We start from the raw sequence: 72,089 nt of genomic DNA, 5'->3' as shown, positions 1-72,089 counted from the left end.
CGTTGGATTTACGATATTGCTGAAACCAGAGTTATTTTTGCTTAATATTACCTTAGATATTATAGATAGAGAAAAAGATTATGATTATATATAGATAGAGAAAAGTTATTATGATATTAACTGCTGCAAGGATTTTATATGTTAGATACTGGAAAGATATTAAAATTCCAACGAAAGATAATTAATAGAGAAAATAATGAATGTGGCGGAAATGGATAGGCTTACAGAGATTTTGGATCAATAGCGCAAACTGACACAGACAGAGTAGTGGAGACCATTTTATGCTTGGCGGAAAATGAAGTTGTAGATGTATAAGACAGGGCATTTAGATGAATATATTGTATACATGATATATTATACAGGATATGATATGATAGATAAATGATATTAAGAGGCTAAACTAGAAGAGGAACAAGATTAGAAGATGATTGATTAGATATATATGCAATATATGATTGCTTGCACCCTCCAACGGTGTTTTTGTGTTTTTTTTTGTGTGTGTTGTGTATTGAGTTTGTGTTTATGTGTTTGTTTATATTTGTTTGTTTTTATTTTGGAAAATAATAAAAAATGTAATTAAAAAAAGATAATTAAAATGCATATGAATACTGTTATAAAATCATAAGGCCTATCATGTGTCTTCCCCAGCAGAACCTCAGAAGGAGAGGAATGTTGAGTGGAGTGGCTGATATGGTTCTTCAGACCATAAGGTTGTCCAAGACTTTAAAGGTTATAAATACATTTTTATTTTTTATTTTTTAAAAAAGGCTATAAAACACCTCAAATTGAGCCAAGAAACAAGTTGGAAAGCAGGACAGATGGTATAGAAAAAAGGTTATATTTTTCCATGCAAGGGCCCCAACCCAGATGTGTAGTGCAACATTTTATAGCATTTGTAGATTCCTGGGGCTCCTCAATGGTAGCCCTGTGTAGATCACATTGCCGTAGTTCAATCTAACTGTGACATTTGGCCCAATAGTCTACCCACTGCATAAACCCTTACAACCAGCAACACAATCACTCAAGGGACTCTGAGAACTGAGCAGTTGTAGTGGTTAAGGGACCCTGTATAGAAAGGAGGCCTGGAGCTTATGTCAGGATTCCACTGAAACTGTTTAAAAACAGATTGTGCCCCAAGTCAGATCTATGCCAGCTCTTTTTCTGGTGTCCTGTTAGGCCTGAGACAGGGCAGAGGATCCCACAGATGCCACTGCTGGAGAGCTCTGACCTCCACCCTGCCCCAACCTGGCCCAATTCCTGCCCCAACCCACTCAAGGTATGCCCTGATTCCCACCCCAATCTGCCTTGGTTTGCCCCGCCACCACTTTACCTGTGCCAATGACTAGTTTGCCACCTACTGCTGCTGGTGCAGCACTTGCCAGCTGGTGCCATGAAGCTGCAGATTATCAGAGCAGCTGCAGTTATGGTGGCCTGCGTAATGCACTGGCAGATCACAAAAAGGGCAGCTCTGAATACATCAGATCCAGTGCAAAAAAGTAGAGTCCAGAATGTACTCCAGACAGAGTCCTCAAGTGGATATTATTGCATTTACAAGTATTCAGCTGAAATATTTAAACCAGGACAGAAGTTCACATGGAGAAGGTTTTTTTTTTAAAAAAACAACAACACCACACACACACAAAAACACACACTTCAATATTCATTAAAACTATTTGGGATTTTTGGAATCTGGGAAATCTGCTTTGGCAGTTTTGCCATCCAGATTTAATAAAACCAAACATTCACCACCAGTGGCGTTCCTGGGGGTCCTCGCGTCTGGGGCAACCCTGAGAATTCCGTCCCCACACCCCGTTTCGTCCCCCTTCTCTGCCCCCCAATGCACATGACCCAGAAGTAATTGTGGTGACGTCATCGTCACCGCAATTACTTCCGTGCAGCTGCCTCCTCTGTTCCCCCTTTGAAAACAAGGGGAAATGGAGGAGGCAGCCGAGGCCCCCATGGAGCCTTCTGCTCTGTGGGGGTCTTCATGGCAGTAGTCTGGGGCTGCTCCCAGAGGCCCCAGACCGCTGCAGTGGAGACCTCTGTGCAGCTTGTAAGCTGCGTGGAAGGCTCTGTGGGGGCCGGGAAGCGGCGCGCGTCCCCTCCGACATCTGAGGGGGTGTGTGCCGCTTCCGCTCCACCCCTGAGGGATGCCCTCAGCAGCAGAGCGGGGCTACCCAGCCAGGAAGCGGCGCGCATTCCCTCCAAAGTCGGAGGGGGTGCATGCCACTTCCGCTCTGCCCCTGAGGGATGCCCTCAGAGGCGAAGCAGGGACACCCAGGAGCACTCCTGGGAAGCAGACAGACGCTGCCTCCTAGGCAGTGTCTCGGCACCGACTGGACCACCCCCCCTTTCCCCTTCTCCTTTATTGGAGGAGACGAGATGGGCGCCCTAGAGTGTAAGTGCCTCTCTAGGGTGCCTGTCTCCTATCCTCTTATAAAGGAGGAGGGGAGGGGTGGCTCAGTCGGCGCCCAGGCGCTCTTCCTGGTGGGAGCGGGGGCGGGGTGAGGCTCCGAGTCACTCCTGGAGGGTTGGCTTCCGGGGCATTTGCCTCGCTTGCCCCCCCTAGGTACGCCAGTGTTCACCATTTCAGGTTTACACTGGGGGAAAACAGCAGTCAGAAGCTTTTCAAACTTAAGCATCAAATAGCTTGACATTTGAAGCTGGCTTCCGGCTTCTTTTTGTAAATGGAATCTGGAATAGTTTTGAAAGCACTGATTAATGATATGGTTTTAATTTGTTATTTTTTTTTATATTGTGCATACATAGAGGATACTGTGCTCTGGGCTTAGATAGGAACTGTCTTCATATTGCTTATGCCAGAGCTCTCCAAGTGCCCCTATTTCAAAAACAATGCTAAGAAATAGAAGGCATTGCATCAGCACATTTCACAAGGCTGGTGGCTATCAGAAAGGCTGACCAGAGAATCCAAGGGAGGCTTTCTCTAAAGCTAATTTATGTAGCTGAATTGCATCTTGGAGCCCTGAGAAATTCTGACCTAAACTGTCTCCTGTAGGCCCAGAAGCCAAAACCTTGTGTTTCAAGAAACATGGGGTTGCTGCCAAAAACAATGCCTCCCCAACCCTACCTGCGCTATATTGTATAGTGTGGCTGCAATCCTAACCGCACTTTCCTGAGAATTGAACAAAATAAGATTTACTTCTGAGTAGACCTGGTTAGGCTTGTGCCCTAAAATTTCCCCAGTGTCAAGTCATCACAGTGTACATTTGCATTTCTCTGCCTCTGCCACTGGCAACAAAAAATGCAAGCTGGGGATGACGATGAAACTCATGGTTGTGCTATCAAGACATGAGGCAAGTATTACTGCATTTTATGGAGTGGGAGAGGAGCAACTCAACTCATGGATGCCATTTTCAGTGGAAGCCCCCTGTTTCTTATGACATACAGTTGTATCATGAAGTGCAAGGATTACTGCACTCCTTCGGGTCACAGCATCCTACAAGGAGGGTGATGGGTCAGCTTGGGCATGAGATCAAGTGCTTATGCTGTCTTCACTTCTTTGTATTTCTTCGCATTTCCCTGAAGTAGGTTCAGAAAACTTGAACAAACACTTACCACACCAGACACTGAGTCAACTGCTTCTCCTTGGAAGTGAAATGTTATTCTGGTTGCCCGCTCAGTGTCCATTCCACTACATATCACAATACTGGTTATCCAAAACAATCAGTTATCCCAAGACCTGCTTAACATTCCTACAATATGGGCATCTGAGCTGCATAAAGATGTGCACTTTTGCTGGTGGTGATGATACCACCATCTGAGCTTGACACTAGTGATCAAAATTGTGAAAATCTTGGTATGTATGAATAATACCATCATGTTAGATATCATTGAAAAAGTAACTTAATGCAGAATGCAATGAAACAAACTGCACTGGAATATCTGTTTGCTATGAAAAGTTGTGGCCAATTAACTAGAAAATGAAAACAACTGCCTTGTGGAACAAAAAGTGGATTTGCTTAACTCCAAACTGACCTATGAGACTGTTTGTTCTGAGTGCTAATGAGATGTTATTAACCAATAACTTTTCCTTTATTTACTTAATTAAATTTGATTTTGTCATGCACAGGGGGCTACAAAATGTTCTTTGACCCCAGGTTGTAGATAGATGCCTTAGCTATGCCACTGACTGGGGGAAGGCAGCAGAGCAAGTGGGTGGTGAGCTGCTGTGGGAGGAGGTGGGTTCCTCCCAATTTTCACTTTTTAAAAAGCCTGGGTGTGATGTCACTTTTGGTTGTGACATCACTTCCGGGGCAACATTTTGAGCTTGGCACCGGGCTACACGATCATTAGCTAAGCCACTGTATGAATGCTAGAATGGTGGTGACCACTTCTCAGATCACCTTACAGGTGCCTGGGCAGAGGACAAAGAAAACAGGGCAGCAAGCTTCTATCAGTCAGTAAAACAACTATAGATCTACTTGATCAACAGCCCAGTCCTATGCAGGATTGGGCTATCACATGGAGCCTTTTATGACAGCAGGAGTCATTCTAGACTAATATTTGGTCCAGCTGCCTAAATTAAGTGTATTTTGCCATACATCTGTGTATTTTAATGCCTGGAAGTTTCTTTGACTCTTGAGTCCTATGTTCACAGATGAAAGATGAGAAAGGTATTCTAAATGGATAAGCATGAAAAGATTTCCTTTTTTCTCTACTTCATTTTCTCTTTTTGTTCCTTCACTACAGGCATCCATACATTGGATAATATCTAGAGAGATGAAGTAGCCTGGCTATATTTAGTAAGTAGGTCATGAGGAATATTTCATTTCTTGAGCTGAAAAGCTCTACCCTTGCACTTGTCTGCATTCTCATGTGTGGCATGTGGACTATAAAATCCTGCTTGCATCATCAAAACAAAGGTCTGTGAGGACGACTCATAGAAATTTCATGAAGCAACAAAGCCCAGATGGTGGAAGGCATATGCTCCCTCACACTTTGTAAGTTTGGCTTCATTATTGTGAAGGCTTTTTCTTCACAGTGTCTGCAAAAGAATTTTGTTCTTGTGGAACCAAATCAATGACTATGAAGAACAACACAAAACAAAAACTCCAGTATATACTGGAAGCTTTCCAACCGTGTTTTGTAATCCCCTAATAAATTAAAGGCAGAAGTCACTGTCACTCCAAACACAGGGCTGCTGCCCAAAATGGCATCCCTGTGTGGATTTCACCCTCCTCTCTTCCATAACAGAAACATATTTTTTCATGTAATTGTGTTCTGCATTTTCCTGTCCTCTGTTCTACGTCACTGAATGTGGGGCATGCGGTGTTATAATTTCACCTCATGTGTTTCTGCTTTGTATCATTATGAGGAAAAGAAGAGAAAATGTGTTGCCAATGACTTCACTTTCCAAAATTTGCAGTCTTGCCTTACTTGTTTTCAGCCAGGACTTTGCCCTGGAGGGGATGAGGAACAGTTCCTTCTAGTCAGGAATATGCTATCAAAGGGCCATTGAGCAGAAAGAAAAGCTGTAGCACTTTTCTTGTGCTACAAGGGGGGGGGGGAATCTGTGTGTCACCTTCCTCTGAGGCAGGGGTGACTAATCCACAGCATGTGTCTCACTGGTGGCATGCGGACACTTTCAAAGTGGTACCCAAAGTCACCTGTCACCTGCACTAGTTTAACATGGCTCCATGGCACTCCTCCCAGTGCTCCTCCCAGTTCAAAGCCTAGAAAGGGAGTGACACAGGCTGTGGCAGGGCAGAGATAGCAGAGCGGAGGCTCAGCCGATCTTGTGGGCAGGCAAAACCACTCGAGCAAGTCTGGAGAGGGCCAAAATAAGGTGGAGTGACACAATCAGGATTATTACCTAAAAAGTGGCACATAGCCTACTGGAGGTAGGCCACTTCCACTTTAAGGTCTTGCAAATTTGGGATCTCTACCTTTGCATAATTTTATTTGCAAGAACAAGTCTTCTTCTTGGATAATAAATTAAGCTTAACTGCCCATTGGCCAGAGCACCTGGACAATCTTTTCAAACCACCTCTCTGGAATACCTCTCTGCTAACACATCAAGCCTGAGCACTGCACGCACATTTGTCCCTTCAGGAACCTCTTTGAATAGATTGTAATTTATACCCCCCTCCCCCCCGAAGAATACTCCTAAACTCAATCAAGCCCAGGAAATATGAGGCTTCTGACGGGAGAGGAGTGATTTCGAGACTGGAATGGGAATGTCCCAGATGCTGGAAGACTCAGCTTCAATGTATGTGCTCAGGAAAATATCTCCAGTAGATTAGCACAAAGATATCAGTATGCCATAATGGATAGAGGTTCTCTCCATGTGGTGGGCAATGCCTAGTGCGACCAGGGATTGTCTCTCAAAACCATTTCAGAGTGGAACCAAGCAATGCTCCCTGTCTCGTGTACATAGTGGTGTTATGACCAGGAATGGTTTGCTGGCCCACAAGGCACTCCAGAACCAATTAAGTTTGAGGCAACATTCTGTTTAGCCCACAGACATAATCTTCCTCTTTGACCTGATCCACGCTTCGAGCCTGATGTGTCCCTGTGGTAGATAGTGATTGTTCTGGTGTGTATCCAGACTTCAACTATCCTCATATAGACTGGGTCAATTTGTGTTCTGGTCACGACAAGGAGACCGGATTTCTTGACGTGCTAAATGACTGTGCCTTAGAGCAGCTAGTCACAGAGCCCAGCAGAGGACAGGTGACTCTGGATTTAATATTTGCGGTACACAGGACCTGGTTAGCGATGTAAATGTTACTGAGCCATTGGGGAACAGTGATCATGCTGCGATCCATTTTGACGTGCACGTTGGGGGAAGAATACCAGGCAAATCTCTAACAAAAACCCTTGACTTCCGATGGGCGGACTTCCCTCAAATGAGGAGGCTGGTTAGAAGGAGGTTAAAAGGGAGGGTAAAAAGAGTCCAATCTCTCCAGAGTGCATGGAGGCTGCTTAAAACAACAGTAATAGAGGCCCAGCAGAGGTGTATACCGCAAAGAAAGAAGGGTTCCACTAAATCCAGGAGGGCGCCCACATGGCTAACGAGCCATGTTAGAGAGGCTGTGAAGGGCAAGGAAGCTTCCTTCCGTAAATGGAAGTCTTGCCCTAATGAGGAGAATAAAAAGGAACATAAATTGTGGCAAAAGAAATGTAAGAAGGTGATATGGGAGGCCAAGCGAGACTATGAGGAACGCATGGCCAGCAACATTATGGGGAATAATAAAAGCTTCTTCAAATATGTTAAAAGCAGGAAACCCGCCAGAGAAGCGGTTGGCCCTCTGGATGGTGAGGGAGGGAAAGGGGAGATAAAAGGAGACAGAGATGGCAGAGAAATTAAATGAGTTCTTTGCATCTGTCTTCACGGCAGAAGACCTCGGGCAGATACCGCTGCCCGAACGGCCCCTCCTAACCGAGGAGTTAAGTCAGATAGAGGTTAAAAGAGAAGATGTTTCAGACCTCATTGATAAATTAAAGATCAATAAGTCACCGGGCCCTGATGGCATCTACCCAAGAGTTATTAAGGAATTGAAGAATGAAGTTGCAGATCTCTTGACTAAGGTATGCAACTTGTCCCTCAAAACGGCCATGGTGCCAGAAGATTGGAGGATAGCAAATGTCACGTCTATCTTTAAAAAGGGAAAGAGGGGGGACCCGGGAAACTATAGGCCGGTCAGCCTAACATCTATACCAGGTAAGATGGTGGAATGCCTCATCAAAGATAGGATCTCAAAACACATAGACGAACAGGCCTTGCTGAGGGAGAATCAGCATGGCTTCTGTAAGGGTAAGTCTTGCCTCACGAACCTTATAGAATTCTTTGAAAAGGTCAACAGGCATGTGGATGCGGGAGAACCCGTGGACATTATATATCTGGACTTTCAGAAGGCGTTTGACACGGTCCCTCACCAAAGGCTACTGAAAAAACTCCACAGTCAGGGAATTAGAGGACAGGTCCTCTCATGGATTGAGAACTGGTTGGAGGCCAGGAAGCAGAGAGTGGGTGTCAATGGGCAATTTTCACAATGGAGAGAGGTGAAAAGCAGTGTGCCCCAAGGATCTGTCCTGGGTCCGGTGCTTTTCAACCTCTTCAAAAATGACCTGGAGACAGGGGTGAGCAGTTAGGTTGCAAAGTTTGTGGACGACACCAAACTTTTCCGAGTGTTGAAGACCAGAAGTGATTGTGAGGAGCTCCAGAAGGATCTCTCCAGACTGGCAGAATGGGCAGCAAAATGGCAGATGCGCTTCAATGTCAGTAAGTGTAAAGTCATGCACATTGGGGCAAAAAATCAAAACTTGACATATAGGCTGATGGGTTCTGAGCTGTCTGTGACAGATCGGGAGAGAGATCTTGGGGTGGTGGTGGACAAGTCGATGAAAGTGTCGACCCAATGTGCAGCGGCAGTGAAGAAGGCCAATTCTATGCTTGGGATCATTAGGAAGGGTATTGAGAACAGAACGGCTAATATTATAATGCCGTTGTACAAATCTATGGTAAGGCCACACCTGGAGTATTGTGTCCAGTTCTGGTCACCGCATCTCAAAAAAGACATAGTGGAAATGGAAAAGGTGCAAAAGAGAGCGACTAAGATGATTATGGGGCTGGGGCACCTTCCTTATGAGGAAAGGCTACGGCGTCTGGGCGTCTTCAGCCTAGAAAAGAGACGCCTGAGGGGGGACATGATTGAGACATACAAAATTATGCAGGGGATGGACAGAGTGGATAGGGAGATGCTCTTTACACTCTCACATAACACCAGAACCAGGGGAGATCCACTAAAATTGAGTGTTGGGAGAGTTAGAACACACAAAAGAAAATACTTCTTTACTCAGCGTGTGGTTGGTCTGTGGAACTCCTTGCCACAGGATGTGGTGATGGCATCTAGCCTGGACGCCTTTAAAAGGGGATTGGACAAGGGGATCTGGAGGAAGGGGATCTGGAGGAAAAATCAATTACGGGGTACAAGCCATGATGTGTATGCGCAACCTCCTGATTTTAGAAATGGGTTTTGTCAGAATGCCAGATGCAAGGGAGGGCACCAGGATGAGGTCTCTTGTTATCTGGTGTGCTCCCTGGGGCATTTGGTGGGCCGCTGTGAGATACAGGAAGCTGAACTAGATGGGCCTATGGCCTGATCCAGTGGGGCTGTTCTTATGTTCTTATGTATATGTATGTGTTACAGATCTCTCAAAATAGCTTCCTATAATGGAACTGCACTTGGCAGACAGACCTCATTGACTGTGTTTACATTGATGCAAGCTACTTGGTAAGCTTTTGCAGTCCCACATGTCTATGGGATTAAGGATATTCTTATCCACCTTTTGTGGAGCCTGCACTGAAACAATCCTGCACTGGTTGTTGCCTGGCTGAAACAATCAAACTAGCACACAATCCACATAGAAAATTGCTCTGAGTGCATTATGAACATAATTGGAGGCAGAAGCATGTCTGACCTGCTGCAGACACCTTGGGAAAATGGTTGGCCTTTCACTGACTGATGCGGTTGCAGCCTTTCAGCGTCTGTGTTGGCAAGCACACTCAGAGGAGGTCTGTGTGCAAAGCTGACTGGTGCTTTCTATACCAGGATACTTTTGTTTAATTTGTCTTGCCTGAGATGTACGTTAGCATGAACTAATGCACACAGAGCATAACCTGATTTAATAGGATCATAACAGAGGACATTTAAAGGCAATCAAGTACTGTAGCTTCTAAAACATGCCTACAGGTGTAGCTTGCTAAGGTAACCAATTACTAAGATGTGTATGTTGCCACGTGGTAGCCAATCCCCTCTGGCATCTAGCCACATGGTGAAGAAAACTTTACTGCCCTGCTGCTAATGGAGATGTAGGAATTCTCCCCATAAGTAATTGGGTTCTTCAGCTCTTAATACCATACTATCAGATTCAGGTAGGGCCACCCACTCTCTTGGGCTAGCTCTGACAGACAATACAATAGGAAAAAGAGGACAAAATATAATGCTGTAATATGTTCATTCTCATCGACACTCATTCTTTCGATACCGAGCTAAACAAGCGCATCGGTAAAGCAGCTACCACGTTTTCCAGACTCACAAAGAGAGTCTGGTCCAACAAGAAGCTGACGGAACATACCAAGATCCAGGTCTACAGAGCTTGCGTCCTGAGTACACTTCTGTACTGCAGCGAGTCATGGACTCTTCGCTCACAACAGGAGAGGAAACCTATTCCATTAGGAGCATCTATTTTTCCACTTTTTTAAATCCATGAATTTTTTTATCCGCTAGGGGTTTCAGAACGGAACTCCAGTAGATAATGAGGGATGACCTGTATTCTTCATGAAGGACTTTGGCTTTTCTAAAGTATTTCTAAATACTTCTAAAGTATTGGGGAGTCAGAAGGGAAACTCTTCCAGTGAGCATCAACCAATGGCCCTTTTCAAGGAAAAAAGGAAGCAGGGTCTTGAGGAACAAGGAGCACTGCAGAGAAGGTAAGTCCTGATTATGGGTGTGGAAGGAGTAGGTAGTAGGCAGATTGCTTAATTGGACCACTGAAAGTAGAACTCTGGGAAAGATGGTGAGGGCTTCTTTCTGAAGGTTGGCTGTACTGACCACATGCTCTGGCTGACTCATGGGACACTGAATCCAGACATGCCTGCAGCAGTGTGGTCACAGAAGCTGCACAGCTTCAAATCTCTGCTGAATCTTGAACTGCTCTTTCATAGCTTTCGCAACCTCAGAGGCTTGTGGTGAGCTTTACATCAGAGCATTGTAAGTAACACTCACATTTGTTTTCTGTCCAGAGGGCCTGAATTTGATGCTACCACTTTGCAAAGCCCCTCTGTATCCAATCGCCCTTACATTCAGCAACCTTTGATTCGTCACAGTCCCCGTCTGTTCGCTCCCTTGCCAAGCATCAGAGCCGAATGGCTATCCTTTTCTTGCAAAAAAATTTATTTTCACAAAATATTACAAAACATAAACATGGGCTGGGAAATCAATATCATCTGTATCGCATTACATCTTTCACAGCTATGCTTGCTGTAAGAGGGCTATTGTTAGCAAAAGAGAATGTCCTGGGGAAAATAGATCGCTATCAGGCCCTTTAATCTTTTCAGAACCACCACTTGCAATGAAAGCTCAGGGAAAAAAAAACAACCGTCAGAATGTGGATGTGATGGATGTGCAGTGTACAATGCTTACAATCCCATAGCAGCTGTACAGCTTTGTGTTTCTGAACTGTTCTGATTTCTCATAAGCTTGCTGTTCCATCCACATCTGGAGGAAAGAGTTCACATTGGCACGCATGTCAGTTTCATCCTGTCTATCATAAGGAACAAAGCCAAAAGCTATTGCTGAAAGCTGAAACAAATCTTTCCATATATTCAACATTTGCTGAATTCTCTGAAATGATGAATTCTCTAAAATGAATTCGCATTTCAGATACCACCTTTTTTCTCTTAAAAAAAAAGAGGGGTAGCAAGGGGAAGCTGGCAGCTCTGCCAGCACATGTGTGGCACCCAGACATTTGTCCCCCTTGCCCCCCCTAGGTACACCACTGATTACATCACAATTATAAACACAAGTAGATACTTTATACTGAGTCCCATCATTGGTCCATCTAGCTCAGCATTGTCACCACTGATTGGCAGCAGCTCTCCAGGGTTTTGAGCAGGAATTTTTCTCTGTCCTACTGGCAGATGGTACCGATTGATCCTCAAACCTTCTTCGTGCAAAGCAGGTGCTCTGTCACTGGGCTAAAAGTTGTCAAATATCAACAGTCAGCTGATGAAATAATCTCCTAGGATGCTGAAGAGAGAATGCCAATATTCAAGTGTGCAGAGAGAGTTTTGGACAGAAAATTTCAAAGAAGAAGAATTGGGGACAGCAAATTCAAATCACCTTTATTACTGAACCTTTTCATCTTTTCATTCTCAAAAGTGCCGTGAGCCCCTTACAATATGCTTGACAGAAGAGTTCTATTTGCTAATTAAGAAAAATTAATTTTTCCCCACCAATTAAAAAAAAGTTTCTATTTTGTATCAAAGTTATTTGCCTCAGAATTATTTTGATCCTTTTGTCTTTCCACAAATGAATAGAATCAAAACACGAGAAAAAAAAAATCTGAGCGCCAGTATTCTCTTGTAGGTTTGTGAATACAACCACCTCAGCTCAGCAGCATTCCTTGCCGGGGGGGGGGGGGAGGTTTGCATAGCACAAAGTTTTGCAAGGTGTCATAGAAGTGGCCCTCCCCCTTGAAGCCATTCCAAGCAGTGAAAGCAATGCCTGGAATGGCTCCAAAGGTAAGGGGGTGGCCCCGCTTACACAGCACATTGAGGTGTCTGCAAAAACTAGCTCTATGCCCCACCCCGTGAATGCTACTGCCTCAGCTTACCTATTTACCTCAATATTTCAGCAGCTGCTAGCATGTTTGAGGTCTTTAAACCTTAGTCCTAGTGGTTTTCTACTAAGTGTCACTTGGTCTGATCCAGGGAGGATCAATCAATTCCTCATTTGCATGAAGGCATCACTCATGCAAATGAGGCTGTAATTCTATATACACTTACCTGGGATGAAGTTTCATAGTACTCAGTGGGACTTGGTTCAGAGTAGACATGCATAGGATTGTGCTGTTAAAGCTGAGTGTTTTATTTCTTTTTAATTTTATTGTTCACATTTTTAAATAATTCCATCCAAGGAGTGCAGTTTGGTTTACATAGTCCCTCTCCTCTTTTGTCCTTGCAACAATCCTGTGAGATAGGTGATGCTGAGAGAGTGTCTGGCCCAAGGTCACCCAGGAAGCTTCATGGCTGAGCAGGGATTTGAACCTTGATCTTCCAGGTCTAAGTCCATCTCCAGAACCACTACACTATCCTGGTTCTTGGCCTGGGGGACCAATCCTAACCAATTCTCCAGTGCAGCAGTGCCAGTGGGGTGTGCCCTGCATCCTGACTGGGGAGGCAGTCACAGAGGCCTCCTCAAGGTATGGGAACATTTGTTCCTTTATTTTGGGGCTGCGTTGTGGCTGCACCAGTGCTGGAAAGTTGGACAGGATTGGGTCCTTAGCTGGCTTCCTGTGCCACTCCAAGCCCTTTTAAAAAGCAGAAACCCAGCTAGTTAGCTGTTTGAGAGAATGAAGCTGGATTTAGAACTTCCTCTATCCTCTTCCTTTCCAAACTGCTGATTGGTAGGATTTCAGACTTTTAAAAAAGACTGAAGGTGTGCTCTGTTGGATCCCAGCAGGTGTAGTCAAGACTAACTCTAAATACTCATCAAATATGAGATTCCTGTCAAAGCCACTTTAAAGTAAGATTTATAGGTAAAGGAGATTTTTTTAAAATAAAGCATCTATATTAGGAAAAAAAAACCTTGATTTTTTTTGGCTGTGTGCCTAGAGCATATTGCTACTTAATTACCTTCGTCTCAAACAGCATGTTCCATCAATGTTGTGATGATCACTTCTGTTTAGTAAATAGGTCACAATTAATTTGCAGTTCTTGCACAGAATTTGCATGCCAGACACTTCCAGTTATATAGGAATCCTCCAGAGGAGGAAATCCAGGCAAATCTTTGCTGACATTATCAGATATTGGAGCTAAAAACTCTGAAGTCTCCTTAACAACCTAGGAAGCTAGCAGGCAGTTACCAGATCTGGGCTGCAACGGTGCAGACAGTGGCTTCAGAATGATTCCACTCACTCCCTGCTGTCCCACTCCCAGCTGCTTACTGTCTATCTATAAGTGGCTTCAGGATTATGGCTTCTTTATTACTTAATGCTATGGTCTCAGAGTGTGTGCCTTAATTACAAACCATAGTGGAAATGGTAACCTACAAGTTAATTCCCTTCTAGTTGTGGGCACTATTTAAAGTCTTTGCAGTTTGCACAGTAATATATCATTATTAGTGAAATAAAAATATCTTTACACTTTTTAATTTTTATTCTATGGCTGCCAAACCAGTGCGTTTGGCAGAAAATTAGTATCAGAAAATTATCAGAAAATATCAGAAAATATTTGACAATATCAGAAAATATCTGATATTCTGATATTTGAAAATATCAGAAAATATCAGAAAATTAGTGGACCAAAAATTACAAACTTTTGACCTAGGATGAAGATAACTGTCACATTTGTTGTGAGGACAGTTTGGCTGTGATCCTATGACATTTGATTCAAATATACCTTTTCCTGTCCAGGGTTGAGCTCTCAAATATGCTCTGAAGATGATACTGTTTGGTGCTTAAAATGAATGGGTGATACTTTCCCCAGCAACTTCAGGCAGTTGAAGCAGATAAACTTCTGCTTGACATAGGCTGCAATCCTAACCACACTTTCCTAAGAGTAAAACCCATTGAACAAAATAGGACTTACTTCTGAGTAGACCTGGTTAGGATTGTGCCCATAGACAAAATAACTTTATTCATATTTCCGTGAATCAGATCTGAAGACATATTTACATAGAAGAAAAAAAGAATGCTGTGGGTGAGTTAAAAAAAAAACAACCCAGAGCCAGCTGAATTTCAAAAGGTACATGAGCTCTGTTGCTGCTTTGTCAGTGCAAAGGGTGATGAAGTTATTCAAGCCACAATGTTTTCTGTCATTTTCATCTTTATATTTCCAGAGATTGCGGGAAGATGGTGAGTTTCCATTTGTATGGAGTGGCAGAGCAGAGTTTTTGTCTTCCTGTGTTGGGATTTTCAGCTGCTCTCTCTCTCTTCAACTCTTGTGGTTGAATTGCCACTATAATGGGGCAGTTCTTAGTGAGCAGAGATTCTATTATGCTTGATTTCGCACACAGCAAAAGCCCTTGTGGTGTGTTTCCCTCAAAAAACATTCTATTGTAAAGGAAGAATGCAAGGCTGATATTGGATAACTTCTCTGCCATAATGTTCATGTCCCTCCAAGACGTTTACTTAAGGTTACTTGTGTATCTGAAGACACTTTGAGGGGAAATAAACTTTTGTTCCCATGTCTGCAAGCAAACTTTCAATTCTCAAAAATGGCTTTTGCCTGGAAAGTTTTAAACGACGGCTCAGAATATTCCTATTGCTACAATGGGAGAAAAAGCCCAGACTGCTGCCTTACAATCAATAGATATAGAGGACAATAAAAGAACAGAATATAGTGTTCACTTTGCCTTTCTTTCCATAATGTTTGTCTTCTACATCATTTGAAAAAGAGATCTCAGAGGAAAGAGTGGGTGTCATACAGAAACATGCTGGATTATGGTACCAATGGAAAGCGACAAAGCACAGAAGAATGAAATACTGCAGAGATGGTATGTTATCATGCAATTTGATTATAGAAATATATACAAGTTGAGTATTGCTTACAGTGCAATCCTAACTTGTGCTGGAACTTGGAGGCCGGTAGGCCTGCCCCATATCCCGCGCATGTTTGGGGCTACTTGTGGCTCCTTTCAGGGCAACAGGAATCACTTTCCCTTACCCTAGAGAGAGCTACTGCAGCCCCAATGGGGCTATTTGAATCTGCACCACCTAAAGAGGTGACACAGATCTGAGCAGCCCAGAGCTGCTGCGGACTGCCCGGGAGTGGGGATAAGATCTGGCATAAGTGTTGGATCCTGGTCCCGTCCTCTGCTCTCCTGCCACCTGCCCACAGTCCCACCCCCTCCCCAAGACACCTGCGCTGGCCTGGAAAGGCCGGTGCAAACTTAATGGGCCCAGGGCCCATGTTGGCATGGGGAGGCTGGCGCGTGTCCTTGCACCAGCCTCCCTGACTCCCAAGCTGACACAAACGTGCCTTACGCCACGTTTGCTACAGTCCTTTGGATTGCACTGTTATCTGTACAATGTCTGTACAAGTACACACCAAAGAACAAAGGATAGAACTTATAACCTGTGCCTGCACTGTACATGAGAATGAGTGCAGGACTGTTCACTCTACAGAAATTTTTTTTTTTTAAGTATTGGACAAAAATGTCTGGATTTTGGAATAACCTGGATTTCAGATGTCCAGATAAGGGGAAATCTATCTGTATTGAATATTGTGCAATTTCATTTGTGTGTGTGTGTGTGTGTGTGTGTGTGAGAGAGAGAGAGAGAGAGAGAGAGAGAGAGAGAGAGAGAGAGAGAGAGAGAGAGTACCTTTTCTGTTTCCATTTGTTCTCTCTCACGAATATGAACTACTCACATGCAGTTTTAGAGTACATATTACTCAGCTCTCAATGTGCATTTAAATAGCATGGCGGGAGGGCATGTGACTGGAACTGAAACTGTGGTGGGGCAAAGTCTTATAATCCCCTCTCCTTCCCCCCCACAGTTCCTCCCTGTGTTGTGTGCTCCTCATGCCATTTTCTTAAATAAGGAAAACCAGGCAAGCACTTGCATTTAAATGTCTTGTGGCCCTCATAACCACACATGTACCTGCTCAGGAGGAGGGCTCTTGGTTGGCACTAAAAGAGTATCCCCATTGCCAGGCCACTTACCTTACTTACTTACCTTACCTTACTTACCTTACTCGGGGGAAGGGGACAAAGTCCCCTGATAGTAAATGGAACTTACTCAATTTTAGCACTGGGTAAGTGTGCAAAGGATTGCAGCCTAGGATTGTTAAAAATCTCCTGCTAGATGATGTCACTTCTGGTCATGACATCACTTCAAGTGGGTCCTGCCAGATTTTCATTCTATAAAGTGGATCCCAGTGCTAAAAGTTTGAGAACCACTGATCTAAAGGTTTTATTCCTTATGATAAATTTATCTGATGGAGGGATAGCAAACTGGCAAAACCCTGCAAGTCTCAGAGTGATGTCTCTCATTTGATACCCCATTCTTTTATCTTTGAGTATAGAAAATGCCCTAAGATCTGAAATTGACTTTGAAAAGTGATAGATGCGTACTTCAGAAATGTAAGGAAAAAGGCGTACATTATGAAACTTGCACCATGGTGTGCAATTTGCATGCTTAACCACTTTGAGGATCGTTTCTCCATATATAATCCAATTTTTTTTTTCCTTCAAAAGATACTGCTCTTAAATAAAACTAAGAAACCAGCATCTCCAAAAACAACTGTCAAACATTTGATGATTCCCATCCTTACACACTAAAACTTCATTTTCCAAACCACTGAGTACTTTGCAGTCTTTCCTGATGTCAGTTTTCACTCTCTTTTGTACTGTATAACAGGATAACTGTGCTAAATACTAATGGGATTTTAATTTTCATTGGCAGAAAAGAACATGCACAGATGTCTTCCCTTCACTATCATTTCTGGTACTCTTCTTTTCTGCCAGACACATGAGAAGTCATGGCTGATTTGCTGAAATGCTTTCTCTGGATTTGAAGTGCTACTGTTTGCGTGAAGACTCGGATGCCAGATGCATGCTGGACTCTGGAAACATGCTGTGTCCCATGTGGATATTCTTCTGGGTGTATTCCAAACATTGTGATATGATGGCTGAAAAACAATATGTGACATATTTGGGACATTTGTTCCCCTACCTTGGGGCTGCATTATGGCTGCATCAGCTCTAGAAAGTTGGATTGGATTGGGTCCTTTGGCTGCAAAACTATGCAAACGTACCTGGGAGTGAGCCCTGTTGAATACAATAAGTTTTAGTTCTGAGCAGACATGCATAGGATTGTGCTGTAAATATTTTAATTCCCCATTATGCTCAGTGATGTTAGGCTGTGCTATAACTGAGAATTTTCCTCTAATCACCCTCTTATTAATGAAAATTCCACTAGAGGCTGATGCTCAGTCTTAGATTACATTGTCTATTCTACTCACACACTGCAGAAATGTCATATGACACTTGAAGAACACCAGAGGGAATTTATATTTACATTTCCCCTGATATGTGTTTTTTCATTGTACTATGTTGAACAACACAATTAGTGTTGCCGTAACATTATTCCAATCACTCAGTCATAAGTACACATATTAAAATATATATCGTCAGCTGTCATGAAAGCTGCACCTGCGATGAGGACAATGTGGAAGAAACATCTTTTGCGACATCACCCAGTTCATTTGATGTCGACCTTCAGAGCTAATTCACATGGTATGTGGGAGCAAATGCATATTTTCCCCACCATGTTTACCTTTGATGGTGGAGTCATAGGTCCTGCTAACTCCCTTGCACATGTAGTCCAAGCTGTTATAAGCATGTGTTTCTTGTGCTGAAGATGCTCAGGCTGCATTTTAGAACTTTACCCAATCCCATCTCCACAATTGGTGCTGGATACAGCTGTAGAGGGCATACTGCATCCAATGGTTGGGGGGGGGGGGGATCAGGAAGCCTGCCGGAGGTGAAATATTACATACCTCTGCATAGGCCTCCTAGTAGCCTATGGGGTTTCTCAGACCCACATCAGCTATATTGCTGACATAAGTCTGGGAAAAGGGGCAGGACAGGCTAAAAAGTAGGGGATATGATCTGGCATGCATGTTTGCTGCCTAGAACCTCCCCCACTGGCCTGCTGGATGGGAGTGGTGGATCTTGGTGGCAGCAGTGCATGCCAGATCCTGTCCCTGTTTCCTCAACCCAACATCCCCTCATCTCTCCTCCATCTTACACCCACAAAATAGCTGGCATAAGTCTGAAGAGACTCACACACAGCTGGATGGCTGTAAAAATGATTTACTCATTTCTTTCAGGCTGCCTGGTAGCCCCTCCCCAATGTAGCATGCAGGCTGCATAGCATAAAATTGTGGGCGGTAGGAATGGGCTGTTAGTGACTGTTCTCAGAAGCTAGGCCCGGCTCCCTGATTTGTGTGTTCTGGATCTACTGTCAACCAATGTCATTACGTTTTATCCCAAGTTCTAGCAGTTTAAGGCAATGGGGGAAAAAAAATCTCCATTCACTTTTGCCACATCACCCATAAGTTGATGAACTTCGACCAGGAATTACTACCATTGCAACAATTTTTTGTTTCTGCCCCCTAAAGCAGGGGCTCCATTCTATCCAACTTCCAGTGCTGATGCAGCCTTGCCAATGGGGCATTCTTTGGTTGTAGGGGCAGTCATGGAGGCCTCCTCTAGGCAAGGGGACGCTTGTCCCCTTATCTTGTGGTTGTGCTGCGGCTGTATCATTGTTGGAATGTTGGATTGAATGGGATCCGAAAACACCCAAAGGCTTTTGCTTTCCTTTAGGGAACATACTCCTATCATTTTTCTTTTCTTTTTCTGTATCCATATATATTGGATATGTCTGGTGCTTATAATGGTCTTTGTCAGAGATCCATGGACACACCATGAGGAGTAAGTTGAATGAACTGCATCAGCCCACATTTGAAGAAACAATACTGAAGCACTCCAAGCCTCTGAACTCCAGAGTTTGGAAGCCCTGAACCAGACTTCTATAGTTTTACAAAGAGCCTTCAGAGTATGCAATCTGCAAGTCTGATGCATTCTGGATATGTACCAGTGTGTTTCTGTGTATTGGTTGGCAGCACAGTCAGATGCAATCATGACCATAATTATCACCATTTGGATGACTTCCATGCTGTTTGCTGAGTTAATTTTTGCAGTTTTTAAACCTTTAATTAAGTTATTGTATATTTTTTGTATGAGCTGCTTTATTTCTGTTTCTCTAGCAAGGCAACCTCAAAACCTCCCCAAATCTAAACCTGATCATAATCTTCCAGTCCTTGGCTTTAGGAGTCTAGTTTCAAATGGTTTTCCAGGCTGTGTGATTCTTTAGTGTGACCGTTTTAGGCCCGCCTCAGCAGAAACTGGACAGTACAGTGGAGTACAAGATAGATCAGCGTGTTGGCGAGTAGCAGCGAAACAGCCCTGGAACATCCAGTTGATCTCAGGAACATCATGCAGCTAGAAGAAGCTCACCATGCTAGCAATTCCTGGCCCAAAGTTTGCCATTTCCTTAGCTGATCATTATAATAAATAAAAATAAACTGGGAAAACATAGGTGGAATCAAGACAAAAAGACCATAGGAAAGATCTCCAGATGAGCACAATAGCTGAAGCCAAAGTTAAGTTGACTGAAGTCTGTAATGTACTGGCTTCTGCAAAAGAGTGAAATCTGCTTTAAAACAGCAGGGGAAATGTGTAATTGAATCATCCAGGTTAAGCTTAAACAGGTAAAGGGCAACTGAGGCACATATGACTAAATCATAAAAAAAGTGCTACAAATGTGAAGCAGATGGCTGTGGAGAAATAGAAACCATCTGGGAGGAAGGAAAGTGGCGAGGCTGCCAATTCCAAGTAGTTGAAAATCATAGGATTGGGGAGGAACTCATTTTCTCTTTAAAATCCAACATTACTTTTTAATTACTCTCTGGTTTTCATAACTTTTTTGTGTGTGCTGCATCTGTATTGGTGTCTGTTTAGATGGGCCCAAACTATTTTTATGGGTTATTCCCCTTAGTTTTATGTCCAAGTCCAGGCACATATGTGTAGATAGCTTTCTTTAAAAAACAACAACAAACCACACCAAAGACACACACACAAAAGGAACTAGTATTGAATAAAAACATCACATTAGAGGCCATTGGCTGAGAATTCCTTCCCGTTTGAGTCTCACAAACTTTTTTTAGGCTTCATGAGACCCTGGATCATGATTAATCCAGATTCAAATCTAGATAAAGAGGCAAATGTCACCATTTACTCTCTTTTTCCTATTGGGTAATAACTACAAATTTGCTTGTGAGCTGTCAGCCTTAGTGCAATTGGTGGAAAAAAAAAAAAGAAAGCTTATGCTGACTTAATAGGGGGAGAGTTTTATCCTGGATCTTTGATTAGCAAAGTCTATATGACTGTACTGCTGTCTTCTCTGGAAGTGTCAAGAAAGAGAGCCTGTGCATATCTCACCCCCCCCCCCCCCAGCCAAGCTAATGCAATCAAAATCTCTCTGCAAATGGGACCATCAAAACAAATAAAGCTTTCCATTTCATCAGACTCCTAGCAAACATTCCCGCTCCATCTTCCACCTGGGCACTTCTTTTTTTTCCTGGAAAGATATCGCCAAATTTAAACACACAGGAAAATAGCTCTCCAGTCCAATAACATGCGGAAGGCAGAGCTTCCAGCGATACCAAGGGATTTTCACCCAATATATTTGCCAACAAATCAATAACAAGAGTAAATCCATTGGCGTCGTGTGCAATCAAATGCTCACAATCAGGTACTGCTGCCTAAATTAATATAATCCCCCAAGCTCTTGGTATGTGTCAAAGTTAATGCCGAGGGAAGCTTACTCTTCACATGCGATAAGCTGAAGGATATCTCTTAATAATGGTTTAAATATAAGGAAATTATGTGGAGATTTTGAATTAAATGATCCTGAACTCACTTGGTTCCACTCTGAAGTATCTTCTCTCCCAAGACAGTGCATTTTCTCAACCCTGTCAGCTTGCTGTCCCCAAATCCTTTCCAACAAAGAAATGCTACCACTTATTTAGGGACTGCTCTTGTGTCCTCCCCACTGGCAATAATTGCTTTATTTTAAAATTTAAACATTCTTTACAAAAGGCAGACACCATTAATCCCAGTTTTTGTTTCATGCACAAAAAGGGAAGACAAGGGTAGGAATATTAGGATATGACTGCTCAACACTTCTAGGAAATCCTTGCTACGTTTTTAAGAAGTCAAAGAGAAATTTAAATAAATATAATAGTTTCTAAACTGCCTGAAGTCCTCTTTATGGGATAATTATCCTGTGACAGAATCGCTTTAACACCCTTTAGACTTTAATTTAGGTGGCCATTAAACAATGCTGCTGTGCTGAGGGAGCTGATTTTTCAGGGAGCTTTTCACATAACTGCTGCTATAATATTTAAAGACCTGTCAATGTGTGAACAAGGCCCAGTCATCACCTTGATCTTGGCTAGGTAGTGATTTTTTTGGGGGTGGGGTGGTGGAAAATTGTCTGCACCCACAAGAATGTGAAATGTTACAGAAGCAGCACTGTCCCAGTCCTGGACTTCCAGGTTAGGCAGGAGAGCTGGTCTAGCCAAGTTTGTTGTGAGTATGGGCCACATTAAATTCAGCATGTCCTAGTCCATTGGTGGTCAACCTTTCAACTTTGGGACATCTGTGAGACAACAAGCTGCACCTGATGAAATTCCCTCTGCTATACGATTGTTAAAGGTCCAGGAGCCTTCAAGTTGAAAGGTTGGCCACCCCTTCCCTAGGCCCAGGTATGCTTAACCCAGTTTACTAAATGGCAGGTATGGAGGTGGACAAAGCTTTAAAGCTTTCCCATGGTCCCAATCCAGAATTCCCTTGGCTGTTATTTAGTAAACAAGCTAAGTACTAGAGAGCAATTGAGCTGTCCAGGACAGCTAGAACGAAGCCCGGGCTGGTTGATAGAATAGTTGCAGCAACACCTTACAAAGCTTTTTGCAGTCAGCATGGCTGTTTCCATCACCCTTCCTGGTGCTCTAATGGGGTCCTGATCTTTACCATACTTGGAATAAGTATTCTTTCTCACGGCTCTGCAATGGAATGCTGCATGCTGCCAAGGAAATGCTGTACCTTCTGGGATTGGGTTCCCTGCTGTCTCTGCCTCTGAGATCTCAGGATTGATCCGGAGGTGCAGAGCCTGAGTTGAGTTCACATAGATGGTTCTCCTATTCTGCAGGTTCTCTAGATGGACATCTTCCTGAATTATTGTCTTTGGAGTATTCTAACTCTTTCAGATCCTAGTGTGTGCTGGAGCCTGTGGGGAGATTCTCCTTTGTTGGGTGAAATCAATAAACAATAGCAAAGCATTACCTCATGAATGTTGTTTCCAATATCACAGGCCAACAGACATTTTGCTTCCTTAAACGTTACACCAATTCCTGGGTATATTTGGGGTGCCGATTCCAAAAATGGCATCTGTTTTGCCCTATCACGTCTAGTTTTGGAGACATGGCATAGCCTCTTTAGTGAATAGTTCAAGTAGCTTCTTCCTGAGGAAGGCTACACCATGGCTTCCTCAGGAGGAAGGTGCTTGAACCATTCACTAATGAGGCTATACTGTATCTCCAAAACTAGATGTGATAGGGCAAAATGGATGCCATTTTTGGAATCGGCACCCCAAATTCATATCAAACCACCATAAATTTTGGGAGAAACTTTTCTGACCCTCAATTTTGTAGGCCTATGTATTCAAAGTCCAAAGGTCATTTCAGATATTAGTTTTCCTAGCACAGGAAGTAATTTTTGGTATATGCAGGGGCTTCCAGATTAGTATGTTCACGTATTGAAAAACACAACTCATGCAAGAAAGACAAGTCACACGCGCCTAATTGTTTTTGGAACATCACCTTCCAGCTTTCAGTAATGGAACAATAAGGCAACCCCAATATTCTCCATACTACATAGTATCCCTTTCAGTCTGACAGTGTGTTCTAAATCTAAGGAACAGTAGAGACCATAAGTAGTGGTTTTGTTTTGCCAGGCAACACATCAGTGGATCTCTGCCAAACTCAGGGCTCCGGCTTCTGGACACCCACGGTCAGAGACATAACAAATGAGTGAAGAACTTGCATTGGTGAGCTTATCTTGCATGGTAAAAATGGAATTATGGTGCCTGGACTCCAAAACTCAATGGATACTGTAGCCATCACACATTGGACGATGATGGGACTTCTGAATTCCACTGGTCTACACAGATATCTTGCCAATACATATTGTGAAGATAACCACAGTGTCTCTTTGTGCCATTGTCTCATAGCACAGGGGCTTTTTATTTTAGCAGAATGTTTTGATGCAAACCTCTCCATGCTGTCAGCGTGATGCTCTGTGGTCAAATTGAGAGTCACAGCTACTTTTACTGCTTTAGCGTTGGGGGGTAAAAACAAATCAATAAAACGACTGAACCTATTACTAAGAAAGAAGCAGGGGCAGAGGTGAGGATTTCAGAAGACAGATTAGTGACGTTTACAAGACAATCTCTACTAGGATTTAATGCATTTGATTTTAACACTTAAATTGTGTAAAATAGTACAGCACTAATTTATTGATTTCTCAATTACATGTTCCTGAAAAAAATAACATATCTTCCAAAACATGCAGTTATGCTTTGCTTCCCAATACTAGCTAAACATAGCATTTATTGTACAGCATTTATGGTACTGCATTTATTATATATCCAACACCCATAAACTCTGGGAATATTCTGGAACACTACCGGAACCTACTGCAATGCTTTTGCACTCATGGAGCTTCTACATTCATGCCAATGTTGACGGGCAGCCCAATCCTATCCCCGGCAGCTCTGCTGGGTGCAATGGTGCCAAAATGGCTACTGCCACATCTAGCTGTACTGCCAGGGCTGTTGGAGGCCTCCTCAGGGGAAGGGGACTTTTGTCCCTTTCTCCCAAGAAAGGGTGCAGGGGCCACAATGGGTGTCCTCAATTCTGTGCCAGCTATTTTTCCTGCGCAGACTGGAGGAACTCCATATCGGGCTTTTCAGCCCAACACATAGCGTAGGATCCACTGGTCCCAACCCATCCTGCCCTGGTTTCTCCCCCTGCTCCAGAATGCTTCCCCCTGCCCCCAAGGTCCTCACTGCTGCCCAGAGCTCCTACCATACTTCAGGTGGCGTCCTTACAGCATGTTTGCAAAATCCAGCACCCATGCTGGAGCTCAGCACTGGCACTGAGACATATTAGGATTGGGCCCTTATGCCTTATTCCTATCTCCCTCACCATCCTACGTGATATAGCCACGCTGCCAGAGCATGCACATTCTATATGTGCATATATGTGCATATATGTGCATATAGGGGCAAGCAGAATGCCTGGGAGAATGCCTACCTCTCCTTAGGCTGCCGGCCATCGATGGATCTCCTCAAAACTATGCCAGTTGCTGATGTAAGTCTGAGGAGAGGTAGGACATGCATCAGGCCAGGAAAATGGGGGTCGGATTTAGCATACTCTGCTGCTGAGATTCACCCCTTCTGCTCTTGAAAGGCCCCCTGCCTGCCCCATTCCCCACCCTGCTCCTCCCCTACTGCTCTCCTTACCTGCTCCACCCCCCACCTTACTGGTTCCAGTGTAGTGTTAAGGAGCTCTCAATGTTTGTTCTTTATTACCTCTTAACAATGACATCAGATTTTTGGGTGACACAATGTTCTGAGCTGAACTATTATGATTTTTATGTCTGCGCTTGCTGTAAGGCCTGTCAAGACAACCACGAACGGCAGCAAAAATTCAGACTTCTCCCCATTAGTTTTAAATACACTCCTATAACTCTTTAAAAGCTACCTCACTTGTGAATTCATAGTTTATTCTGCATCTTGAGGGTTAGTGTGGAAAATTTTGAGGTTGATATATTGCATTATTCACACTTCACAAAGGAGATTAAATGGAGAGTGTGAATTTCATACCTTTAATCATGATGATTCTTCGATGATATCCTATTAGAACTGAATTATTTTCAGTGTAACCTTTAACTGGATACCAAATCAGCTGTTATCTGCAGTACTGTTGATCCGAGAACAGAGATCACTCTTGAACAATAATTGTGTCGGGTCAGTAAACCGGGACTAAGTGTAGTTATTCTGAGCACAATGCGTAGTCATATCCACCCACAGCTAATCCATGTAAGCGCGGAGGAGATGAAAGAGAACTCTGGCGCTTAACACAGATACAGCTTTACAAAAAAGAGGCAGAAGAATATTAGTCAGCCATGTGGGCGGAATCCGTTTGGCTAACGTCCCATTTTTGCCTCATTTTCACTTTACATAATATCCGTTTGCCACATCCCATAGACTGGGGCTATCGTCCTGCTCGAAAAAAGAAATCTAAGGTTGTATTTGCTCCCAGTGTTTCAGGGATGGACTAAGTAGTCCTTGACCTACTACAGTGATTTTCAACCTTCTACATCTCACGGTACTCTGACAAGGCACGAAAATGGTCAAGGCACACCACCAGGTTTTTGACAATCGACAAGGCACACCATATTGCCAGTGGGGAACTCACATCCCCTCTTGGCCGTACTAATAAATGACCTTCCCCCAAATTCCTGTGGCACGCCTGTGGACCACTTGCGGCACACCAGTGTGCCACGGCACATTGGTTGAAAATGGCTGACCTACTAATTCCCAAAAAAGCAATTTCCCTCTTCACAAGTAGACCCTTTCCAGATGAAAACAGCTGTATGTTTCCCCTTAGTTTCTCCCTGTGCTTGGAATGCTGGGAAGTCATTTTCTACGCTTCTCAATTGAAATCAGAGGAGAGAAGCCCACAAAAGAAACCAAAGCAATAATCTAGTCATACATTTCTTAGTAGCTGTTCTGTATTGTGGAAATATCTCACTTTGTGTAGGGCTGCACTGTACTGCAGGAAAGGGGACTTGGAGCAGGAACTAACTAGCATAGTAGCTAGTATGGCCAAGTGGCCACTTTGAGTAAAATTCAAAGCCAATTTGAGGGTTCCACTTCAGGAGAAATCTTCAAGGAATTCTGAGGAAGGCCAAATATCCTGAGGAAGGGAAATATCTCACTTTGTGTAGGGCTGCACTGTACTGCAGGAAAGGGGACTTGGAGCAGGAGCTAACTAGTATAGTAGCTAGTGTGGCCAAGTGAGGAAGTGTGGCCAAGTGTGGCCACTTTGAGTAAAATTCAAAGCAAATTTGAGGGTTCCACTTCAGGAGAAATCTTCAAGGAATTCGGAGGAAGACCAAATGAGGTTCAGTGTTAGTGGGATTTTATGGGGGTGGTGGAGATTTATGGGGGTGGTGGACCAAGTTATTGTCGGTGGGGAACAAAGAGTCATATCGCCAGCTTATCGCTGAATTTTGCCTAAAAGGAATTTTGGCGTGTTGGGGGTCCTCCTCAGGGAATTTATTTATTTAGGGAATGTGCACGCCATTCTTCAGAAAGAAATATCTCAAGGCATTAAAATTCCAAAATAGTAAAAGAACTGTAATCAAACACACAGGAAAAACAGAAACAATGGATAAAACAATATGGGTAAGAAGCAAGGGATAAAAACTTGGGGTCTGTGAGGCCTGAGCATAGGGGCAGACAATCTCTTAGGCAGACTGTGGCGGGGACAAGATGGCAGTGGATTCAGAGTGCCCATCACCCTCAATTAGCTGCCTCCGTCCAGCCTGCTGTGGCTACAGTCTGCACTAATCCACTTTCCACCCACTAAAAGTGAGCAGAAAGTGGAACACCTACCTCCTTGCCTTGCTCCAGGTATGCTTTCTTCAAGCACAGAAGAGTAGGACTTCTGGCTTGATTTACAGGTATTGTGCAAATGAAGAAGCTCCTACATTTGCACAGTCCCTTTAAATCAAACCAAAAGTCTTGCACTTCTGCAACAGAAGAAACTACACAAGGAGTATGGTAAGCCACTGTATTTTGTTTTTGCTTGGTAATTGTGCAGAGGTGGAGGATCCGAGGCAGCATCGGGTGGCATTCGGAGTTGTGCCATTGCTGCTCAGGCAAATAAAAAGGTCTTTACCTGAACCCAAAGAGACATCAGGTTTACCACCAGTGAACCTGCTGAGGGACAGAATTCCAGAGCGAAGTGTGGCAATGAAAAGGTCCTATCACAAGTTATCACTGACTCACAACTGAAGGCCAGGATCACCCAGAGGAGTGTCTCTGAAGATCTTATTTGATGAGCAAGTATAGGTGGGAGAAGAATATCCTTAGGGGGTTCTAGCCATAAGTTATTTAAACTAAAAAGGTTAAAACCAGAACCTTTATTTGAACTTGGACATTAACCAAGTTCCCATGTAGTTATTTTAAGACTGGCAAGCAGAGGTGTAACTTGGGTGAAACCTGAGAAGAGTGAGCCCTTGACTTTGAATGCCACGTTCCAGATTCTGTGGAGGATGCCAGCTTCCACAGAAGTCAGAACAGGGCATGTGAAGGAAGCAGCACCTTGCCCCCAAGGAGAACCCATAAGAACATAAGAACATAAGAGCAGCCCCACTGGATCAGGCCATAGGCCCATCTAGTCCAGCTTCCTGTATCTCACAGCGGCCCACCAAATGCCCCAGGGAGCACACGAGATAACGAGACCTCATCCTGGTGCCCTCCCTTGCATCTGGCATTCTGACATAACCCATTTCCAAAATCAGGAGGTTGCGCATACACATCATGGCTTGTACCCCATAATGGATTTTTCCTCCAGAAGAGGAAACCCAGAGATTATGTTCCCTCTGAGGGTGAGCTGCTGCTGACTTTGCGCGCACTGTTCTGGCTTCTGTGGGCGCAACTGGCTTCGTGTGCCCCATTCCAGCTTCTATGGAGGATCCCAGCACAAAGGCAGCAGTGCCCCGCCCTCCAAGGAGAACCAGGAAGTGACATCACAATGTCAACGTGGCATCATGATGTCACTGCCCCGGGTGCCGGGGCAAAACATTATGCCCTGCTGGCAAGATCTGGCTTGCCAGATATATATGGCAGGTATATATAGAAGACAACATCAAGGGGATGTATGACGGTATCAAGCAGGCCCTAGGTCAAACGCAGAAGAAAATTGCCCCTCTGAAGTCTGCCACAGGTGAGGTCATCCAGGATCGAACACAGCAGATGGAACACTGGGTGCAGCACTAGTTTGAGCTATATTCCAGAGAAAATGTAGTCACCGAAGAAGTGCTGAACAACATTGAGTGGCTGCCTGTGCTGGAGGAGCTTGACAGTGAACCAACCCTAGAAGAACTTCACGTGGCCCTGGATTCCCTTGCCTTTGGCAAGGCACCTGGAAAAGACAGCATCCCTGCTCAAGTCCTAAAGTGCTGGAAAGAGATCATCGTCACTGAGCTGCATGAAATCCTCTGTCTCTGCTGGAGAGAAGGTGGAGTGCCTCAAGACATGAGGGATGCAAACATCATCACGCTGTACAAGAACAAAGGCGACAGGGGTGACTGCAACAACTACCATGGCATCTCTCTCCTTAGTGTTGTAGGAAAGTTGTTTGCCCGAGTTGCACTAAAGAGGCTCCAGGTACTTGCAGAGAGTGTTTATCCAGAATCATAGTGCGGATTCCGAGCCAACAGGTCCACCATTGATATGGTATTCTCCCTTAGACAACTGCAGGAGAAATGCAGGGAACAACGACAGCCACTCTTTATAGCCTTCATAAATCTCACGAAGGCCTTCGACCTGGTCAGCAAGGATGGCCTCTTCAAGATTCTCCCCAAGATTGGATGTCCACCCAGGCTCCTCAGCATCATCAGATCCTTCCACAAGGACATGAAAGGCACTGTTGTCTTCGATGGCTCCACATCAGACCCCTTTGACATCCGAAGCAGCGTGAAGCAGGGCTGTGTTCTTGCACCAACCTTGTTTGGGATTTTCTTCACTGTTCTGCTGAAGCATGCCTTTGGAACTGCAACAGAAGGCATCTATCTCTGGACCAGATCAGACGGAAAGCTCTTCAACCTCTCCAAACTGAGAGCAAAGTCCAAAGTCCAGCTGAAATATCTGCGTGACTTCCTCTTTGCGGACGATACAGCTGTCACTACCCACTCTGCCAAAGATCTCCAGCAGCTCATGGATCGTTTTAGCAAGGCCTGCCAAGATTTTGGACTGACAATCAGCCTGAAGAAAACACAGGTCGTAGTTCAGGATGTGGACTCACCTCCCTGCATTACAATCTCTGCACATGAACTGGAGGTTGTCCATGACTTTGTGTACCATGGCTCAACGATCTCCAACACACTTTCTCTCGATACCGAGCTAAACAAACGCATCAGTAAAGCAGCTACCACGTTTTCCAGACTCACAAAGAGAGTCTGGACCAACAAGAAGCTGACGGAACATACCAAGATCCAGGTCTACAGAGCTTGCGTCCTGAGTACACTTCTGTACTGCAGCGAGTCATGGACTCTTCGCTCACAACAGGAGAGGAAACTGAACGCTTTCCACATGCGCTGCCTCCGACGCATTCTCGGCATCACCTGGCAGGACAAAGTTCCAAACAACACAGTCCTGGAACGTGCTGGAATCCCTAGCATGTATGCACTGCTGAAACAGAGACGCCTGTGTTGGCTCGGTCATGTTGTGAAAATGGATGATGGCCGGATCCCAAAGGATCTCCTCTATGGAGAACTCATGCAAGGAAAGCGCCCTACAGGTAGACCACATCTGCGATACAAGGACATCTGCAAGAGGGATCTGAAGGCCTTAGGAGTGGACCTCAACAAGTGGGAAACCCTGGCCTCTTGAGTGGCCCGCTTGGAGGCAGGCTGTGCAGCATGGCCTTTCCCAGTTTGAAGAGACACTTTGCCAACAGTCTGAGGCTAAGAGGCAAAGAAGGAAGGCCCATAGCCAGGGAGACAGACCAGGGACAGACTGCACTTGCTCCCAGTGTGGAAGGGATTGTCACTCCCGAATTGGCCTTTTCAGCCACAATAGACGCTGTTCCAGAACCACCTTTCAGAGTGCGATACCATAGTCTTTCGAGACTGAAGGTTGCCAACAATATATGGAAGAAAGGGCCACTTTATTACAGCACAGGAGAGGCCAGCCAAAAGCAGACTTTATGCAAGGGATGGAAGGTTCGCTATAACAGGAATGGAAGCCTTTGTGGTGAGCACAAAAGTGTAGATTTGAGGAAAAAATGGTATCAAATCAGTTTTGACAGCATTACCAAAAGATACTACAGTTGGCCTGTATCTTACACAAGGGTTAGGTTCTGAAGTCAGCATGTAAGGGGAAAATTGTCTATAATCGAAAGTACCTTAAATCTGAAAATATGTACTGTCTCTTTAAGAAATGAAATCCCACTATGAGCACATGTGGAAACTAAGATGACAGAAGGAACAGCATCTTCATTCTTCCATCTCACTCACTCCGGGGCACATACTTAGTAAGTGGAGTGGTGGGCGGAATTGCCTGCACTATTTAAACTGTTGTTTGTCTCTCCTTTTTTGTTTGTTTGCACTGTGAATGTACAGGTTGAGCCTCATTATTTGCGTGAGTTCTGTTCCCAGCACTCACGTGGATGGCAAAAAATGCACTATAGCAAATCAATTTAAAAAACAAAGTTTCTTTGCTCCAGTGATTTAAAAACAACCTTGCTGACCTTTTGACTCTAAGTTAAGAGTCATTAAGAAGACAATCCATCAATCAGTCCTCCTCCAAGCGCTTACAAGGCGCTTCACTCAGCCCCTTCCTTCACCAGTGCAAAGTGATCACCTTTCTTTCACTTGCTCAGGGGAATGGAAGGGGTCACCTGGAGAGAGGAGAATTGATGGATTGTCAGCCAGCTGCCCTCTCTTTCTCTCATTAAGGAGTCTGTTGTTAAAGGACTGTTCAGTTTTTTAAATTGATTTTAAAGCTGTGCATTTTCCCCTTCTCCAGGGATCAGCACATTCCTTCTTATTTGCAGTGGTCATTCATATTGAGTCAAATCCGTGTATAAAAAATCCGTGTATAAATAGGCTGGATCTGTAGTTGTTTACACAAGTAAAGTGAGTACAAGATGTGGGCCAACCGTATATATGAATTTTGACATCTATGTATACTGGGTCTCAAATTATAATATGAAATATGAAATATGACTTGAACTAAGGATGCTTTTTCACATGTCTGTAGTGGGTAGTACACAACTATGGCCAGCCTTCCTTAACCCATTTTTGCCGGGCCCAGAGGTGTACACATTTGTTCCCTGTTGCATATATGCAAATTTGGGCAGAAATGGCTTAACCCTTCCGTTTAAAATGTGGAATGCTTCAAGACTGTCTTGTCGTTGTTGTGCAGAAGTCATGCTAATGTTTCTGTATTACTTTGTTACTCTGTATATGCATTTTGTATTGGCAACCTTCAGTCTCGAAAGACTATGGTATCGCGCTCTGAAAGGTGGTTCTGGAACAGTGTCTAGCGTGGCTGAAAAGGCCAATCCGGGAGTGACAATTCCTTCCACACCGGGAGCAAGTGCAGTCTGTCCCTGGTCTGTGTGCATTGTGTGCATTTGGTATATGCATTAATGAAGCAAATACCAATGTTCAATCCTGTAGACCTTTGTGATAAGTCCAAGTTTGTTTAGGACATCCAACCTAGTAGAGAAGATGCTGTCCTCAAGTTTTCTCTCAGGAGGAATACTGGAGATCCCCTGATGTGCCATGCAACCCTTTGGAAAGTCCCCATGGAAAGACAAAACTAATGTTCACGATTCTTGCTATGAGCAGGGGCCCCCACTGTATTCCACAAGAAACAACTTAATGAGGCAGTTTCTCCTCATGTTACCAGCCACGGCGTATCTCCACAGAGCCATTTCAGAATTTAGCAGACTCCTTTCTTCCCACTTATGTATGAAGGAAAAGGATGAAGTACAAGTAATACCCGAATAAAATCAGAAAGGTTGGCAGCAGTAAATTGCATGATGATCCATGTACCCTTATTTGGCTTTTGCGGAGGCATCTTCTGAGCTCGGGCCTGCTGAATTAAACTGAAAATTTCATGACTGCACAGAACCCTATTGCGCAAATCAATCACTCGCAAGCTTTTGAGCTCTCTTGGACTTTTAGGACTCCGGAGGCAGAGTTCTCTACCTATATTTACAGAGAGGACAGAGGCAGGTAGAGCAGCTACTTGCAAGCCAGGTACCGGATGCCAGCATGATATGCAATAATGACCTGTCAGGGAAGTAGGCTGTGTACCATCACACTGTGAAATATCCTGGGGGACTTTCTTTATGAATTCTAAAAAGATACACCAACCCTTCAGGCAAGAATGAAGTCACACATCATTTACATATTGTTTCATGCCTTCCTTGAAGTACAAGCAACCCTTGTTTTTTTCATGATGATTAAAAAAAAAAAAATCAGAATGTGCTGCATAAGGAATGCACTTGGACAAACTTTCATGCACTCCCAAATGTTGTAGGTGCACAACTGTGCACATGCATAAATCTCCCCCCCCCTTCTTCTCCATTAGTTGGGTCGAAAAGCAAGCTAGCTATTCACTGGTCACTTTAAAATGCACGTTTGGTTGCCTTTAAAAGGGAAAGTTTCATATGGATATGCTAGGGGTGAGCAAAATTCATTCAAATTTCATTGCACAAAAGTTGGAGGATGCAGTTTCTGGTCTCTGGAATCGACTGTCATTCAGACTGGATCCAGGATGAAGTGCACCTCAGTTTGTCTGTTCCTGGCTCTGAGATGGTCTATAAAAGTCACACTGAGCACAGCATGTGGCATGATCTCTCAAGACCTATGGGCCTCCCCAGTTTGCAGTAGGTCTCAGTGCACAGGCATGGAAAGCCCTCAGCTCATCACATAAGTCAGTGAGCTCATTAGCCCACATTGCTGTGTGATGAACCGAGGCCTTGGCACATGGTTCAAATGAAAATTGTGACCTTCTTGGCCTGTGGATCATGACATCACTCCTGTAAATAGACACATTACTGGTCTGGCCCTGTGCTCTTCAGGCAGGCACCTAGCACCAAATGCACACATTTGAATATATCTCTCCCAACAGCATATCTGGAGGGGGGGGCGTGGAACAGTAGAACTGCAACTCCCCAGCTCTTCCCAGTTTCTATCAGAGCAATTCAGGGCAGCTATGGCAATGCGCAGGTGCTCACCGAACCAGGTTTGGCAGGTTGTGATGGGAGAGATGATATTTTTAGTCATGGTGGCTGGTATTTGTGATGCTAAGTCCAAAAGAGCTCAGCTGGCACAAACTTGGTTCCTCTTGTGACAGCAGAAAATTTTTTTAAAAAAATTTGCCCAGGTTTGCAGCATGCTTAATAGCTAGTTTTGATAGTTACTATATGGTTGTGCTAGAATTTATTGTCTGGTAATAGAAGTTGCATTGGCGATTTCAATTGCGGTCCTCCCATTGTATTCTGTGGGGCAAATGCCCCAGGCACAAGGCTGCAGGATCACGTGGAAGCCTCCTGTGAGCCTCAGGTGAGTGGGTGGGGGGAGAGATTTGTGCACGGGGGCGGTGATAGCTCTCAGAGGAGTGTCATCACGAACCTTTGTCCTGGGGCACAGGGCTGGAAAGATCTGCCACTGGGTGATTTTATTATGTTCTACAGATTATACTGTTTTCATTATATACTTTTAAATGTACTCTATGTATTTAAAGTATATACTCTCTGTTTTAAACAAATTCTTTTATTTTAGTTTTTGGCTGTCTGCCACCTTGGGAGATTCTCCCGAAGGGTGGCTAACAGAGGCATGAAAACAAACCAGCATGGGACTAGTGACATTGTGTGGCTGGTGGGTCCCATGGAGTGTGGACCAAGGGTAATCTCATTTTGTCACATTAATTAAAGGATGAGATCTCTGAAAAAAGGTTTGACCTTTCCTTGCCTTGGGACCTGGACAGTGCCTGACCTTGCCATATCCATACTCTTCCATTTCAGGCTTTTCACGATAGCACTGCTTCACCAAAATGACTGTGGGAAGAGTTTGCCTTGTCTCCTGTGACACGGCAAGCCATCATTTCTCTTCCATCCACATCAAAGCACCAAAAGGGGAAAAAGCTTCTATACACTCTCAAAAATTACTGCAGCGAAAGGCACCTCAGTTAACCCCCCCAAAAAAGGCAGCTAGCAATCCTGTCACTGAACATGTCAAAATAAGAGAATATGTCATCAAATCAAGGAGTTAATAATAATAATAATAATAATAATAATAATAATAATAATAATAATAATAATAATAATAATAATATTAAAGCACATATGTGTGGTTGAATAATGTAGCATAAAAATCCATATTACCTGTTGAAATTCTACAGTGAGTCACTTTTGCTCCAGGGCTGCATTGTTCTACCTGTTCCTCTTAAATACACAGGAAATCAGCTTTCAATGGTGTGCGTGTGTTTTTTTTTCTTTACTACTCTGCATATATTCTAGACATTAGATGCGCCAGAATCCTTTTGGAGATGTGCTTAGCCTTTCATGTGGCCCTTTTTGGCATATCAATGGGACAGAGTTCATCATTTCTTCACTACAGAAGATGACGAAAATCACTGTAAAAGCACTCTGCCCAGGATTGGATAAAAAGGTGGCCATTTACCATTCTAAATAAAGATCTGAGCCTCTGCATTGAAATGACCTGATTTCAGGGAGAAGGTGTGAAGGGATGGCTGGGGGAAGAGAAGACAGAGTCCAACGTCACTTAAAAATAAATAAATAAGGACACCATTCCCTGTATATCTACATCTAAATTTAACTCCTCCGGTGCTCACTCTGTGCGTCTTTCGACATGAGCAAATGAAGAAACAATCCCAAACAGAAAAATGACAGCTCTGAATCTATGCTATATTCAACCCAAGGTGCCCTTTTGCATGTATTAGACTTGTATTTTAGATATGCAGCTTGGTTACACTGGTTTCAAGCCTTCACCAGTGTAATGTCTCCCAGAAGTTCAGAAATAAGTGCCTCCAAGACATATTTTTCAATAGATAATAGACAATCTCAACATCTCTGCTGCCACATGTTCAAATGAAGGCGTGCAAAAGTTCCCAATTTTCTACCCTGCACCAGCAGCCCCAATGGCAGGGAGTGGAAGGCTTCTTCAGAAGGGGGGAGGGGTAAATGAACCACAGGCAGCCTCAACACTGCTGGTAGCAGAAGTGAATTAATTGCCTTCCCTGTTGACCCAGCCAGCCCCCCCCCCCCCAGCAGTTCTCATAAACCAAGCTAGGCAAGGCTCAAGCAGAGAAGTGAATGGTATCACAGGACAAAGTATTTTGTCCACATCCTCAGATTGTACAAGCTGAAAAGGCTCCCCAAAAACAGGACCAAGAGATGGGGAACCTCGACAGTTCCTAGCAAAGTGGGGTCCAAGCTGTGATGGATGTGAGCAATTTTATATGCAAAGTGTTTGCACAGAAATCAATTGAGTTGACATTCTTGCTTCATGGGGGGAGGGGGAAGCCTTCTTTGCAGCTGTCTCCACCAGTGAGTAGATTCCAATGTGAAGTCTTACATACTTTAGCCAGACTCACCATGAGTTTTCCACCATCATCACTCGGGGCATCTGCCCTGCTGTTTCATTGCATGGAGATTCCCAGGTGGCCACTGTAGCTCAATGATGAGGCACAGATCATTGGATCATTGGATCATTGGTTACCTGCTTGGTAACCAAAGAGGTGTGCTTCCTGGGGGGGGGGGTGACTGTGTTTTCATATTAGGCCTAAGTAGCAAGCCCCAGAGTGGAATGCCTCTGCTGTGCAAGTGTTGCCCAAAGCATATAAATTATCCTATATGCATGAGAATCAAGGGCATTTGTAGCCCTGTGTGGGTGCCCTGGAGCAATCTGATAGTGGCACCCCCATGCTGTATGTGTGTTCATTCTATGTGTCTATGTGCATATTGCTGACAAATACACATGTGTGGAGCCCCCAACCACACTTCTGAAGAGGGCTTGTATAAGCCACAAGATTTTTTGCATGCTTCTATGCAAATGTACAGTACAAAAATTAAGGGTTTCTGAAGGTCAAACTAAGGACAATTTCAGACTGGTTGATCCCTTGTAGCAAGTGGTGGCTGGAGGCTGGAGGCAATAAAGAAAATTATTGCATGTGTGGGTTGTCATTAATTCCCACCACAACTCCCCCCCCAATCACTTGAGAATGCCATTTGACAGCATTTTCTTAATAACTGCGCATAGAACACATGATTTAATTTATCTTACCCATTTTCTGGGCAATAGACATTTAGGCTTGTTTATTGATTGCTCACAAGAGTCAGATAAGCAACAACGCTTAAAATACAAGCATATGTTACCAAAGTGATCAACACCAATAGATTACTGAAGAGGGAGGCATCTCTTCCTTTATCTATTCAGAGAAAAGACAGATAATGAATGATCTGATTTAGATCTGAATGATTTAGAATGATCATCTAAATCTCAATTTTGGACTGAAAACAGAAATATCTAATTCCTCATTCATTGATGAAGCGAGGCATTATGGTCAAGGGTGTTGCAATGATCACAAACACATGGCAGTGAGGATGTGATGACCTTAGATTGTGTATAGATCTGCCAGGGCTTTGAGGTGCCAACCCAGGGCATGTCTGTGGTCTCCACTCACTGTGGGTGCGGACACCCGCTCCGAGCCAGATGGCAGAATGTCTATCACAGCCCAAGTTTCTTCATATTTTTCAAATGAAGAGCCTCAGATTAACCTTTGTTGTCCACCCATCTGAGAAAAAAGACGGAAGCTAGAAAAAAAAGTGTCATTCTGGACAAAGTGGCAACGGCTCCCTCCTTTCTCAAAGCACGCCACATTTTGCAATGTAATTCATCTGTCTCATTTTTATTTTCACTTGATGTGATTGATTTAAAAGACCTATGTGAAAGGCTTGAGACCGAAGATCTTACTTGGGTAAGCAGTAATCTTACTGCTTACCCTTGACACTGAACTTGCCCTTCCTGTCTCTTGATACAAGGCTTCTCCATGCCTGTTTCCTCTGTAGCACTAAAGACTGCCTCCTCCCTTATCTGAAATGGCCAGCCAGACTCTACTTGCACTACCCAGCAAGTGAGGGAGGGGGCCGACAACAGAACCACAGGAGGAAGATGTGATGGAAGATGTAAAGGAACATGTCCGGCATATAAGAAAGCAACCTTAGTTTCGCCCAGCCTGTGAAATCTCAAAAATAGTGCCCCTGTTTACAGCTCCTTAAACAGCTGCAATCGTGTTAGCTGTTTGTGGCTAGACAGAGGTGCATAAAAAAAAGAGTGGCATCTTGTATCAGTTAACTAAACACGCCCTGCTCACCTCTTGCAAGGCAGGAAAGCCATTTACAGCAGGAGGCAAGAGCAAGTTGGGGATGTCATTGCTATTATCAGTAGGTGGACAAATAAATCAAAGTTCAGTAAAACAGAAAGCTTTTAGACCTTAGCAGGTCACGGAAAAGTTGGGTCAATCAACTGAGTGCCTCACCCATAATGAGAAAAGGTAGGAAAGGCAATGGTAGGACCCAGGTGGCAAATGTGACGGTGATGAAAAAGACAATAGTGTTCTATTGGGATAAAATTAGTTTCTAAAGTGTGTACACCCACACTGAGAGACCAGTAGGGAAATGTAATGTAGATGTAGGGGCTAAAAGAATAAGAAGGGGAGAAATAAAATCCTGGTCATATAATTTTAAAAAGCTGTATTTCACTACCTATATATTTCTTTCCAGTTAAAATGTTCAAGAGCACAACCAACACAGCACATCTACACCTGTGGTAATCCATCTCTGCGTGTGTCACATGTCACTTTCTCTATTTCAGAAGGAAGTTCTGTCCATTAGCAAGTGAAATTTTGCAGTACCTTCAAGCGGCATTTGATTGATTCCTCTCTGTTAGCCAGCAATGGTGCCGTTTCAGAACAGTCAGGATTGTGAGCAGGGGCTCTGAGAGGAATTTTTATCAGGGGGCACAACATTTCTTTTGGGCCCCTTCCCAAAGGGGGAGGGGAGGGGGCAAAACAGAGTGAGGGAGGGTGGCAGCAGGGGTAGGCAGAACAGGGGCAGAAAGGTTGAGGGGAGGGTGGTGGAATACCAAGACAAACTCCTCCTTCATGGTAAGTAGATCCACAAGCCAAATAGCTACTGTTTCCTTCCATATTTGACACTGTGTTGTCACATATGCATTCCTGGTCCAGCACATATGGCTTCCAGCAGCCGCCACCATCATGCATCCAGCATCCCATGTGGGCAGCAAGTCTGGATGAGACAGGAAAGTATAAGATCCCAGGAAATTTCTGGGCTCCCTCCTTTGGCTCCTGGACCCCTTTTTTGACCCTGGGTCTAGGTACAGATTTACCCCTTGTATCCCCTTTCATGGGCCCTGCATGCAATCCCCACCCCTTCACACACACCAAAAAAAAACACAATTACATTTGTAATAATTAGAGGAGATTTATTAGATTTATTATTTATAGAGAAGATTTGTGGGTTGCTGCTTTTGTTTTTGGCTGCAGCTGTGGGCGGTCCATTCTCTGCCCTCTCTGGTAGTCTGTGGGGGAGCATGCTGGAAGTGATCAAAGGCAATCTTTTTTTTTTTTTTTCCTGAGACATCACAGACCACTTCTCAGGGTCTCACCTGTGGACCACAGATTGGGAACTAATGATGAAGACTGGGGTGTCCAAAGTTTTTGGCAGGAGGGCCACATCATCTCTCTGACACTGTGTCAAGGCTGGGGAAAAAAAGAATTAATTTACATTTAAAATTTGAATAAATTTACATGAGTTTACATAAATGAATATATTAAAGAACTTTTAAGAATGAATGAAGGTCTTGCAATAGCTCAAGGCCTATAAAAGACCTTGCACAAAGCAAGGCTGGCCTTTCCTTTGCTGCCGCTACTGCATCACAGACGTGAAACAGCAAGCAGTGGAGGAAGCCCTCGTCCCACAGCTCACGCGAGAGGTCAAACAGTCACCCTCACGCTGAGAGCAGTTGTGTCGGGCCAGTGAGGGCTCCAACAAATCTCCAGAGAGCCAGAGGCTCATTGGAGACTGGGGGCTCCCTGAAGGACGCATTGAGAAGCCTCAAGGGCCACAAGTGGCCCCAGGGCTGGGGTTTGGGCACCCCTGATGTAGACCAAGCATGCAAAGAAGTTGCTAAAACATCACATTTGTAGCAAGCAAGAAGTCGAGTTTTGTAGAGCTTCCCACACACATGATGTTAAAGGTAGGAGACGCAGCATCATAGTTGAGGTCGCCATACACCAATGCGAATATATTTTTTTAACAGGGGCTTTCTCCTTGCATATAATTTTCTGCCCACGTAACACTCTGCTTGTAGGAATGGGAGTTTAGTTTGCGTTCCGGTTCTGCCTTCTATACAAGATTCTCAAAGAATGTCATTAAAAAGTTATCCTCCTGCCTCCTTTGTGTAATTCTAAGCCCTACTCTGGGCCTATCATTACCCTTTTCTTTAGATGTGGAAACCTGTGTTTCGATCCATTAAAACACTTCAATGTGTTCTGAGTTTTCAGCTGCTGAATGCCTCTGCACTCCCAAATGGAGCAGAGAAAATGTTAAGCATGGGTTTTAAATGCTTTGCTGGGCTGAGGCCTAAGGCTACAGAGATGCAGTTTATTTCAAGGTGAAGGAGGATGTCTATGGCAGCAGACTCAAGCTTCAATTTGTTCAAAAGCCCTGCCAGCATGTGAAAATCCAGAACTGATAGATTTAGGCTTCTCTCCCTGGACTCCGACCATTGCTTCAGGTCATATGAGACACTCAGCATGGTCATTCTGTGTCTCATGCTATCATCTACCATTATTTATTATTATTATAAATCATACAAAGATACAAAACAAGCAATTGAAACGCCAAATTAGACTGCATATATCAAACTTGTATATGATTTAAATGATCTACCAAAAATAAAAAATCTTTTAAAGGCAAGATTTAAATTGCTTAAACTCAAAGACAAAATACTTTGTCCGACCGAAGTATGAGATATTACATTATCTGCCTTCTGCAAACTCCGGAGGGCCTTTAAAATGCACTTCCAGTCTTTCAAATATAGAAAATCATTGCAGGAGATTTGTATTTAGGCTCACATTAGACTGAAAAGTGTCATGTGTACACTAAAACGGCCGTCTTCAGCAGCCGCAGTTCTGCAGTTGTGTCACTGAGCTCCTCCTTCTTCATGGTTAGCAGATCCACAAGCCAAAGAGGTACTGTAGCAGGTCCGTTTCCTGCCAGATGTGACACTCTTAAAGAATGTATGCATTCCTGGGCCTGGTGTATATGGCTTGTGGCAGTAGTTGCCAGGGCCTATGAGAGGAATGTTGTCAGGGGGTACAAAGTTTCTTCTGGGCCCCTTCCCAAAGGGGGAGGGGGGCAATGGGGCAGGCAGAACGGGGGGCAAACTAAGATAGCCACAATAGTCTTTGGAGCGCAGGTCTACTAGGCTTCTTGATGTAGAGCCTAGGTCTACCTGATCATGTGGCATTGGCAGCTAGATAAAGTAATATGGAAAACCAAACAAACACCTAAATCTTTGAAATATAGAAAATCGATTGCAGAAAATTAGCATTGTCGTATTTAGGCTCACACTGGAATGGACCAAAATGAACTGCAGCAGCAGTAGCTCAACGCCTGGGTCACTAAGCTTCTATACACTCCTTCATGGTTATGGGGTTCACAAACCAAAGAGCTACTGTAGCAGGCCAGTTTCCTCCCAGATTAGACACAGTTCAGGAGGGTCATGGATGCATTCCAGAACCTGGTGTGTATGGCTTGCAGCAGCAGTTAACACTGCATGCACATGGTTGTGCCCAAGCATCATGCAGGCAGTGAGTTCAGGTGAGACAGGAAAATGTCAGATCCCAGGAACTTTCTGGGCCCCCTCCTTTGGCTCCTGGGCCCCCTTTCTGGCCCTGGGCCCGGGTACAAATTACCCCCCTCTCCTAGGCCCTGGTAGTTGCTGCCATGTGCCCACGGTAATGCCCCCAGCATCCTGCGTGGGCAGTGAGTCGGGGTGAGATTGCAAATGTAAGATCCTAGGAAATTTCTGGTCTCCCTCCTTTGGCTCCTGGGCCCCATTTCTGCTTCTGGGCCCAGGTACAAATAACCCCCTTTACCCCCCTCTCCTAGGTCCTGTCCTCTAACATATTTTGGTGGCATATGTCCAAGGAGAGGAAAGGGATGGCAAAGTTTAAAAAGAGGGGACAAGAGCAGCCATTGCCACAACATCCACCCTGTCTTGCCTCTACCCTTGCCTCTACCCTTGCCTCTACAACAGTAATAGAGGCCCAGCAGAGGTGTATACCGCAAAGAAAGAAGGGTTCCACTAAATCCAGGAGAGTGCCCGCATGGCTAACCAGCCAAGTTAGAGAGGCTGTGAAGGGCAAGGAAGCTTCCTTCCGTAAATGGAAGTCTTGCCCTAATGAAGAGAATAAAAAGGAACATAAACTGTGGCAAAAGAAATGTAAGAAGGTGATATGGGAGGCCAAGAGAGACTATGAGGAACGCATGGCCAGCAACATTATGGGGAATAATAAAAGCTTCTTCAAATATGTTAGAAGCAGGAAACCTGCCAGAGAAGCGGTTGGCCCTCTGGATGCTGAGGGAGGGAAAGGGGAGATAAAAGGAGACTTAGAGATGGCAGAGAAATTAAATGAGTTCTTTGCATCTGTCTTCACGGCAGAAGACCTCGGGCAGATACCGCTGCCCGAACGGCCCCTCCTGACCGAGGAGTTAAGTCAGATAGAGGTTAAAAGAGAAGATGTTTCAGACCTCATTGATAAATTAAAGATCAATAAGTCACCGGGCCCTGATGGCATCCACCCAAGGGTTATTAAGGAATTGAAGAATGAAGTTGCAGATCTCTTGACTAAGGTATGCAACTTGTCCCTCAAAACGGCCACGGTACCAGAAGATTGGAGGATAGCAAATGTCACGCCTATTTTTAAAAAGGGAAAGAGGGGGGACCCGGGAAACTATAGGCCGGTCAGCCTAACATCCATACCGGGTAAGATGGTGGAATGCCTCATCAAAGATAGGATCTCAAAACACATAGACGAACAGGCCTTGCTGAGGGAGAGTCAGCATGGCTTCCGTAAGGGTAAGTCTTGCCTCACGAACCTTATAGAATTCTTTGAAAAGGTCAACAGGCATGTGGATGCGGGAGAACCCGTGGACATTATATATCTGGACTTTCAGAAGGCGTTTGACACGGTCCCTCACCAAAGGCTACTGAAAAAACTCCACAGTCAGGGAATTAGAGGACAGGTCCTCTCGTGGATTGAGAACTGGTTGGAGGCCAGGAAGCAGAGAGTGGGTGTCAATGGGCAATTTTCACAATGGAGAGAGGTGAAAAGCGGTGTGCCCCAAGGATCTGTCCTGGGACCGGTGCTTTTCAACCTCTTCATAAATGACCTGGAGACAGGGTTGAGCAGTGAAGTGGCTAAGTTTGCAGATGACACCAAACTTTTCCGAGTGGTAAAGACCAAAAGTGATTGTGAGGAGCTCCAGAAGGATCTCTCCAGACTGGCAGAATGGGCAGCAAAATGGCAGATGCGCTTCAATGTCAGTAAGTGTAAAGTCATGCACATTGGGGCAAAAAATCAAAACTTTAGATATAGGCTGATGGGTTCTGAGCTGTCTGTGACAGATCAGGAGAGAGATCTTGGGGTGGTGGTGGACGGGTCGATGAAAGTGTCGACCCAATGTGCGGCGGCAGTGAAGAAGGCCAATTCTATGCTTGGGATCATTAGGAAGGGTATTGAGAACAAAACGGTTAGTATTATAATGCCGTTGTACAAATCGATGGTAAGGCCACACCTGGAGTATTGTGTCCAGTTCTGGTCGCCACATCTCAAAAAAGACATAGTGGAAATGGAAAAGGTGCAAAAGAGAGCGACTAAGATGATTACGGGGCTGGGGCACCTTCCTTATGAGGAAAGGCTACGGCGTTTGGGCCTCTTCAGCCTAGAAAAGAGACGCTTGAGGGGGGACATGATTGAGACATACAAAATTATGCAGGGGATGGACAGAGTGGATAGGGAGATGCTCTTTACACTCTCACATAATACCAGAACCAGGGGACATCCACTAAAATTGAGTGTTGGGCGGGTTAGGACAGACAAAAGAAAATATTTCTTTACTCAGCGCGTGGTCGGTCTGTGGAACTCCTTGCCACAGGATGTGGTGCTGGCGTCTAGCCTAGACGCCTTTAAAAGGGGATTGGACGAGTTTCTGGAGGAAAAATCCATTATGGGGTACAAGCCATGATGTGTATGCGCAACCTCCTGATTTTAGGAATGGGTTAAGTCAGAATGCCAGATGTAGGGGAGAGCACCAGGATGAGGTCTCTTGTTATCTGGTGTGCTCCCTGGGGCATTTGGTGGGCCGCTGTGAGATACAGGAAGCTGGACTAGATGGGCCTATGGCCTGATCCAGTGGGGCTGTTCTTATGTTCTTATGTTCTTACCCTGGTTCCTCCCCCCTCCCTGCCCAGAAATGCCCTCCCATTATCTCCCCCATTCTGTCCACAACTCGCCCCCATCAATGCCTTACTGGCAATGAGAGGCTCAAGGGAAGCTGCTGTCACCTGGCCACTGCAGTGACCGGGCTGTGCAGAATGGTAGGTCACATTTGCAACCACAAGGCAGGCTGTGTCACTGGAACAAAGTGGCTGTGGTACTGGTAACGCAGCATGCCTGTAGGACTGGGCCATAATTTGGACATAAACAGTTACCACTCCATATTGCATAGGTCCCTCTTCATTTATAAAGGACCCTGTTTAGATGTAAATTTTACTTTTACGCCTATGTTCTGTGAAAGGGGCCCAATGCTTGTAGTGGATAGTTCTCCTTTTCCCTTGAGTAGTTCTCAAGACTACTTCAGGGAGATGGTATATATAAGCGTTGCTTTTTTTGGTACCTCCCATGTTTCGAGCAGCCATTCTCTCAAGATCGGAGCTGAAGGGATCTTTTCATCTTTGAGCTATAAGCAATTTGACAGCTGAGAGAAGATTCCGTATCTATTCTCTTTTTCTGAATTCAGTCTGATCATTGACATACTCCAGTAACATCACTAATGGTTCAATAATAGTTTTACATGAGACGGCATAGATTAACATTCTCTAGAAACATTCAATTATGGGACATTTCCATTATACCTAAGTAAAATCTACACATGGTTGGTTTACAGCATCAAGAACTTTATCATAGTTACTGTAAATCTTAGTCTGTATGTATGAGTGTGTCAAACACTATATGTAAAGAATTTTATGGACATTTTCTTTGATATAGTCACACGAAGAATTTATATGCTCCCTAAAGCATTTGGTGGATCACTGTGAAATACAGGAAGCTGGACTAGATGGGCCTTTGGCCTGATCCAGCAGGGCTCTTCTTATGTTCTTATGTAGATGGTTGTGATTTTTTTTTTTTTCAGATAGAGTTAACATACCCTGCTACTTTATCCTACTTTTTTCTTTCAACTGTTACTTTTACCTTCATCTAAAGATAACAATTTATCCTATATCTGAGACAAAAGACCCTTTTTCACCTCTTCCTACCATAGATTACACAGCTCCTTGTCCCGTCTCTAGTACTCTGTTCTGTATGGGCTCTTAGCTGAAAATATTGCAACCACAGGAGAGCAATTTGATTTAATAAATGGGTTATTTCATTCAGCTGTAGGCAACTTTGATGGTGAATGTCATCTATAAATCTGATCACTCTACATCTTACCCAGAATGAGAAAGTACACATTTCTTATTCTATATGAAAGAAGATGGTCAAGAGGGCAGCACTTTTTTAAAATTGGCCCATACTGTGTTATTGCTGCAAGAACACAGGGGCTATAGTTTTTTAAAATTTAAATTAAACAATGACATTTGGTATTGTACAAAGAAAAGTGGACGTGTGCTGTCATGCTGAAAACTCCATGAAGTTTATGCAAGATTGTTTAGCTAGTGGGTAACTCTTTTTACACATGATGCACAATAGTATTTTACCGTATCTGGAACTATGATGAATCTCCCCCTCATTTTTTGCTTATTTTTCTGTATTTTTGGACACTTTAAACTCCCCAGTAGCTCTTCTGCAGGTTCAGCAGCCTAAAAAGCTGCTGGGGCATCCTTTACCTAAGCAGACTTTTTCCCCTTTTGTTTGAAACATTATCTAGTCCAGGTTTCTGCAAACCCTGGCCTGGGAACAAGATCCAGGGTTTGGGAATAGCTTTCTGCTCCATGAGTGCAGCTTACTGTTCTGCTTCTGTGCGGCTTGTTCTTTGGGTAGATCCAGTGGCTATCCTGGCCCCAGTAGCGCCTGCGGCCAAGAACACAGGTTGCCACCCCCCCACTGAGCTGTTATCCCCTACTTCTGGAGGCCCAGGGAGGCAGCACACTGCTTCCTTAGCCCTCAGAATGCCTCTGAGCAAAAGGTCCAAGGTGGCATGGGAGGGGGCACTATGGGGTGGGAGTGGATGGCAGCATGACTCCACTCTTTAGCTTGGTGCTTTGGGCATTTGCCCCCCCTTCCCCCCTCAGGTACACCACTGGGGAGATCTAGGCACCAGGATGCTCCGTTGTCTGCCTGGATGTCTTGCTGCACAGCCTTCTGGGATGCCGGGAAACAGATGTGACTGTCCAGAGTGTTCTGGTACCCAGATCTACCATAGATCTACTTGTAGATTCAGAAATTCCTCCATGTATGGAGCACTGAGATTGGCAGGAGCTTAGCAATTGGGCATCCAAACCAGTCCATCTAGTTCAAGGAGGTGAGGATGGAGTGACCAGTTGGGTTCCATCCCTCCAATCAGGTTACTTGATGACATCATCAAAACAAAGCCTACAGGAAGTGGGCTTTTAGACTTTTAATAAACTAGTTATATTTTGACTCTTTATCTGCCTGGTCCATGTTCGCAGGTGATTGGTAGCCCAATCCTATGCATGTCTACTCAGAAGTAAGTCTCATTAAAGTCAATGGGGCTTACTCCCAGGAAAGCGTGGATAGGATTGGGCTGTAAGTGGATTATTACATTTCTTTGCCCTGCAGATGCTACTGTGGGTTTGATTTTAATAACAACCCCTGGGGAGGGGATACTATCCAGGGAGGGAGACGGCTCTTCCTAGCTTTCCTGGCACAAAGAAGTCAGATAGAGCATATGATATAGTTATTATTGGCCTAACACATTTGGAGTCTACTGCCTCTCTTGGATGTCAGAACAGTAGTATCACACACAACTCATCTATTTATTGCTAACAACTCACTAGAAAAACCTAGTGACCGAAGCTATAATAACACATGGAATTTTATCAACAGAATCAGAAGGTCTTTCAGAGTCAATTCACACATGCATGCAGAGCACTTGAAGTCTCCTCCCTTGATTGCACTTGGTGACTGGCAGCTAAATGTGTGAACTGATGCCATTAGAAAGCATTGTGTCTTTAGAATGCATTCGAATGCCTTTGCTCTATGGTGACCCATTCAGTTATGGAAGCTATCCCTTGATGCAGATATTGAATGATAAATATGCATGTGTGAATCTCAGAACATTTGTTCCTCTGGGAGATATTTTCTAGTGGTGCTGCTTCATTTTCACTTTTGATCACTCCTTGCTGCACATGGGATGTGAATTATGTATAACAGACTGAGCAATGTTCATGTGTGAACCCTAATTCCTGGTGTTGGAGGGTGGACTTTTTCCTTCTGATTATTTCTAGCCTAATGAGTCCATAAATCTATGAAGCTTTTCTTATCAACTGGCATCATTTCATCTATATTTTCACAAGGTGGCCACATCAGGAAGCACATTCAGCTTAGGTCACCTGAAACAGGTCCTTGGCTTCAGGTAGGAGCATTTCTGGGAAGATATTTCCATGGCATTTGCCCCGAGTGTTCCAGGTGCCTAATCCTTTTCTTGTAGCGACTTCATTGTTCATTTAGCCTAAAGTCGTGCAGAGAGAAACGAGACTCGGCCTGACAATTCACTTAATCGAAATGCCCCTCTTTGAACGAAGAGAGCGCCTTTCATGCAAAGCTTTGTCCATCTTAAAAGCGAGTTCATAAAGCAATTGCGACATGTGATGGTGGTCATTAAAGAGAGGAAGGATGAATGCCAGTTTGTGAAGTGCTGCCTCTGGAGTCTCAGGAGAGTGGCTGCCAAGCACAGTCAAGGGAGAGATCTGAAACCCGCCATCTGTATGTGCAGCGCATCCACCATATTTGCTCAGAGGAGAGAGAACCATATGAGGCAAGACAGCAAAGGTGAACTCCACGAAGGCATCCCACTTTATTGCCATGGTAACCCCATCCTGATGAAAAGCAGAAAAACAAAGCATCTTTAGGAAAGCACAAAAATAAAATAAAAACCAGTGCTTTCTACTGAGGGAATTTTAGGGGAAGATGCACTTTAAGGAAAAGTTCGACATTTCCAGCATTTGGCGGCTCCTCGGAACAAAAGTAGCGGCGACAACTTTTGCATGCTGCCGACTTAGAACATATTGCACTTGTTCAATTATTCAGGATGTTTTGAGGCTGAACTCGGGATGGTAAGTGAAAGCTGTAGTCAGAGATTAGAATCATGACAGCCACAAGATGAGGTCAGAGCGTCACTGTTGTCACTCTCCTTGATCCCATTAGACATCTCTGTAACCATTTTGCACTTGAAACTTGCCCTAGACTAAACTTTGTAACAGGAGTGTCCCCAACCCAAATTGCTGGAATGAGGTATTCCTCATTCAACCGGTGGTCAGGGGTCACATCCATAATTTTGCCACCAAAAGTATCACGGCTGCCTAAATTTGACCACACTCTCCATTTCACTTGCATTAAATTCTCACCTTGGTTCTTGGGTGGGATTTCCCTGGTGAACCCCAGTACTCTACTAGGAGAAGTTTACCTTCTAACACTTTCTCCATATGAGGGAAACTAGGTACCAATGGAACATTTCCTGGGAAAAAAACAGCACATTTTTATGGGCTTAAACTGGATCATGAAGATGATGGGAGCAAAGGATTAAAGACCCACTCCCCCATGCCATGGTCCCTAACTGGATCAGAGCCCCCAGCAGCTGCTGTTTAGCATTGCAAGCACTTGTCATTAATGCATTGACTGACCCTCAGTAATCTGGGCAACGCTGTTCCAAACAGTACATCACATTCATTCAGGACGTAGGTCTGTACATGTATGTAAGAAGCATGTAATTAGATCGACTGGGCACCAGAATAAGCTCCCAATGCCATCAGACAAGGTTGGATCCCAGGATGTCCTTGAAAATGGTTTCAGGATGCCACAATGGTTGGGAGATGACAGGGGCTTTCCTCACTAAATTAGTTTGTAGCTTTGCAACAAAGCAGCTGTTTTATTCTTTTGTCGTTAAATGGAGACACATGCAGTAAATCTTAGGAGAAAAGAAACTGCAATTAGCCAGAACTGCATTCCCAAGTATATTGCAGGCATTTGGGGAGGGCTATGCTATTCTCCTCATTGCTCTGATGAAAAAGAAAAAAAAAAGTAACTTCGTTAATTGCAGTGGTGCTTTATTGCTCTCTGTAATGTAGTAGCCCAATTCTGGCCATGCAGAAAGAATCAGAATACTAGAGAAAGAGGGAGAGCACGTAGAACTGGTGCTTGTGCGTTCTTTCTCCTGCAGACAGCAACTTCACGTAAGCACATGTGGAAGGGAATTTAGACACAGAAAAGGCATTAGCGCACCCTCCTCCTGCAATGTGAAGGCTTTGAACTTCAAAAAGGCAGAAGATCTGATCACAGATCTACCAGCATCTCACATCTAGTGTGGCCTTGATCCTTCACGCTTCCTCCGAGGGGCTCAAAGAAGTTCCAATATAGTTACCAGGTGGTCTCCCATCTAGGAAGCTGACAGAGCCAGAGATCCTTAGATTTAGCAATTTAATTCTCTTTTGTACTGCTGTGGGAGATGGAATGCAACTTGCTCACATGACTGTTGGGTATGCTATGATCCTAGGGGGGGAAAGGGGAGGGAGCCTGCATGTTCTGTGTGCCAGCCATGTGTACCTGACATGGTTGGCAACCTTCAGTCTCGAAAGACTATAGTATAAGCCTACAGCACCCAGTATTCCCAAGCGGTCTCCCATCCAAGTACTAACCAGGCCTGACCCTGCTTAGCTTCCAAGATCAGACAAGATTGGGCATGTGCAGGGTAACAGTTGCTGTCAACCACTTTCAGAATTCACCTTTTGGCAAGATATCATAAATGCTGGGAAGACATCAGACATAGACAGTAGTTGTTGGATAGTATCTAATCTGTGAACCTGGTTCCCCTGGTTCAAATCTTCCCTCTGTCATGAACACACCAGGTGGTCTTAGCAAGGTATTCACTCCAGATCAGGACTGGCCCATCCATGAGGGAATTAACTCGGGCAGGGGAGAGTATTACCCATCTGTACCTATTTGTGTCACTTCTTCTCCCTTTCAATTTGAAAAGGAAGGAGTACCAGAATGGAGGAGGATGCATGGGAGAGAAGAGAACAGTGGGTTAGAATGCTGATGCTCTAGCCCACTTCTGTCCTCTCCTCCACCTTCTGCTCCATTCCCTTTTTCTTTTCAGGGAGTGGGCGGAGAAGTGGCAGAGATGGCTGGCATATTGTCAGAGAAGGTGGTGATAGGGAGGCATTGCAAAGGTCTCAGGCTAGCTCTGCTTCTTTCTTACAGCTTAACCCCTTATCCCCAATACGAGGATAATAATACCAGCCTACCTTTATAGGGCTTTGATATAGATTACTGCTAATGGATGCAAAGTCCTCTCAACACTCTAAAAAGCCACTACAGAAACGCTACTCTGCACTGTTTATACAGGAAATTATTTCAAAAGAGAGCACAGAACAGAGATCAGTCAATGTGTGTAATCACTGGAACCAGCTCTATGACGCAAGATACGTTACAAAAACCTAACAGGTCCTGAAAGAGTCACCACAGTCTGCTGAGCAAAATATGCCCTATAAGAATTGTTCAGGAACGTATTTAACATGATAAACCGAAAGAGCAGCGCTGGTTCTATTGAATAAACAGCACAACGGGTCTCAGAGCTGTTACGGTCTAGTGGGTAAATAATAAAAATTTTAAAATGCTTCCAAGTATTTTTTTTTTGTTAACAATACAACCAAATGGCTCTAAGGGAAGCTATTGAATGTATTACCAGCAACATAATTCCTTCCCTTTCAAATTCTCGAGGTGACCTGTGATTTACAGAGACTGTAAATGGACAGGCTCCTAGGTGTAGAGTTTTACAGTATAAACCTCTGCCTTTCTACTCAGAAGTTAGTCCCATTGAGTTCAGTGGGACTTACTTCCAGGTAATTGTGTATAGGATTGCAGCCTTATGGGCCCAATCCTATCCTGGGCCAGCACTGGTCTCCCACGTGCTGCCCTAATGTGCAATAAGGCAGATTGTGGCAGCCAGAACTATGGAGGTGCTGGCAAGGAACAAGTCGGATAACCACCAGGAGCCAGCAGCAATAATTCACCCCTGAGCAGCATGGAGGCATTCTGGTGCATAGGAAGGGTGGGGAGAAGGCGGGGAGTGGACAAAACTGGGTGGAGTGAGAGTGGTTCAGTCCCAGGAGGGAGTATGGGGATGGCCCCTTCCTGCCCCTCAGAGTGGAGCTTTGAGGCACAGGAGCGGGCCATTCCCATGCCCCCCCAGGCCTGAATCAGTCTCATCCCACCCAGTTTTACCCACTTCTGTCTACTCAGTTTTGCACCAGAGCTGGCGCAGATCTGAGTAGACTCATAGGGGCTGCTGGGGCCAACAACGGGGTAAGGAAACCAATGTTCCCTTACCCCAACAAGACCTCCAGCTGCCTTCCTGGCCCTGCAGGATACAGCAGTGGCTGATTCAGAGCCGCTGTACCACAGGACGGGCAGCCTGGTTAGGAATGGGGTTGCTCTTATCTGAATTTCCAATAGGACCTTCAGGACCACAAACACACCTCCATACTAACAACCACCATTAACTTCTTTAGCGAGAACCAAGTATTAAAACCTCCTGAGCAGTATCATTACTCTAATTAAAACTCTTCTTTAGTTTCTGTCAAAATCACTCAGATGTTTCTTCCATGCAGAAAGCCCCACATTTTACCCTGCACATGCCTGATCTTGTCTGATCTCGGAAGCTAAGCAGGGTCAGGCCTGGTTAGTACTTGGATGGGAGACCGCCTAGGAATACCGGGTGCTGTAGGCTTATACCATAGTCTTTCGAGACTGAAGGTTGCCAACCATTTGTCTCAAAAATAGTTTCCAATTAGTGGCACCTCTTAGTAAACTTTCTGCAGGCAGTGTCATGGACTAGACTAGGGGTGTCCAAACCCTAGCCCGGCGACCCTTTGTGGCCCTAAGGGACACCCAATCCAGACCGTGGGGACCCCTCCAATGAGCCTGTGGCTCTCTGGAGACTTACTGGACCCTGATGCAACTGCTCTCAGCATGAGGGTGACTGTTTGACTTCCTTCATGAGCTGTGGGCCTTGCTTTGTGAAAGACCTTTTATAGGCCTTGTGCTATTGCAAGACCTTCATTCATTCAGATGTTCCATCTCTAATTTATGTAAATTTATTCAAATATGAAATGAAAATTAATTCTTTTTTTTACTCTGGCCCCTGAAACAGCGTCAGAGAGAGGATGTGGTTCTCCTGTCCAAAAGTTTGGACACCCCTTGGGATCGGAACGCTGGGTTCTTAAAAGCAATGGCCTCTATCTACTAATAAAGAGGATTGGAAGTCTATTATCTGCATACACACTGCCCATCTAATTAACATTATTATGAATATGCCTTTATGCATTGAAAGGGTTTAACACTGTGTACTCCTTCATGTTTTATAACTAGTCATCGTGACAGTAAGAGCTTTTTTTTTCTTTTTTCCCCTCAAGTTGTGTACTCTCGTTATTTGTTTTCTCCTTCCTAAAATAACTGTAAAACTATATGGGCTACCAAGTTGCATTTAATGAGAGAGAAAAGGAAAACAAGAATTGAGATCTGTATTCACAGGCAGTTTAAACATTCCTTGTATGCGATCTGTTAGCTTTGAAAAAACGCAGAGAAAACAAAACTAATCACAAGTTTGTTACATCGACTATGCAAAATACAATAAATTAGCAGACCAACGAAAACTGATTGCTACCCGCCACTTACAAGCAGTCTGTTGTCTAATGGTCCAGAACCAAGTTGTTTGTTGTTACTGTTCTAAGAGGATGGGAATAGCTAAATACACAGAGCCAAATTCTGCCTTTTGCTGCCAGTCAGAATAACTTGATTTTCAAAGGGCTTTATCTGGGTAGAACCCGGGGTAAAAATCGTTACAGTTTAGCACACCAAGCTTTTCTGAATGCAAAGCAGGATGAATGCTTTTCATTTTGCAGAAGAACAGAGATGGATATCTGGCAATACAGAAAGTTAGTCAAGGTAGGCACAGATGGTACCACAGTCAGCAAAGCTCCGCATATGACTGTTCATATGCTGGTCTGCTCATGTGTAACACGAGATGAGGAAGCCTCAAACAAAAGCACCTCTCTCCTTCTTAATGGGGAGCAATACTCTACTAGCTGTGACTTTTTTGCTCACAAAAGAGGAGCCACAATCAGGTTACCTTTTCTGACAATGCGTGACTCATGTGAGAAGACTATTCTCATGAACTAGTGGTGGCCAACTGCAGCTAAACTTGAGCCAGTTGTTAGAATGTTACATGTGCTTAATGCTGACATGCTTGTTCTTTTTCTTAATAGCAGTCAGATTTTTGCCCACCCACCCCCCCCCCCCCAAAATCAGGACCACTGTGTGAGGAGAGGGAAGCTTCTATCCTTTCCCCCACTGTCATCCTGACCTGGATCACTCTGTGCACCCCAACTGCTATTTGCTTAGGAGGAAAAGCTCCCACTGGTGCTCCTATTAGTGCAGTGATTTTCAACCTTTTTCATCTCGTGGCACATTAGCAAGGCACTAAAATGGTCAAGGTACACCATCAGCTTTTTGACAGCTGACAAGGCACACTGTGCTGTCAATGGGGGCTCACATCCCCCAATGGTCCTACTGATAAATGACTCTCTCCCAAATTCCCGCGGCACACCTGGGGACCACTTGCGGCACACCAGTGTCCCATGGCACAGTGGTTGAAAATGACTGTATTAGTGCATTGCAGCAAAAACTAAGGAAACTACACCAAAAGTCTTTTCTATCACTGCTGCTGCTAGATGTGGACAGGAAAGGGGAAGTGGGAAGGAAGTCTGAAGATCAAGTTAAAGTCACTGGCTTAGGTAATAAGAACATATGAATAGCCTAGCTGGATCAGGCCAAAGTCCCATCTAGTCCAGTTTCCTGTATCCCAGTGGCCCACCACATGCCTCAGGGAGCATCTGAAATGGAGGGCTCACTCCATTTTGTAGGCCAGAAGCCATTTTGAAGCAGCCGTGGAAAAAGAGCATGTTAGTAGGCCGAGAGCTCCTCACATGGTTTTTGTGAAGATAAAACAGAGGGCAGGGAAAGAATCTTGTAAGCTACCCTGAGTTCCTTGGAGGAAGGCTGAGATATAAACATAATAAACTAATAAAATATTGTCCAGGTACCTCTTCCAGTCTTTGGGGAACCCTTCAGAATTACTAATAGACAACCTTGGCTAGATGCCACTGTTTTCCATTTAGGAAATATAACGTGTAGCCAGGCTTGCAGGACTTGGTAATCTCCTGCTGATCTGACCTGATATGGCCTTTTGGATCTTTTGAGATCTGGCCTTTTTGAAAGATAGGAGGTTCAACTACCCCTTCAGTATGGACTTTTAGAAAGATCCTTACCCTTCAAGTCTTTCACATGCAATTCAACAAGTCCATCCCCTTGACAACAAGCCTGTTAATCTTTTCCACATTAAAACAACAACAACAACAATGCCATCATTAAGTGAAGCCACTGAGATACTGTCAGTCCCGATCATTTCTGTTGTTGTTGATAGAGGAAAAAATGTATCTTCCAAATTGAGTTATAGAAGTATAGGCTTAAAATGCTACACCTTCATAGTGCTTTTTTAAGCATCACTCTATTTGCCACTAATTGCAACCCCATTAAACATCTGCCAATATTATCCCACCTAACTAGCAGTCACTATTATTTGTTGGCATTGGTTTCCTTGGAGATAACCCCATAAAACTGCCATCCCAGTTCAGTGTGGCCCAATTAATACAGGCTGCCAAAATATATATATATTTTTTACCTTTTGATAGGACTTTGTTCCAAACTGTAATACTTGCACATTATGTAGACAGATAACCATGGTGATGAGAGTATTCCTAAAACCTTGAGTAAAGCAACCTGGATGAAGAGCAGCATATTAGAAGGTAAGGTACATCAGGCATTTAAACATTTCTTACTGTGAGAGTAAGGACAGCTGCAGCTTCGGAGAATGGAGCCCCCAAGACCCTGAAAAGAAGAGAAAGCTTTTGGCTGTATAGGGTGAATCAGAAACAATAAAAACAAGAAATGTGGCTACGTGCAAATGGATATTCAGGTTTCAGATCTTCTTCAGATCCTATTCAGGTTTCAGATCTGTCTTTTCAGAGAAGAGACATCTTCTCCTTACACTAAGAACACACACTGAGAAGTACACATCTTCTCTTTACACTGTACACATACACACACACACTGAGCCTGTAAAAGGTTGCAGACTCAAAGTATGAAAGAAAGTCTGTCTGAGGCTCTACAGCACTGGTTTTCAACCTACATCTTCAGGAAACTCTGGTGGTCTCTAGAAGTTTATCAGAAGATCCTCAATGAGAAAATCAGTAATGGTGGACAAACTTTCCTGAAAGATCAGTTGCCATTCTTTACTGATGCTCTTGCATAGAAATGAGGTAAATTTTGCAATCGGGGAGTCTCACATTATTTGAGCACCTGTCTTTTATAGCCAAAATTACTAATCCTAAAGCACCCTTACATTCCAGCAGCATAAGGCACTTTACGGTGGTCACAGATGTCACATGCCATCGGACGCAGCTGGGCCATTGCCACATGTAGCGAGTGTTGGCAGTGGCCTGCCAGTGGATCCATAACATCTCCCAGTGCAATTAAATCAGCATGGAGGGCAGAAGGGAGGCAAGGAGGGGGTCGGTAGTGTGGGGAGGGGAAGGAACAGGGAGGTGGTGCAAAATGGTGACAGAATGACGGCTGGAACAGGGAAATATTGGCAGCAGTGGTCAATATCCTATCCCCCTTCCAGGCCTCAATCTGCTTTCCCAGGTCAACTCAGACTTACAATAGCAAGATTGTTGGTTCAGGTTGACTAGATCTGTTCTTGCACCAGAGGCTTACCCCTGGGTAAGGCAATAAATGTTCCCTTACCCAGAGGGAACCTTTGGGACCCACCCACCCCAACAGGATGCAGTGTGCAGTCCAGCAGCATGGCTGCATCAGCAAGGCAGAGAAAGAATCCAATTGGACCCAGAAATACAGATCAATTGATCTGTAAGTAAAACTGAGCCACAAATAGTCTAACTCTCCAGATTAACCTCTCTGATCATCTCTGTTCTTTAAGCTGTGAGCAAATCCTGAAACACCACCTACAATCATCCCTTTTTGTACAATCTTCCATATTTCCAAAGTAAGGCACGGAGTTCCATAGGCTGCAATCCTATCCACACTTACCTGGAAGTAAGCTCCATTGGCTATAGTGGGACTTACTTCTGAGTAGATAGGATTGGGCTCAAAGTTTAACAGTGGGCCCTAAGAATGCAAACAGCTGGCCACTGCTAGCACCAAAAAGAAAACTTTGTGAAGGAGAACATTAGAAAGCCAGAAATCCTCATTCCCTATTCTATCCACCTCAGCCTGTTCTTCTTTATTCAGCATGCCCAAGTTTGCAATTTGTTATCTGGGGTTGGTGAATTCCCATGTGACATAGCCGTGGAAACCAGGTGTCTCCTCCAATTGCGGTTGAAGCTGCTGGAGTGAGTTAAATAAAAACCAAATTCTCAGAGGATGAGAATTTAAATGAGTACCACTTCTCCCATCCCAAAAATGTGATTGTGACATGCCGGTTCTTTAGTGCAGCGCTACACAACTGTTTATGCCTCTAGCAAATTGTGAGGCCACAGTCCATGAGAAAAGTTTGCAATAGGTGCCTGTTGACACACATGAATTTCCCCCCTATTGCTGGAAAGCAGCATTAGTCTGCTAGTCCATCTCAGAGAGCTTATTTTAGCATGTTGTGTGTGTGGGGGGAGAAATCACAGCAGGAAGAATCACACACCTGCTACTCGGTCATCTAAATCCTAATATCCATTCCCTTACATTGTGGCAGATTTGCTAAAGCAGTGTGTCTTCAATAATTTTAAAATTTGACAATAATGACTCTTCCCAAGTAAAAAATGAGATGCGACAGCACCCATTCAGAATGTTTCATATGGAACTTCCCCAATCAGGTGTGATTTGCTTATTTAATACTACCCTTCCTCCAAAGAGCTCAGGGCAGTGTACACAACTGCTCCCTTCCTTTTTGTCCTCACAACAACCCTGTGAGGTAGGTAAGGCTAAGAGAAAATGACTGGCCCAAGGTCACCCAGGAAGCTTCATGGTTGAGGGGGGATTTGAACCTGGATGTTCCAGGTCTAAGTCCACCTCGCTAACCACTACACCACCCTGGCTCTCCAGCCTATACTCTCAGGTCAGCTGAAGGGGCTCTTCTACAAGTGCCACCTTTGTCCCAGGTGACAGGAGCAGCAGCTCGGGGGTAAACCTTCTCTTCTCCCCACTGGCTCAATGAGAGCCCAATCCTATCCAATTTTCCAGTGCCAGTGCCGCTGTGCCAATGGGGTATGGACTACTCCCTGTGTTGGGGAAGCTGTCACAGAGGCCTCCCCAAGGTATGGGAACATTTGTTCCCTTAATTTGGGGCTGCATTGCAGCTGCACCAGTACTGGAAAATTGGATAGGATTGGGCCCAGAGTTCTCTTTTCCTTTCTCCCTTAAACTTTGCTCTGTTTTTGATATTCGTTCGTCGCCTTGTAATGTTAAAATTAATGTTCTACTGCATTGTGTGATGTTTTCACTTGTTGTGATACTCTGTACTCGATTCTACGGTTTGTAAGCCGCCTTGGGCATTTGCTTCAGCATGGGAAAAGTGGAGTATATATTTCTTAAAATAAATAAATAAATGTAGGTCAGTGGTAGAATACACAGTTTGAATGTGGCTTCAGGTTCAATATCCTACTGAAAAGAACTGCTATCAGGTGCCAGGAAAGACCTCCAAGAAACCACTACTAGCCGAGTAGCCATTATTGGGCTAGATGAACCAGTTATCTGACTTAGCACAAGGCAACTTCATATGTTCATGAGAGTTGTGCTGAATAAGGGATTTAGGGCACAATCCTAACCAGAAGTAAGTCCTTTTTTGTTCAATGGGGCTTATCCTCAGGAAAGTGTGCTTAGGACTGCAGCCTTAGAGAATGAGATGTAGCCTAGCAGCACATGCTTGATATTTACAGAACCCAAAGAGCCACTCCCAGTCAGCCCAGATAATGATGAGCTTGATGGACCAATGATCTGATTCAGTAGAAGGCAGCCTTGTATGTTTAGATAGAAAGACAGCGTCTGATGCTAATACTGGAGGGACATGGTACCCTCCCCTAGTCTGTCGCCTCTCCTCTCCTCTCTGCTGCTCAGCAAAAACGGGCAGAGGGGCTGTGGGGAGGTAAGAAGCAGATTCAGGGTTGGTTCAGTGCTCCTTAAGATCTTGATAATGTTTAATACTCTTTGTTCTACTTTTGGAATGATATGGAATTTATGCATCACCGCCACTGCAAACACCATCAAGTATGTGATAGCCTGGTGAACATACACTGTGTGTTGGCATCCTTCAGTCTTGGAAGACTATGGTATTGCGCTCTGAATGGTGGCTCTGGAACAGAGTGTCCTCTCCAGTGCGTGAAGCCTGGGTAAAGTAGATATGGAGGACAGACTGTTTCCCATGCAGCAAATCCCCCCTCTCCACACCGCCGAAATGGTCCAATGGAAAGGTAGAGGCCAATACGGTTGGTTCTAGCGGCGTTGCAGGAGTTGCCAGAGCGTGACTGTGTTCAGCCATGAACTGCCTCAGGGACTCCGGCTCCGGATTTTGCCTCGAGGTTGACTCCTGAAGCTTTTTCCATAACTGGATGTAGCCACAAGGCAGTGGAGGTTTGGGATCAGAGTTTTCCTTCTCTCAGATGAGCTGCCTTCCCAGGCTGACGAGTCCCATCTACCTGGTGGCTGTTTAGTCGCCTCTTACGACAAGTACAGCCAAACTGAGGGCCTATTCTTATCCCCAGCCCCCAGGGGAGAACATACACTATACACAATTGAAATGATACACAAGGTATGGCACTATACCTCTTCCCCATAGCATGCAACATGGGGAAGCAGTTTTCAATGGCATGGATGTAGGAATGGTAACTTATATACAAGTTCTGAATCTCTCTTAGGCAGGCCTGTGTCCCATTTTGAGAATCATTGTTCTCACATACTTCTGCCTCACAAACACTCCCCCCCCCACTCTTTATTTGTTTTGCTTCAGCCATCATAATTGTGCGAAGGCTAACCCAACAATGTGCAATAATCAGCATTCTGTCTGAAACTGGAAATTACTCTGAACACAATGTAATTTCCGTGAGGCATTGCGCTTCCATCTCGGTACAGTGAGGACCGTGGTGCGTTTCTCATTAAAAGTTCCATCTTCACATTTCTCCAAGCTCCGGTAAAACTAATTCTATTCATTTGAAGTTGTACTGGCTTCCTTCGACTTCAGGGTAGAGAATTTGATGAAAATGCATTGTGGTGCCGACACCTGGGTAGGAATGTGTTCGGTAAGCTAACAGGAGATGCAAATGCAATGCCACTTCCAAGAGTTGGTGGATTCTTGGGGAAAGGCACCTTCTGTAGGCCTCCTCAATCTGGAAAGGAAGGATGGGGCATGCAAATGGAAAATTCTCTCATATTGCTCTGGATTGTTCTGGATATCCCATGCTAAGTGAGAGTGATAGAGCTGTTTGGGCAGTGGGCCTTTTGCTGCTTTTGGGTGGGAGAAAGGCAAATGCCCTGCTTTGCTACCATCTGGACCAAGCCCTGTGGAATATCAAATGATCAGCTTACTGAATCCAATGCAGCTTATTTTTTGATATACACTGTTTGATTGATTGATTGAATGAATGAATCTATGTTTGCCCACTTCCAGCTCCCAACTGCCTTCAGACAGCAATCTAGGATCTTGACTGCTCCCTTGGAATCAGGTGGAAATGAAAGAAAGAGCTGGGTGTCATCAGCATACTGACTCCATACTAACCAAATCTCCAGATGACTTCTCCCAGTGGCTTCATGTAGATGTTAAACAGCCCAGGGGATAGAACAGAACCTTACAGCACCCCACACATCAATAGCAGGGATGCTGGGTAGACATCCCACAGAGCCACCTTCTGGGATCTGTCAGCCAGGAAGGAGTGCAAAACGGTTCTCCAAGCCAGCCAGCCAACTCTGAAGGACACAGTGGTTAGTGGTGTCAAAAGCCACTGAGAAATCTAATAGGGCCAACAGGGATGTACTCCCCTCATCCGGTCCCTGGCACAGGTAATGAAGCAAGGTGCCCAAGACACTTTGGACTTTTGAGTGTGCTGCTGCTGCTGAGATCTTCCTCCTCTCACCCTGGACTGCATTCTACCCAGGCAGATAGGACCTCTGGCCTTTTGTGCCAGTGCCCCAAAGCACTTGATGGTGGCACAATTTTTATGCTACCAATCTGGTGCTTCTGGTGGCAGATGGGGCTGCCCAGCTATAATCCTATCCACTCTTACATGGAAGTAAGCCCCATTAACTATAATGGGATGCTCTTCTAAGTAGATAAGCAGAGGATCGGGCTCTAAATCAAATAAATTGTTTTAAAAGAGGTGACGTAAAACAGCATTTGATTATGACTTATTTTCTTTCTATTTATAATACTAGGAGAACAAGATCCAATTTGGGGAATATGGATTATATTTTTCTGTTATGGTGAGATATAAAGACTGAAACCTTAAACTAAAAACTGCATTATGCAAAGATCATTACTGGCTGCTTTCCTGAAAAAGCTGGCCGTTTTTAAAATGCTAGTATAGGCTACAACCTATAGGTGGCAACATTGAATAACTTTTTGCAGAAACATTTTCCTTTTACATCTGCCCTTAATTAAAGTTTTATACAGCTATATGAATTCTCTTTCCCCTTTATTTTCAACAACCTTGAATACATATGTGTGAGCATGTTTGCAAATTTGTTAAGATGGAGAATGCACAATAAGAAGTACACAACCCTAAGCACCCATCTTTTCTGTTTCAAGGCAGATTAAAATTTTACCTACTATAGGTTTCTTACAGCTCCAAACTATCTAAATCTCAGCTACGCTGCATTGCACAGGAGGTTTCTGGTTGCAGGAAGTCTCCTTGGGCTAAGGGGACATTTGCCCCCTTGCCCCATGCACCCATGCCCCTTGCCCATGCACCCTTGCCCCTTACCTCAGCAGCTGCAATGGTGCAACTGCACCAGTGATATCATAGGCACAAGTCCACGTTGATCCATGCAGGCAGATTCAGGCCTGAGGAGGGGGTTTGGATATGGTGCGCATCAGTGACGCAGATCCCATCCCCCTCCTGGACCTGTTTCACCCACCCTGCACCATCACTGCCCCATTCTGCCATCACTAGACCCATTCCACCAAACACCCTGCACCATCACTGTCCCCTCCCTCTGCCCCTACACGGAACTTACCTGCTCTAGTGAGCCTCTGTCAATCTGCTGGCATCAGAAGGAAGGCTCAAGTCTTCCCTCTGGTGCACCAGTGCCTTGGCATGTACTGGCATGTTCCGCCAGCGCAGGCCCTCATTAGGAATGGGCCGTTAATTAAATTGTGCAATGATAGACCCATTCAGTGTTAAACTCCTTTGCATGTTCAAGTGGAACCTTGGTACACTGAGGGCACAATCCTAACCAGGTCTACTCAGAAGTAAGTCCTATTTTGTTCAGTGGGGCTTACTCTCAGGAAAGTGTGCTTAGGATTGCAACCTGAGTCATTTTAGCTGTGTCTAAGAAAGGCTTTTGTATTAGAAAGTGATACATTTATTAAGTAATAAGACCCGACATGATGTGAATTGTGCTCCATGTCCTCTCAGTAAGAGTACATGCAGACTATCTGGTTACAAACGTGGGAGCAAAAGGAAGAATTGTTTAGAAACCACAAAATAGAGATACTGGGGGAATGTTATGCTGATCATCAGAACAATATATTTAAAAATAGGAGGTTCCTTTAATAAAGCTGATAGTTCAGACTTTGCACATTTTTGACCCACTGCTATGCACACATCCCACCAGCTTTGTACTGTGATGTCAGGTGTCTGACTGTCCCTGTTTTTGTACATATGGTGCTACTTTTATCAATTTACTGCCAGCAAAACCAGTGTGCTACTGGTGGAAAACATTCAGCCTAGGTCGCAAATTATGCAGGCCATAGACAGATAAATAGATCAATAGTCCAATACACACTTTGCTTTTACTCTGTCACTTCCAGAGCACTCCCTGGTTGTAACTTCAGAATTCATGCTGTGTTTGAACTCCTCAGCACTTTCTGTGCTCTTAAAATAGTGAAGGGGTCAAATGTACACTCCAAAGTGATCATGGTCACAATCCACCTGAACATTCTTCTGTCCTGGCCTCTTGGAAATGACTAGACCACAGCACTGGCATTGCTCGTATGTGCCATTAATTTCTGGGGGCTTTGTGCAAGAGGAACTCCAGGCAGACCATGCCCAATCACCGGATCCTGACCTGGTGAGGGCAGGCATGAAACATTACAAAATCCTGGACCCTGAGATGTAAGGGAATGTGGCAAGAGTTGGACATCAGAACCGGGCAGCATAAATGAAGACAAAGACTGGTGAATAAAGAGAACGTTTGCAAAGAGTGTTTCTAGTGCCAGGTCAAGCTATATTATAGAAATAAAGAATGACAGGGTAGCTGCTTGGGAGTCCTCAAAAGGAATTAAAAATAAGCAGTTGAAAGGTTATATAATAGTATTACTGTAGTAGGCAACCTTCAGTCACGAAAGACTATGGTATTGCGCTCTGAATGGTGGTTCTGGAACAGCGTCTAGTGTGGCTGAATAGGCCAATTCGGGAGTGACAATCCCTTCCACACTGGGAGCAAGTGCAGTCTGTCCCTGGTCTGTCTCCCTGGCTGTGGGCCTTCCTTCTTTGCCTCTTAGCCTCAGACTGTTGGCCAAATGTCTCTTCAAACTGGGAAAGGCCATGCTGCACAGCCTGCCTCCAAGCGGGCCGCTCAGAGGCCAGGGTTTCCCACCTGTTGAGGTCCACTCCTAAGGCCTTCAGATCCCTCTTGCAGATGTCCTTGTATCACAGCTGTGGTCTACCTGTAGGGCGCTTTCCTTGCACGAGTTCTCCATAGAGGAGATCCTTTAGGATCCGGCCATCATCCATTCTCACGACATGACCGAGCCAACGCAGGCATCTCTGTTTCAGCAGTGCATACATGCTAGGGATTCCAGCACATTCCAGGACTGTGTTGTTTGGAACTTTGTCCTATCAGATGATGCCGAGGATGCATTGGAGGCAGCGCATTATTGACGTAGTATTATTGACAGTAGAGTGAATATAGACACCTGTAGCAATAGTGGCTTAAGAGGGAAAATAGGTAGCCTACTAAGGAGGGGAGGGAGATCAGACAGCACAAAGTTACTTCACCTTCCATTTCGTTTCCCTCACCTTTTCTCACCTGGAACCAATGAACTCTTCCTTGCTGGCTCTCTTCTTCAGTAACTTCTCCTAGACTGCCATACTGCCCTCTTGCAGGATATCCAGACCATCCCATCAGAAGGAATGGAATCCCTATTGCTTTAGTAAGCAGATTATGGCTCTCCTTCAGCAGGGGCCATGGTGATGGCTGTTGAAGCACCTCAGGCAGAAGACTGCTAAAGCAGGCAGCTATTCATGCATTCATGGCTTTTGCTGGATATGGGACATGAGGGAGGGCAATGCCGTGCCAGGAATGTGGAGCAATCATGAACACCTTACAAGAGTGCAAAATATAGACTGACAGCCCAATTCTAACAAGCAACAGGGCTGCATGGTCTTCACTGTATCCAGTGCTTGTCAGGAACAGGCAGGAGGTCTCCTTGAAGGAAGGGGATATTTTTCCATTTATCCTGAGTAATCCCCCAGACTGCCCTATGTCCAAGCAAGAAGTCCAAGCAGCCCCATGTATGGCTACTCGGCCCAGGAGGAAGGCTAGGATATGGCGGAGGAGGCTTCTGCCAGTCCTGCCCTCCTCTCAAGTCTGATCTACCCCCTGTTCTGCCCTCCCAGTGCTCCCTCCCTGCCTCCAAAATACCCTTCCATCACCCCTCTCTTGCCCGGCATGGTCTTACCTGTGCTGTCCAGTGGAACACTTAGATGTAGCATGGGCAGGGTGGCACAGGCCTCCACGCTAGCACAGCCTACCCTCCAAGTGTCACGACATGCCTTATGGCATGCTTGCAACACCCTCCACCTTTGCAGGGACTGCTACACTGGCACATCATGCAGTTTTGATTGCGCTCTGAGTACAGTAAGTAGCAGAATTGTAAAATAAATGCAAAAGCTCCATCCCTTTCAACTGAAAGTGCACACCAATGAACCTGATTATCACAAAACCAGACAACAAGAGATAGTAATAATGCCCATGACAACTGTGACAGTAATCATGATGACAGCCAACCCAACATCGGATCCAAATAGCTACAATTTTGAAGTATATGTCATCAACTCCTACTAGTCAACTCCTGCGAGTCCCCTCTCCGGCAGAAAGTTATTGAATGTCAACTACTCATTCTTTCTGACATAAAAGGCAGAAGTAGAAGTTGCAAGAGGAATATGGAGATGCCACCATCATATTTCTCTCATAAAGCAAATACAAAAGTTGGGGGAGCATTGGGAAGGGAAAGGTTGTGTGGGTGAGTGAGGGACTGCTGAATCCTTCCTCTGGCCAGTGGTAACCAAATCTCTCTTGCAATTGGCCCTCCTCCCCAGGCCGTATGTCAAATTTTTATGTCAAATTTTTTTCAGTCAGCCTGCAAAACAAGGCCCAACAGGGAGAAAAATAACCTTTACGAAAACATTTCCAGGGGAGAGTTGAAAATCATGAGAGAGTTGAAAATTAAGTAAGCACCCCTTTCTCTTTTCCACTAATCTTTGTCCCCACAAATACCTCCTCTGCATCCTCTCTGCAAGCATGGGGGTACAGAGATATATTTGTCAATATTTCACACTTCCTCACTATAACTCAGACATTTCTGACTGAAATATATATTTTTAAATACTTCAGCTTCTTAGATGGCTTAGTGCAAAATTGCAGTGAAAGAGGGATTTTACAATATCCTTGAATGCACTTAGAATGTACACAGGAAGATATACTAGTGAACACTTGCAAATACTTGTGCTGTGTTTGTTGTGACAAAGTCTTCTGGGCATGCAGAAGTCCATGGGTAGAACTAAAAGAACATTTTCAAGCCTGGCTGTGGTACTTGTCATTTGGCACTTGTCAGTATGGTGCATTTTAAACCACAGAAAAGTTACTTGTGGAAATCTGCAGTTCAAAACTGAATTTTGATTCCATAATGCTGCAATCCTAAGTACACTTTCCTGGGAGTAAGCCCCAAGGAATGTTAGAAAAAAAGCAGCAAAAGCAAAACCAGCAAAAGCACCTCTTTTCCTATCTAGTAAAATATATCACCTGGTTAGTTGCTGTCGATAAAACATACACACAGCAGAGGCTGATTAAGGTTCCATGAGAAATACTTTACTCACAGTTTCATAGTTGCATATACATCTTTTTGCATGCTCAGTATGTACCTACTACTCAGAAGTACCTACTCAGAGATACCTACTACTATGGAACTGAGAATCTGACAATCTGTTCTCCTTGTGTGGACATGTGGGGGAGGGCAATATAGTCTGGTATTGTGGAGACAGAACACATATCTCACACATCCTTCTCCTGTGATGGTCCAGAAAGATGTTTGGAGAAAAGGAGGAAAGAAGGATCCACCCTCCCGCAAGGATCATAGAGGGCAGATGAAAGTTCTCAGGTGACAGGACAGTACACTGCCCTCTAGAGCCCAGCAGGTGGTGTTGCATGCAAATTCCAATATTCCAACACAATGGGAGTCACTTCTGAGTAGACATGTATAGGATTGTGCTATAAGTGTCTATTCAAACTTTAAATGCCTCGTGAATTTTAAGAATTCAAACTGTGGCCACAAACTCTTACAATGTTTGTGACTTGAATTGGAATTTTTGCTTCTAAAGTACCTATCGTTTATTTTAGATAAAGTTTTAGTAAACAGGTCGCTGTTCCAAGGTGCTTGCAATGAAGATGTTCAACTTCTTTTGTTCCTAAGCACCCAAAACAGAGAAGAAGTACACAGTGGATTTGACTTACCGCAGATGCCAGCAGATACCGGGGTCCCAGTTTAAATGACTTTAAAATAAAAAAGGACAAAAATTGGGGCTCCTACCATTTCTCTGCAAAATTGTGCCATTTCCAAACCTCTTCAGGTAGTTTTAGAGCTGAAAGGCCCACATCTGGGTCATGCAGAGGTTCTGTGCTCTTAAGAGGAGCCCCAGAATGCAAAGCAGTCAGACTCCCCAATTTTTGTGCCCTTTTTTGTTTTAAAGCCATTTCAACTGGTATCCTGATATCCATGGATTCTGGTATCTGCAAGGGTGGGCAGGTCCAACCTGTATGCCTTTGTAAAATGCTAGGTAGCCCAATCATAAGCTGCCTGGTGCTAAACAATGCAATGACACCCACAATGGCTACCACAGCTTCCTGAGCATGCCAGGCAGCTTCCAGTGGCTCCTGATGCCTCCTCAGGCATTCGTCCCCTTTCCCAAGTAAGGTAAGTGGCCCTGCAGTGGGGCTACTTGACTCTGTGCCGGCTATTTAGCACATGCAGAGTCAAGACTCCTTCTGTTGGGCTGCTAGATCCGACACGGGTCTCTGAATCTGGCAGAACTAAGCTCCACCGGTCCTGCCCCTTCCCACCCACCCCCTCCACCCGCAATGCCTTCCCCTGCCTTCCACCCACCCCACAACACTGCCTCCCCACTTCTCCCCCTACCCTGACTTGCCTCTCTGCCACCTGGTGCTTTGAGCTTAGCTCTGGGTGGCAGACTGCCAGCCTCCAACTGGCACTGTCCCAGTGCGGGCTCGCGCTCGGCCAGCTCTGGCACTGGGCCAGTGGTAATGCTTGCAAACATGCCTCATAGCATGTTTGTAACAGTGTGTGCTGGCAGTGAGCCAGCACACACTTTTCTGAACTGAGCCCTGAATCCCTTATTCTGATGAGAAAGAAAGATGAGACAATGGCACTGTAAGGCCCTGCTCATTGCTGGTGCGTGGACAACCTGTTCTTTCCTCATCCAGTGATGCTTCTAGAGAACTATCCTGAAATGTCACCATTCTGAGCCCTAGGCTTTCCAGCAGGCTTATTTAACATGGCTCTCTCCAACAACCTCATATTGGTAGGATATCAAAGAGAAGCCTTAAAGAAGATTAGAGCGATAATCCTTCCATGCTGGGAGTTGTATTTCTCCAATTAAGCATCCATTGCAAGCAATGAAGAGCCTGGCAAAGCTGACAAGGAAGGAAGATATCACTGAAGCTCTGACTCTCGAGTGCTTTCCTGGAGTCAGTTTAAATTATCAGTTAATAGATAGCTATTACACACACTTCTTCCCTTCAGTGAAAATGTATGATGTATATTATATCAGCATCAGTCGTTAATGAAGTTTCATTAACACAGACAGTGCCATATTAATTGGAGCTGAATATTTAATTTTTTTCCCCAGGGAGAGCTGATCAGAAAACATCACCTTCAAAAAAAAAAAAAATCTGTCCTTTCCCTCCACGTGTAAAATGAAATGAATACATTTTGAAGCACATAAAGGAATTCCACCAGCACAGCTCTCAACCCTTTGCGAGGGACATAAAAAGCCTTTCCCCCAGCATTCAGCACAAGTGGAGCTTTCACATGAGCCCCATCTGCAATGACAGATGAAGGAGTTTCTCATTGTTAAAAACCACTGCCACCAGTTGAGCTTTTCACCACAGACGGCAGCCATATGGATAAAAACTGAGCTCCTTTGATGATGCAGTTGTTTGTGGGGACCGACACACATAAAACTAAAGAAATGTAATCTAGTTTAAATTTTAAAAAATAATGTGGTTGGAGTACAACTCAGTTCAACCCAAACAGTGCAGGCAGAATAGTACGTTTTAATTCTGGTTACAAATTATCTTTTACAGGTGTACGTTGTGTGCCCGTAAAAACAGCCAGATCACCTAGTAGACCAGGGGTGCTTAATAGGTGGATCGCGATCTACTGGTAGATCACGAGGCAAAATGAGTAGATCGCGGAGTGCCGACCCCCCCTTCAGGTACCTCTGGGAGGAAACGCCGGGAGTAAGGCCCATTGTACTCAATGGGGCTTACTCCCAGGTAAGTGTGGCTAGGATTGCAGCCTCACAGCCTAATCCTAGGCATGTCTACTCAGGAGTAAGTCCTGTTATACTCAGTGGGGCTCAAGGTACACCAACATACATTGTACACATAAATGTTATATGTTATGATGGCGCAAACATTGTAAAAAAATCTCTGGTAGATCTCCGGGCCTTGCTGGGTTTCAAAGTAGCTCTCGAGCCAAAAAAGTGTGAGCACCCCTGTAGTAGACAGTGTCTTGGTGCAAGTCAGTCTCAAAGGGATTAATGCTTGAGTAAATACAAGGGAGCAAGGATGGTGTCGTGGTTCAGGAGTTAGATCTGGAAGAGCCAGGTTCCAATCCCCACTCAGCCATGGAGCTTCCTGGGCTACCTTGGGCCAGTCACGCACAGCCACACCTACCTCACATGGTTGTTGGCATTCTTGTATTTAGCATAGGGAGAGCCGTTGATCCCCTTCACCCCAGCACAGTGTATCTCCCAGTGACTGTTTGCTTGTGACTATTGGTGTGTTCATTATGCCCTTTTTTATTTTACAGATTGTGATTTCCTTTGGGATAGTGACCCAGTATTTTCATTTATTTAATTTTGCTACGTAAGTTACTGTTAAGAAAAAGTCAAAAAATTGCTTTGTGAACTTTTGTTGTTGTTGTGTTGTTGTCGGTGAAAAACAGTGTATGTTCCTGGGCAGATTTCAGGCCTGAACTATTTTTGCACTGAGCTGTCTTGCCACATCGCCTGTTTAGCCAAGTGGCTTAACTCCAGTTTTTCCTCATTTGTGAGCAAGTAAGACAGAAGATTCTGTTGCCTAGATAAACAGACATCAGACCCTGCTGCACATTAGCCACAAAGAGTCATCGTTCTGGTTCCTGAATGCAGGAACATGTGGAATCTCATTTGTCCAAAGGGGCAGGGGACAATGTGCTGATTCCTACTTTGCAGATCTCCATCAGAATGTACATTTGGCAAATGCAGAAGTCCTGGGGACCATGGAAATGAGGTGTTGATAGTAGTCTGACCTCCCAGGTCTTTTCTCAATACCTGATCTTAGGGCTGCTTTGCACATGATTTGGAAGAGCATGCATTTTCTCCTGTGCTCCTTCACTAACATAGAAAGCTTTCCTCTGTGTGACTGAGTTGCTCTTAGATGTCTATAAAACATGCTAGTAATAACCTTGTTATCTCTTTAGAGAACCTTATTCTCTAACAGCTATTGGCTGTGGTAATGTACCTTTTGAACCAGAGGTTCTTAGACACCTGTCATAGAGAACTCCACCATAAGAACACAAGGTTCACTTTCTTGGATCAGATCAAGAGTCAGTCTAGTCCAGCATTTCTCAAACTGTGGGTCAGGACTCACTGGGTGGATTGCAAGTCAATCTCAGGCGGGACTCCATTCATTTCAATATGTTCAATTTGAGGCTACCATGGTATGTGACTCCATGGTATGTGAAATGTTACAGATTTGTACTTTTAACAGGCCACTATGTATACGCTTTTAACAATGTTAGTCAATGGGGCTTATTCCTGGGTAAGTGTAAATAGGAGAGATCAGCAACTGCTTGGGTGGGTTAGAAGCATTATTTTAAATAAATTTTTATATTTATTGTAAACTTTTAATTTACTTGATTGATTTGATTTTGTCATATGGGGGTGTTGAAAAATTTCCTGCTAGACTATGTTACTCCCAGCCATGATATCACTTCTAGGTCAATGACATCTCTTCCAGTGGGTCTCAACAGATTGTCATTCTAAAAAGACGGTCCTGGTACTAAAAAAATCTGAGAACCACTGATATAGTCCATCATTTGGTTCCAATAGCATTCCAACAGATGCCTCTGCAAGATCAGAAGAGGGTATGAAGACAAAGGTCATTCCCTCATACTTGTCCCCAGCATCTTGTACTTCCTCCAGACATGGAAATCCCATTAACCTACTCTATCATGGCTAATAGTTACTAAAAATCAATCTATCATTTTGTCTAATCTTCAAAAAAAAAGAGTCACCTGAGCTAGTGCTGTCACCATCCCTTGTGGACACTGAATTCCGTTAATTACTATCTTCATCAAATTGAGAAACATACTACTTGAAACTGTCCAAGGGTAACTAAGAGACAAACTTCATGACTAGGTCAATTCACTTGATGATTAGAATTATCAGGTCATAATCTAATCACTGAGGATCTTCATTGCATTAGCTCAGCAACAGAAATCTTTGTCCCACAAGTTTGTTTGTGGATATTTTGAATTCACTTTGAGGCAAGGCAAAGCATGAGATGGTTGACTGGAGTCATTCTAAACCCAGACACTGGACTGAACACTGGGCCAGCCCATCCATGAAGTCAATGGGGCAGTTGCCTCAGGCAGCATATTGGGTGGGCCCACTCACCTCCATCTGCCCACTCACCTCTACTGCTTCTCCTCCTCCTACTCTTTCATTGAAAAGGAGGAGGGGGTGGAGTAGAGAAGAAGATATAGAAAAGAGGAGAGTGATGGGCTGTTTTGGGTTCTCAGATGTTTTAGCCCACCACTGTACTCAGTAATGGACCACATGGGGCTTCACCTGCATGTGGAATGGCTCCGGCAGGCAGGCAGGATAGTGTGGTGGGCAGAGGCAGCAGTGATGGGGGCATGGCGAGCACAGCACTCAGGGCTTTTGTCTCCCCTGCCCCTGGTCTGCCACTGACTCTACTCACCTTGATGCTTCTTCTTTTGCTCCATCCACCTCTCTCTTTTCCAGTTCAGGGATGGAGCTACACCCTGGGAAGCAAGTTGGTCCCTGCTAAGCTGATGGACTTCACCATGGTATCGCTCTCTGTGCTACTGCTAGGTGGAATGGCTGCCAACAGAATGAATTCTGGGAGAGAGAACCCAAATGACAGCTGGTTCCAGCCAAACCAATGGAACAGAACTTGTCAACTCTCCCTTGCTTTTGGTCTGGAGCCACTGATCTGAGCCTGATATGGATGCAGCAGCAGCAGCAACACCTCCCTGGAAGGACTTGCTAGGACAAATCACCACTTCTGACACTGAGCTGCAAGCGACCCCTTCTGGCCTCCATCACTAAGGATGCTGCTTGGGAACCTCTGCTGAAGTCTGATCTCTTCTTCTCTTTTTTAGGTTCTCATGGACCACCAGTGGTCTGTGCACTACAGGTTGGGAATCAGCCAGGTAGAAGGAATATGGAGCCACTGTGCATTGTGAGAGTGCTGCATTATCATGAATAAACTGTATGATCTCCAACATAGAGACACTTAACTGAGTTGAAAGGGGGAAAAAAATGAAATTATACACAGTGTTATGAAAGCAATGATTTTGTGCTCAGGCATGTGGTGTGGATGGGTGTATATGCATGTATGTGTAGAAAAGGACTGCCATGTCCCTCACACTCTGTGGGCAAAGAAGCACAAAGTCCTTAATATCTTATCCTCATTCTTTTTCTGAAAACTGGATCATCTGCTAGGCAGCCCTATCCTCAGTGTCTCCTTGGTTAGATATAAAAATGAGGCACTGTCACTCAATCGTGTCCCTGATTGAGGGGAACAAACCAAAAAACATTGCTAGCTCCCACACTGCACTGGGAGATGACAAGTATTGCCTTCATAGCAAGAAAGACTCAATATAAATAAGTTTACATCAAAATGTGCAAATTAATTCATTCCATTGGGTGCCATCCTACTGGGGTTATTTTCTCCCCCGAGATACAAGATAACCAGCTCTTAAAGATGAAAGAAAAGCATTGAGGCAACCTTTATCTCCCTTTCAGCATCCTGAAACGTTCTGTGTTCACTCGCTTTCTGATCTTTCTTGTCAATCAGCCCAATGAAGTTCTGAATCTTTTAGTTACCATTACTGATGAACCCTGGGAACTCTCCTACTTCCCAACTGTGTCTAACTACCAGTGCCTTTTCTGCCAACAAAGCTGAAGGGGCATCTCTAATAAACACAGAGTTGATTTAGCAAGGAGATACAGGAGAGTAAAATAAAAAATGGCAGGAGAAACTATTGTGTAAAGCATTACGAGCCCTGAGACTTGCGCCAAAGATTAAACGAGTCCTTCTGTCTTGGAAACCTTTGAGAATGGAAGACCGAGCAACTCTGTGCTATGGATAGAACAGTTCAATTTTCTGACACACTTTCCTTTTTGTTGTTTTGCAGGAGCCAATGCTTTTCTCTGAGTGAGCAGGTCCAGGTGGACCTCAATCACAAACCCGCTGGCAATGAAGTGAGATTTAATTCAGGGAGCAGCTCAGCCTTCTCA

The 72,089-nt window shown here is 44.4% G+C and overlaps 1 pseudogene; it reads right to left on the bottom strand.

Moving 5' to 3' along the window:
* Positions 1-49,345: 49,345 nt before the first annotated feature.
* On the bottom strand, positions 49,346-49,465 carry LOC136650782 (5S ribosomal RNA; annotated as a pseudogene).
* Positions 49,466-72,089: the final 22,624 nt, after the last annotated feature.

This window comes from Tiliqua scincoides, chromosome 4, assembly GCF_035046505.1.
Source record: "Tiliqua scincoides isolate rTilSci1 chromosome 4, rTilSci1.hap2, whole genome shotgun sequence".
NCBI classification, from domain to species: domain Eukaryota; kingdom Metazoa; phylum Chordata; class Lepidosauria; order Squamata; family Scincidae; genus Tiliqua; species Tiliqua scincoides.
The sequence above is the reverse complement of the archived record's forward strand: the minus strand, read 5'-3'. Positions and strand labels throughout refer to the sequence as shown.